Genomic DNA, 59,850 nt, shown 5'->3' with positions numbered 1-59,850 from the left:
AGCTAAAAAATGGATGGATGGATTGGTTTCTCCTGTATAGATGAACCAATTACAAAATCCATAAATTAATGCAAGCCATGTCATAAATGTAACTAGATTCACAAATGCAGATTCAACAATTTATGACATTGTTGGCTCTGAAAATACGTTGTTAGGGTTAAGTTCTACCAATGTATTTGTTTGTCGATGGTCCAAAAAGTTTCTATTTCTGATTTTTTATTTTTACTTTAAATTGTTTATTTGACAAGGACAATACACAATAAATAAATTGCACCAGATATGGCTTAAAGCTACACTTTCAACAGAGAATCCAAAATAGTTCATCTATTTTTTGATTCTATCTATATATATCTAAAATACACACATACACGACCGAGTACAATAACATACAAACAAAACCCCCCCAAATAACATTTGGGGGGGTTTTGTTAAAATAACAAAGCATTTACAATAGGTCATGAAGACATTTCTCAAGTGCTGTGTTGAGCAGAAACATATCAATAGCTACCTTGGAAAAACAAACATTCAATACTATACACAATTTTATTTGTATTCATCTGCTCTCCTATTACTGAACATTACTGATTTTGTGTTGAGACAGTTCAGATTTGTAAAACTGCCCTAACTACATACATAACCTACCTGAACCCCACATCGCATGGTGAGACTCCACAACCAATGGCTATGCTCTCTACATGAAATACTGTACTACAATTACTAATAGTGTATAAAGAAGTACGTACACAAAGCATGTCAGCCGTATGGACTGAAATCTTGCAGTCATTACATTCATTATTATTCACATTTAGCTGACAGTTTGGTGAACTATCATCTTAGAGGGAACATTAGGCCAGATGCTGCCTTTTCTTTTTGATATGGCTTCCAAATAAATTTCTGGTGATTTCTGCTCAATCTTTGCTCTCCATTCAAGAGCAACTAAACCCCAAACCCAAATCTGTGTTGATTTGCCTTGTGGGTCTGGTTGGCGGTTGGGAAACCAGCCCAAAAACGACAAGATTAAATTTGGACTCAGTCTAAAGTATGGAGAGTGCCACACCTTGACACCCAATTGATGCTAGTGCTACTGGCTGATGTGATGTCTCCTACCTTCTGATGTTCACCAGGTTGTACCAGGGACCGTTGGTCCACCAGCTGGTCGACAGGCTGAGGAGAGCGACGAAACCTGAGCTTCTCCTGAGCAGGAACTCCACCGGCATACAGCTGTACCGAGCCCTGCTGGCCGCCGTGCTCCAGCCTCAGGAAACCACGGCCTCGTCAGCGGCGGGGAAGAGAGGAAAGCCTCCACAGCAGCCAGAGCCTCTAGATGATCTGACCGGCAGCCTGCAGCGGCTCTTCCTCCTGGACAAAGACCACGTCACCGCAGGGTCCCCAAGGCTCCTCCTGCGGGCGCCCCTCACCGCCACCGCTCCTGTTCTGCGGAGCCGTTGTGGCCGGGTCATCCGTCCCCCTCCACGTTGACTTTCTCTGTTATGGTGAATTCTGGGGGGACGTATGTGGAGGACTCTATGGACATTATTCACCATAATCTGTGGTTTGGGTATGTTTAACACACACAGTTATATTGTGTGCTTCTCAGGGTTAAGGAGACACAGTCCCTTAAAGAAAGTCTGGTTTTCTGAGTCTGAAGTCTGCTAGACCTATGTTGTGTTTTAGAGCGCAAAGGAAATTGTCTTGCTCTGTGGTTAAAATAAATGACACACGAGTTGGTGTAGTCAACTAGAGAAGTTGTCCGTCTCAACTTTCCTGCCACTTCTACACTGTCAAATTATATTTACTGTTTGTCAACCGTACGCAATGTTATTGACTTTGAATCTTGCTAGCATAACGTTAGCTTTCTGGCTCATAGCTGAGCCAAAGGGTTCTATGAGCTGAGCGGACTAGAAATATCTCCCGTTGCCAAGTCGTATCTAAGGTTCGTCCTATTTACTGGAGTAGTGAACAACGTTTCCATTCCATAAGAACCTTATGGGATGGTAATGATTGTTCCAGGTATTAATCAAACCCTCAGGTGTTACCAGGAAAACTGAGTTATGGCTTGTGAAAAACTTTAGATTTTGATTACAAAACGAATGAAAATATAAATTAATGGTCTTAATTTTTTTTTCTTTGGCAAGTGACCATGGTATAAGTGGGATAATGCCCTTCGAGGTGTCCATTATCAGGAATTAATGGACGACGGGGAGGCCAGAACCGGTTAAGTGCCTCTGCGGAGTCGGGCATTATCCCTTACATATAAAACAGAGTTAACAATAATTTTGCTCTTTGTTCAGCCCAGAAAAAAACCCTCATCACCCTGCTCATGCACATTATGAATGACTCGCCTCACCACAAATTAATGGGAAGGGTGTGCTTGATTTGACGCGCATAACTACGCAATGTTTGTCTACACAGTCTCTGTACTTAGTAGGCTAGCTAGCGATTTTGTCTTAAATGCTATTCTAGCAATGTCTTTGTCGAGCATATTAACTGTATCTGAACTGCGCCACTTTCGCATATCCATAGAGTGCTAGATACTAGCTAAACTAGATAAGAAAATGTAACTTTAGGAACTGTATCAGAGTGATGTCTTCATAGCAAAAAAAAGTCACAAAACACGTTATTTCCATGCACCCAAACAGCTAGTTTGATTGTCATAAGCTATTTGAAACACCTGAAAAATAAGAAATATTCATTTTTTCTTGCTAATTTTAGAGATAACATTTTAATCTAATCTAATTTCATTTCATTTACCTGTAGAAGACCACTCTCTCCACCATGGAAATCCCGGGTAGTCTAAAATTATGGGCGTGTCCTCTGGAATATGTTTTTCGCCTCTGAAACGCACTGCACATGCGCACGTCGTGTTGGTAGGTCATTCTGAGCGGCAGCTCTATTTGTCAGAACAGCGGCACGTGACTTGCAATTCCGAGCTTGGCCACTACGCCAAAACCGCCGCACAGCCCAGAGCTGAGCTGTTCCTGGGGCTTCAAGAACAGACTGAAGTGAAAGTGAACGTCTGACAGGATAATTTCAACGGCGCCACATTGTCTGTTCCCATACCAAATGGTTTCTGGACACAGAGGACGGGACGTCGGAGGTGAATATTGACATTCAAACCGGTAAGGCCGCGGCCACACTGACTGTCCGCCTCCTCATTTCACTTTCAATGACAGCTGTCCGTTGTCCGGACAGGACGACGTCCATCAGATTTCCATCCGCTTTGACGGACATAAAATTCAACCCAGTCCACTTTTTCTGACGGATGGATTTATCACCGTCCGTTTAGCCAACCTACGTTTTGTAAAAAATAGCGGCGATCACAGAAAAAACGGCATGACCAAAACAAAGATAAAACGGCCAAAACAAAGATAAAACGGAGAAAGCCTGGTGTAACGTTGGGATATGACTGGAGGCAGTTTCTTATTTATTTTTTTATACTGTTTATTGTTTTTTCTTGTCATAACGTTATGAGCAAAGCTGTATTTCTGCCTCTCCCACCTTGACGTTCCAAAACAGCCCAACGGACAGAAATATATCCGTCAATAATTCTGTCCGTTTTCCAACGGATCAGTGTGGCTGCAGCCTAAGTTTCTGTTTATCAGATTAATGAAACTTTGCTGAGAGAAAATCACAGGTGAAAACTATACACTGGTGTTAAAGTGGTTTGGTTATTTCAGAGGGAATAATGAGCAAAGGCAGAGAAGCAGCTGCAGGTCAACTATTTGTCAAAGTTAGTCGAACATCTAAAACCAGTGCAGATCCTGCAGGCCCACGGCGCATGCGTTAAATTCCGCTAGCTGCGGCCACACTGATCCTTCGGAAAAGAGACAGAATATTTGACAGATATAGATTTCTGTCCATTGGGCTGTTTGGGAACGTCAACATGGTAATATAGTAGCCTAGCTTTGCTCATAACAGTGCTACTTCATAGAAAAAATAAGAAACAGACTATACAGTGTACATTTAACCCTGTGGAGTCTGGGGTCATTTGTCCGTTTTTCTATATGGTTTTGCCCTTGTTTTGCACATAAAAAAAGTATTTTCCAATAATGCATGGTATCATTTTTTTCAGCACCACCTCAGCTATAAGTCTGACCTATCATTTTGTCAATCCAAGCCACTGTATGACTGCCAACAGCACAAGCAACTGACCTGGAAAACCTACAGTCATCCCAACATTACACCAGGCTGAGGCTTTCTCTGTTTTATCTTTGTTTTGGTTGTACCGTTGTGTCTGTGATCGAATTAACAGCGAAGAGTGTGGCTCAGTGTGTGGGAGCAATGGTCAGCTAGCGCGACATGGTTATCGGTTAAATTACCTTTTCCACTAATGTCACTTCAATACCTCATCGTTATCTACAGTTAAACCTGCAATAAGCGATTTCAGACCCAGTAGCCAATCCTGAAACTAACGTGTGCTACGTGGAGATTTCCGTGAGAAGTAATGATATAAACAGTCACACAGCAGCAGCTGTGTTGTTGTTGTTTTCACCTCTTTCCTAAAGCTTGTTGTCACGTCCAGCCCGAGTCGTAGCTTTTCCTTTTTTTAAAAACTAGCTCCTCTCCTCTCTCTCCCCCTCCCATCCCTAAAAAAAATTCTGGTAATGGCGAATCAATGAAGCGAGCGAGTAAGCGTTTTCAACTAGTAAACTTACTACCTGCCTCTTCACTTGTCATTGTGGGACATGTGACCTTCAGCGGGAGAAAAATCTGGCAAAGCGAGACACCGGCCATATTTTTCTGTAGGTACGTTTATTTTAGCCATTAGCCTTTATGCACGGTTTGTCCTAAAGGGCTTCAGTAGCCCAGCAGGTTTGCTGTGTGTGTTTACACGTGTTGCATTTCTGTCGCCCTCTAGTGGTCAGAAAAAAATCGCTTAGTGTAGCTTTAAGGTTTGCAGGACAGCAGAACACATGGGTGTCTGTAAATCGGCGGAGAGTAGAGCTCACTGTGTGAGTCAATGTGGCATGTTGTCAGCGTGTGGGACTGAATGTGTTATTTAGCCCATACAATAGATGAGAGGCCAACTCTTAGTCGAAGATGCCCTCTAGAGGCCATCTGACGAAGCCAATCATCTAACGAAGCGACAGGTGTTTGACTGACTGCCTGACCTGAATTTGGCTCCTGATGCGCCTGATGCTGCGCCGTAGGAAAAATGCTCAGGAATTATTATTTTTGGTCCAAGCACACTTGGACAGACAGACAAAATATTACATAAGATAGAAAAGGCAGACAAAAGGCAATTAAGGGAGTTATTAATGCAGGAGAGCACATCCAAACAACTTTAAACACCCCCTTAATTTTTGTCTCCTTGATTGATTGATTGATTGACTTTATTGGGTATAAAAGTACAGGCAATAGTACATCCCAGAGGATAAAACTTAAAAGCGTACTTCAACACTTGTTTCCAACGTGGTCCAACAAAAAGAGGAAAAAAAAACACCTAAACTGAACTTACTTTCTAATTTAATGTAAAATTCAGGAAGTCAGGAACTTTCCATTAATAACTCATTAATAACCTGTAAACCTGCACAAAAGGCATGAAAAATCCCTTAATTACTGGTGTCTCCATGAACCAACCCATCCCTTATAAACCCATGATACTAACCTTACTTTTTTAAAGCTATGTTATTAGTAATGGATTGTACAACATTTACAGGCTATTGCACATAAATTCACATGAAAAAAGGTTTTGGCATCCACCATCTCAGAACTTGCTGTATTCACTGTATCAGAAAACACAAACTGATGTAAGAAGTGTTCTTCAAGCAGTTTTTGGAGAGAGTGTTTATGATTCCTCAGCTAGTTGGCTTTTTAGCCACATTAACATTGGTACTAACCTGACGCGCCAGATGGTTTCTTACACAGAACCATCTGGGAAGTCGTTCTTGGAAACTGTTTGGAAAAGGGCAGGAACTTTCAAAAAATACTTGGCAGGTGATTGGATGAACCATCTGTCTATCACCGTCTATCACGGCCTAACTTTAACCAATCAGATCAACGAACCATATGACGGAGAAGAGCGAAAACATCTTTTCTTTTCCATCCAGAAGAGCCTTCAGTGCCGTTCTTTGCTCTTCTTTCAATGAAGAAATACTCTCCAGTTCAGAAGTAACTGATGTTATAGCAGCATCTACGCTAGCCGCCACTGTTGTGAACGAACAGTCACTTCTCGCTGTCGGCACACCTAAACCACGCCCGTAGCTGACCTCATAGGACGCTGATTGGTCCGAACCACTGTGGTTCGGCCACAAACGCATAACCTGGCAAGATGGATTCTCACGTGATCGTGATCTTGCGAGAAAGTAATGTCTTGCATATGAGTAGATGGACAGTCATTTTTATAGGTAGAGTTCAGAAAATCATAAAGTTTGAGTACACTTCAGACACTACAGACACTACTCACAGACACAAGCTTTGTGATGATTGCACACACAGTCGATTAGTTATGGCTAATTTTGTGTTGGCCTGTGATTTCTGTCAAGTTTATCATTTCATTGCATTAGGCCTACATTGTTGAAGTTATTATCTCTTTATTATCACATCAGATCACATCAGATCAGATCACAAAAGATCAGATCAGATCAGATCACATCAGCTCAGACTGTTTTGGGGAAATGGGCTCGCAGCAGCAGAGAGCAGGATACAGACAGGAACAAAAGTCTTCAATACAACACATCATTACAACGACTGAACATAATAGGCTAATGTTGAAAATAACTGAAAAAAATAGCACAAATAAAAAACTACAAGCAGTGTCTTCAATGACAGATTTAAAGTTTAGTTTATAAAATGCAACAGTATTTGCTTCCCAAGAAACCACTTTAATTTTATTGAAATGTAAAATGAACCCTACATAATGTATACAAACCATTATTAGACTTTTTAATAGGTGTTTGAAAAATTTGGACTCTCTGACAGCTCAGTTCTCCGCTCCTTTGGATGATAGCACATAAAATCATATTTGCCAGTTCCATAAGGAAACTAGAAGGGCACTCGGAGAGCACAGACGTCCGCCAAGGTTCGTGCTATTATTGCTTGTTCGTGAGTCAGATCCAGATCCGCTCCAAAATTTAATGGGTTCTTCCTTGGCCCATGCTACACCCTTCCACAAAGTTTCATGAAAATCAGGCCAGTAGTTTTTTCGTAATCCTGCTAACAGACAAACAAACAGACAAACAAACAAACAAACGGCACCGAAAACATAACCTCCTTGGCGGAGGTAATAAAATGCAGCCCAGCTAGTTCGCACCAGTCTCTCTCTCCGGTCACATGCAGAGTTTATTATGGTTGCCATGCAGATAAGCACTGAGTTACATAATGATGTCAGGAAAGTGAAACTCTGGCATAAATAAATATCCAGGCTGCTGAAGCTCCGGGTCTACTGTCCACACTCAGGATGGGGGTTCAGGGCTTGTGCAGCTTGATCGAGGCCAACAACCAGATCTACCAGGATGTCCACTTCAGGGACAGCCGGCTGGTGATTGACGGCTTCAACCTGTGTTACCTGATGTATTTCCGTTCTGGTCTGGACCAGAATCACGGCGGGGAGTACGCTGCGTTTGAGGACCTGATCGGAAAGTTTGTCAAAGCCCTGAAAGACTGCCGGATCGAGCCGTACGTGGTGCTGGACGGAGGGACGGACTACACGGCTAAGAAACTGGACACCCTGAAGGAAAGTGCTAAAGACCGGATCCGGAGAGCCCACGCCGCGGCGGAGGAGGGCGGGTGGGGGAGTATCCTGCCTCCTCTGGCCAAGAAGGTGTTCAAACAGACGCTGGCCCGGCTGGAGGTCCCGGTGGCCCAGTGCTTTGGAGAGGCCGACCGAGAGATCGCTGCCCTGGCCAGCGAGTGGAAGTGTCCGGTGCTTTCCAATGACAGCGACTTCTACATCTTTGACCTCCCGGCCGGACTGCTGCCCATCACCCATTTCCAGTGGGAGGCGGGGGGGCGGAGCGGGTCCTGGAGGGAGAGCTTCATCCGCTGTAAGAGCTACACCACCTCCAGCTTCTGCACCTTGTTCAACATCCAGCCCCAAGTCCTGCCGGTCTTCGCCGCGCTGGCTGGGAACGACTACGTGAAGCTGCGGGAGGTGAGGCTGACCTCCCGCTGGGCGTCCTCCGCCCCGGCCGGCAGCAGGTCAGCGGGCCGCCTGAAGGTGCTGCTCCGCTGGCTGAGTGGCTTCCAGCGGCCCCGGGAGGCCGTGGAGGCGGCACTGAGGCTGATGGGAGACCTGAGTAGGCAGAGAGAGGCAGAGGTGCTGCAGGGCTTGTCTCTGGGCATGGAGGAGTACCAGCTCCCTCCCAGCTACCTGAGGAGTTTTTTCACCGACGGGACAGTGCCCCCCCTCCTCCCAGAGGCGGTGGGTCTGGTCCCAGACTGGGCCCGGCTGCCTCTCACCCAGGGCCGTCTGACCGAAGACATCCTGGACGTGCTGCTGCTGAAGAGGATAGGCCTCGGCCCCATGGTGGACCACGGCAGTCTGCCCAGCGCCTACCTGACCTCCCGGCCGCTCCGCCAGGTGATGTACGGGCTGCTGCTGGGCGGCGGGCAGAGCGTGCGGGTGGAGGAGTCCGACAGAGAGGACCTCCGGCTGAGCAGCTGCATGGTCCATCCTGCCCTGCGGGGGGTCGCTCAGCAGCTGAAACTGGACTCACTGGATAAGGTAGGCTAGCTAACGCTTTCACATCCAGAATATAGACTTTATATATACAGCCTATATTGTTGTAATAAGTAACAGGAGGCATCCAGAATATAGGCTAATAATAAAAATACATCTGCCATTACTTCAGTGGTGTTCCAAAAAGGAAAAACTATTAGGCCTGGATTTCATATCATGACGTGGACTTTGTGTCCAACTCCATTGTTAAAAAAACAAAAAAAGCAAAAGAAATAGTCTGTATATTTGATATATGAAATTATTCTACAATACTTTCATTTTACTTCTCTCTTGTTCCAAAGTAAAAAATCTGATTGTGCAACCACATTACATATTTTTTTTTACACTTGTTAATATCTTTTGATTTCTCTACATATAGAAATAGGTGTTTGAAACCATAAATTGAGTAATTTATTGTTGCACCACATGACATTTTCTGGGTGGAAAGAAATCAGGAATCTTGTTTAAAAATGTATTGATGCCATCTTAAAAGCTGTAAAACAAATATGAATACAAAGATGACATTGTTGTAGACTTGAAATTGCATTTTAAATCCATTTTAGTCCAAATGTTTGCCCTCTTTTGAAAACCTTATTGTCATTGACCCATTTACATCAGGTGGATACCACCAGGTATAAAGATTTGTATCAGCCTAAAGGTGGTAAACTCTATTCCTGTAAATAAAACAGTAATTGGGATAGGAGGCTTTTATATCCAGAATATAATAAAAATGCATCTGACATTTGGTGGAGACTTTTATCCAAAGTGCCTTACAGTGTTATGAGTGCATTTTCAGTGGGAATTGAACCAATAGCCCAGATATAACAACAAAACAACAACAATATTAATTTTGTAATATTTTTTAAAAACAAAAGAAGTTAGGTGAATCCATATGAAAGTTATTATCTATTGATATAATCTAACAAAAAAAAAAAATCCTAAATTGTTGAAGCACATTTATTTGTGGATTTTTGAGACTTGCTTCTCATGTGTTCCTGAAATCCACGTGACATTGAAGAGATGTGTCAACCACGAAAGCCCAACAATTTCCACTTCTTGTGGAAAAAATGTATTGACTTAATAATAATATATAACAATTTTTGGGGAGAAGTTGGGTTGTGGTCCCATTGACTTGCATGGAGTTGGGCTGTTTGGTATCTTTTTGGAGCCAGCCTCTAGTGGACATTAGAGGAACCGCTGCTGCCACTTGTGCATTGGCTTCAAAACTCACCCGTGGTTTTGGACGCTTGCACCACCCCTGGCACCTTGCCACTGAGGAGCTTTCTAAGCACCCCAGTGACCTCTGCCAAGGAGATGGGCTCTCACCCTCCCAAATTTTCCAGCTCTGCCTCCTGTCCGGAGGATGTGTCTATCAGGTTTAGGAGTTCCTCAAAGTGCTCCTTCCACCTTCTGACAATATCCCCAGTTGAGGTCAGCATTTCTCTGCCCTGCTGAGAACAGCCTGGGTGATGTCCTGCCTTTCCGCTCTACAGTTTTCTAGAACCTCTTTGATGCCGTACGAAAGTCCTCCATAAACTATCCAAACTCCTCTAACACCCGGGCTTTTGCTTCTAGTCCGGAGTCGCCCATGCCAACCAGGCCCAGAAGGCCTCCTTCTTCAGCCTGATAGCCTCCCTCACCGCCGGTGTCCACCAGTGGGCTCTTGGGCTGCAGCCATGACAGGCATTGCCTTCCAGCTGCTTCCATGACAGAGGTGTTGAAAAGGGTCCATCTGACTCCATGTCCCCAACCTCCATCCGGATACAGGAAAAGTTCGCTCGGAGGTGATCATTCTGGACAGAGTCCTCTACCAGCCGTTAAAAGTAAACCCTCACTACACGTTTGGATCTACTGGGCCTGTCCGGCAGCTCAACCTCCCCCCATTCCCCCCGGTCACACCTCTCCAGGTATCGCAGTCATAAGTGTTGAAATCTCCCACTAGTACTATATAGTCAGGAGGTAGAGCCTTCTCCAGCTCCCCACTCACCTTCTCTAAGAAGGCTTACGCACAAGTAACAGTCAGAGTTTATCAAGGCACAGCAGGATGTCTAGGCGCAGCCGAGGTCAGGAGAATGCCCAGTTTTGGTGATATTTCATCATCTGCTGTTGGCAGATGATGCCGTCTTTCTGACTTCATTGGACTTTGAACTGGAGCGGTTTGCAGCTGAGTGTGATGTGATCGGGATGAGGATCAGCACCTCCAGGCCTGAGGCCATGGTCCTCTCCTGGAAAAAAGTGGCCCCATCCAGGTGAGAGGGAGCAGCCTATTCACCAGGGTAAGAAGGATCATGAGAGTGGCTGCCGGTTAGGTGCGTCGGTTGCAGTAATGCAGGCATTGTATTGGACTGTGGTGGTGAAGAGAAAAAAAAAGTTGAGCCACAAAGCAAAGGTCTCGATTTACCTTATCGAGCTTCGTTCTGACCCTCACCCTTTGGTCACAAGCTTTGGGTAGTGACCAAAAGAATGCAATCACGGATCACGGATACAAGTGGCTGAGATGAGATTCCTCTGCAGAGTAGCTGGCCTCACTCTGCGTGACAGGCTGAGGAGTTCAGCGATTCAAGAGGACCTCATTATCGAGCCACTGCTCCTCCACACTGGGAGGAACCACTTGAGGTTCGGGCACCTGGTCTCCCTTTGGAGGTGCAACAGGCACGATAGACTGGGAGGAGACCTCAGGGTAGATCCAGGACACACTGGAGGGACTACATCTCTGAGCATGCCTGGGGGCATTTGGGGATTCCCCAGGAAGAGCTGGAAGAAGTTGCTTGGGAAAAGGATGTCCGGGCTGCTCTGCTGCCATTCTGACCCAGATAAGCTAGAAAATGGATGGATGGATCATTTTCTCTTGTGTAGGTGAACCAATTCACAAAATCGACAAATAAATGCAAGCCATGTCATAAATGCCATGCCATGTCAATAATGGACCCCGGGAAGGCTAGTCTGTCCCTTGTGTGTCGACTAATGGGGATCCACAATAAACAATAAACAATGTATCTACATTCACAAATGCAGATTCAACAATTTATGACATTCTTGGCTCTGAAAATGTTGTTACTTAAATTTGGTAACTTTAGTAAAAATCTGTGCCAATGTATTTGTTTGTCAATGATCCAAAAAGTTTGCGTTATTTTTTATTTTTACTTTAAATTGTTTATTTGACAGGACAGTCCACCCAAATAAATTAGATATAGCTAAAAATAGCAGATATAGCTAAAAGCTCATTTTTGTCTGTAGTCTCTGGGCTGGACTCCTAGGCTACATGTTTCAACAGATCATCCAAAATAGTTAATCTATTAAAAAATACACATACACACAGTAAACGATCGAGTAAGTTCGTCCTGTCCTGTCCCTCCAGGCTGCACACTCATTGCGTCTCCAGGTGTTTCTGGAGGCTCTGGGGGTGAAGCCGACCCATCTGAACGGGCTGCCGCCTCACCTGCGCCTCCCGGTGGCCGTTACCCGCTACTGGATGCGGGACGCCAGCCCTTCTCCAGACCGCAGCCTGCTGCAGGCGCTGATGCTGGGACTGGTGACCGGAGAAACACAACGAGCGAGCGCTGGGAGCAGTGGTAGGAGACACACACACACACACACACACTGCAGGACATACTTTCACATAAAATTCATTTTGATATGCTGTCTTTCCTAATACAACATCTGAATAAACTGTGTTGTGTGTGTTGCAGCTCTGCGGCCTACGAAGACACACTGCAGCCAGAAGCCGGATCTGGACGTGGCTCATGCCTACAACCAATGGCAGGCCTGCATGATGGACAGCATTCACCTGAACCAGCTGCTGGGCTGCCCACTACCTGAACCCCACATCGCATGGTGAGACTCCACAACCAATGGCTATGCTCTCTACATGAAATACTAGACTACAATTACTAGTAGTATATAAAGAAATATTATAGTGTTTGGGTGAAACTGTCAACCGATGGCTCATGTTCACATGTTAGCCGCCTGGATTGAAAACTTGCAGTCATTACATTTATACTTAGAGGGAACATTGGTCCTGATGCTGCCTGAAGTTTCTGGTTTTTATTTGATATGGCTTCCAAATAAATTTCTGGTGATTTCTGCTTAATCTTTGCTCTCCATTCAAGAGTAAATAAACCCCAAACCCAAATCTGTGTTGATTTGCTGGCTGGGAAACACAAAAACTACAAGATCAAATTTGGACTCAGTCTATGGAGTGCCACACCTCGACACCCAGTTGATGCCACTGATGCTACTGGCTGATGTGATGTGATGCCTCTCACCTTCTGATGTTCACCAGGTTGTACCAGGGACTGCTGGTCCACCAACTGGTCGACAGGCTGAGGAGAGCGACGAAACCCGCCTTCCTCCTGAACAGGAACTCCACCAGCATACAGCTGTACCGAGCCCTGCTGGCCGCCGTGCTCGATTCTCAGGAAACCACGGCCTCGTCAGCGGCGGGGAAGAGAAGAAAACCTCCGCAGCCTCTAGATGATCTGACCGCCAGCCTTTTGGTCAGTCAAACCTTTCTTGGTCCAAATCAGTAATGTCTATTTTAGAACCGAAAGAGGTTTTTTCTTATTATACGAAGCAAGTACATCAAATACAAAAAAGAGTTCAGGCTTTTTAAAACCTGATGAAATGTTTTAGCTTGGAGACCAAATAGTGTAGTGACTGATCTAATCTAGACTGAAAAAAGAATACTGACAAAAAAATTAAAAATTGTTTTTCATTTTGCTGAATATTGGAATTGTGAAGAATTGCCATAAAAATTCCACTTTATTCTACACTCTTTCATTCCAATACACTACAGTCCCTTGCAGGTTGGAAATTGCATTCATCAATATTGTGATTTTGGTATTTTTAGGAATTAATTGAACCGCCTCTAGTTCTGTTACGACTGCTATACTTTAAATTAGCATGTCTACTGCTTAGCAGCATTGATTCCCACAGCAGTCCTGTGTACTGACAAAGTGTCCTTGAGCAAGACACTGACTACCAACTCCTTCATGGTCTGTTTTCTCTATTAGATTTTTATTGATAGGAAAACCTGCTGTACCAGTTTCTGGTCATTTGTCTTGAATGGTTTGGGACGCAGATGGATTTGTTTATATTCTATTTATAGCAAAATTTTAACTTTTTCATTGTAAGAAAAATTATTTATTTTAGTTTTTGTTTTTCACTGTCTGTAAATGATCCTTTATTTGTACTTAAGGCAATGTTCAATCTGTTGTCATATGGTGTGAAATTATATTTTTGATGGAGATGTTCTAATAAAAGCAACTTTTGGGTGCGATGGTCACCGGTCATACCGAGGCTCCTCAACAAAGATCTATCAATGTTTTTCAGAGTTAGTGCGCTGTTTTGTTCGATGGACGCTTGCAATGATAGGATACTGACATTACTGCCATTCCTTTTGTCTGTGGATTTCTAGAAGATATCGAAGGTAAGGAGTCACCATTTTGTGTCTGTTTTGTGTCCACTCCCGTTACAAAAAAGGGATTGTTGTTGCTGTATCACTGGGATCGATAAATGGTGTAGAGATGGAATCCCACTTTAAACTGATGTATGACAAGACTGATTGAAAATTTCACCCTAAACAACGTAATGAATGTGAGTAACAAGACTTCCCCGGCCCATGTACAGGCCGGTGCTTTAAAATGTGAGATGTTGGTTAGTTAACATGTTCAGTAATGGCTGAACTGTTATTTAGAAGCCATTTCATGTTGCTACTGGTTAGCCAGAAGGCTAGCTAGTCAAGACAGCTGCATTATGTTATCTCAGGAGGACTGCGAGTCCAAGCCAAGTCTTTTGGGGGCGAGAGAGGGAACAAGACTGTGGTCGGACCTTCAATTATTATGAAGGCATAAACTTAGCTTGGGTAATGCCTCTTTAAATAAAAACAAAGCAGGCTCTTTGTTTTTTAAAAGATTTATAAAATTTTTAATATACATTTTATTCTCATCCAGTAACAACAGAGTACTGACTTCCGCTGTGCAGCACACACACACACAAACCATAAATAAAAAAGAAAATAAAGAGAGTGAGTCAGTGGTGTGACTGGCGCTCGGCCCTGACAGCATCAGACAGAGCAGCAGCCGACTCAAACAAGGGAAACTAGATTTAGGCTCAAGTCCTGCCATATTTACTGTTCCAGGGTTAGATGACTGCTGCTTATTCACTTTTGGCCATTTTATATTTATGTTTATGTTTAGTTTTAACGGCTTTACTGGTCCAGAATGGCTTGAAACAGAGAGGGAGAAAGAAAGAGGGAGAGAGAGCAAAGCAACTCACAACCTCATTATCCTATAGTGATATTGCATCTGTTGAACTGGCTTTGGAGCTGCCTATAGTATATGCTCTGATAGCTGTCATATAAATTAATAATAATAGACATTCATATAAATACTAAGTTATGCTTTCAGTTTCTCACAGAGACAAAGAGACAGCCCTCCTCAGGAATGTCAGAGCGGAGGTGGCCCAACATGTTGGGAGTCAGCAGATGGTGTTTTCACAACACTTAGCATTTGGAAATAGATGATGTGAACATGAAACTTAATTTTTTGGTAAATTTAATGTACGTGCATCATGCAACATAGCAGACTGAATAAAACAAAGTTGAGGTCAATAGGTCACATGACCTAGGAGCTATTGAAGTTTAAATGCCATTTCTCCTGTATTTGGAGCCTTTTTAGCATTTTTTGGTAAATTTAACGTCCGTACATCATGCAACATAACAGAGTAAAATGAAGTTGGTCTGGGATCCCTATTTGCCTCGGCCCGCCCAAGGTTTCTTCCCTTTTCCCCCCAAGGTTTACCAAGGTTTTTTTTCCTGGGAGTTTTCCCTGTGCACTGAAGGTCTAAGGCAGGTGGAGCCGGTAGGTTAGGCAGATGGTAGGTTATGTAGAATAGGCAGGCAGTGTCGTCTTGCTAAAATGTGCTCTTGTCTGTCTTGTGCTTTTCGCTGTTTTCACCATTTTGTTCACCATTTTGTTCACCACTGATTTTTGATGAGTTAGGTCTAGTTAGGCTCATTCTCTGTAAAGTCCTCTGCTTGTCATAAAGGGCTATAAACAAACTTGAACTTGACAACTCAGTTCTCCACTCCTTTGGAAATTTCCTCTCACTGCTGATGAATTATAGATAAAAACATATTTGCAAGTTCCATAGGGACATAAAATGCAGCCCAGTTGCACCAGCCTGTCTGTGCTTGCCTGGAGATAAACACTCAGTTTCATAATGATGCCATTGTCAGGAAAGTGAAACTTAAGGAAATCAGACTGACTCTGGTATAAATATCGGGGCTGCTGAATCTCCGGTCTGTCGTCCACACTCAGGATGGGAGTTCAGGGCTTGTGCAGCTTAATCGAGGCCAACAGCCAGATCTACCGGGATGTCCGCTTCAGGGACAGCCAGCTGGTGATTGACGGCTCCAATCTGTGCTACCTGCTGTATTACGACTCCGATCTGGACCAGAATCACGGCGGGGAGTATGCTGCGTTTGAGGACCTGATTGGAAAGTTTGTCAAAGCCCTGAAAGACTGCCGGATCGAGCCGTACGTGGTGCTGGACGGAGGGACGGACATCACCGGTAAGAAACTGGACACCTTGAAGAAAAAAGCTGAACAGCAGATCCAGAGAGCCCACGCCGCGGCGGAGGAGGGCGGGAAGGAGAACATCAAGCCTCCTCTGGCCAAGAAGGTGTTCAAACAGACGCTGGCCCGGCTGGAGGTCCCGGTGGCCCAGTGCTTTGCAGAGGCCGACCGAGAGATCGCCGCCCTGGCCAGCGAGTGGAAGTGTCCGGTGCTTTCCAATGACAGCGACTTCTACATCTTTGACCTCCCGGCCGGACTGCTGCCCATCACCCATTTTCACTGGAAGTCGGTGGAGCGGAGCGGGTCCCGGATGGAGAGCTTCATCCGCTGTAAGAGCTACACCACCTCCAGCTTCTGCACCTTGTTCAACATCCAGCCCCAAGTCCTGCCGGTCTTCGCCGCGCTGGCTGGGAACGACTACGTGAAGCTGCAGGAGCTGACCTCCCGCTGGGCGCGCTCCGCCCCGGCCGGCAGCGGGTCGGCGGGCCGCCTGAAGGTGCTGCTCCGCTGGCTGAGTGGCTTCCAGCGGCCCCAGGAGGCCGTGGAGGCGGCACTGAGGCTGATGGGAGACCTGAGCAGGCAGAGAGAGGCGGAGGTGCGGCAGGGCTTGTCTCTGGGCACGGAGGAGTACCAGCTCCCTCCCAGCGACCTGAGCAGTTTTTTCACCGACGGGACAGCGCCCCAACTCCTCCCGGAGGCGGTGGGTCTGGTCCCAGACTGGGCCCGGCTGCCTCTCACCCAGGGCCGGCTGACCGACGACATCCTGGACGTGCTGCTGCTTAAGAGGGTGCGCCTCGGCGTCATGGTGGACCACGGCAGTCTGCCCAGCGCCTACCTGACCTCCCGGCCGCTCCGCCAGGTGATGTACGGGCTGCTGCTGGGCGGCGAGCGGACGATCCGGGTGGAGGAGTCCGACAGAGAGGGCCTCCGGCTGGGCAGCTGCATGGTCCGTCCCGCCCTGCGGGGGGTCGCTCAGCAGCTCAAACTGGACTCACTGGATGAGGTAGCTAACACTTTCACATCCAGAATATAGACTTTATTAACAATTAGCCTACACAACATTCAGACATCGTAGATTTACAATTTCAAAATTAGAAAGGTAAATGACGAATAGCCTAGGCTATATTAAAAATAAATAAAGAAGCTAAATAAAATCAATAAGAATAAAGACAGCACTAAGCCAAATTAAATATACATTCTGAAATACTTTGTTGTAATAAGTAATGAGACATCCAGAATACATACAATACAGAATACAATAAAAATACATCTGCCTTTAGGCTACTTCAGTGGTGATCCAGCAAGGAAAACCTATTAGACCTAGATTTCATATAATGACTGGACTATTTGTATCCAACTCCACTGTATTTAAAAAAATATATTCTACAATATCTGCATTCTATTCTACAAACTATTATTCTACAATAATAGTTTTCTTGTTCCAAAGTAAAAATAAAATCAGATAGTGCAACCACAGTAGTTACATTTAAATGTATCAATTCTGGTTCCATCTACAAAATTTACCCCAATCCCACAATTTTTACCTCTTCCATCGTTTTTTTTTTTTTTTTTTTTTTTACACTTGGTTAGGCCTTTTAATCAAAACACCTTAACAATAAAAATGTATCTGACATTTGGTGGAGGCTTTTATCCAAAGTGCCTTACAGTGTCATGAGTGCATTTTCAGTGTGAAATGAACCAATAGCCCAGATATAACAAAACATCAACAACAATAATAATTTTATAACATTTCAAAAGAAAAATAGGTGAATCCATGTGAAAATTATGATCTATTGATATAATCTATTAAATCTGATGATGTGATGGAGAGAAGATGAAGAGGAGAGGTTCAAGAAGTTTATTTTCCGTGGAGTGAATTGTGCTTCAAGATCCAGAAATATATAAGATAGGATTAATACAAATAAAACTAAGAACCACAAATATTTTTGACTATCCATTGGTACCTCAGAAAAAAAGCCCAACAGGTTTTCACCAAACTTACCAAAGTTAAAGGCTATTTTATATTTTATATTTTTAGAGCCAAAATGTCCTAACTTGTTGAATCTGCATTTGTGAATCAAATTACATTTTTGACTTGGCTCACATTTATTTGTGGATTTTTGAGACTTGTTTCTCTTGTGTTCCTGAAATTCATGCGACATTGAAGAGACACTGGCCCATTGGTAGTCTGTGACAGTGTGTGTGTCTGCAGAGAGCCTGCTGCCTTCTGCCTGGATTTGCTTGTTTCTGAATGTTCGGGACGTTTCTGGGCGTCGACCTTTGGCAGCAGGTGTGTCCTGCAACCAAAGCACTGCTGAATTATTTTATATCTAAAAGCCTCGCTGGCTACGGTAGCGGTCCTGAACTCTAAAACACAGCAACTGGTCAAAGCTAGTGTGTATCGTGAGCTGGCAGCTAGCTATCCTTAGCGTAGCTTCGTTGTTTAGAACAGCTGATAGCTAAGCTAACCGGCTCCTACCTTTCTAATAGAAAACAGGCCAACTCTGCCTCGCTCTTCATCCCCATCCTCTCCTTCAATACTCTCCAACGGGTGAAAGCCAACTCTAGATTCACTCTCATTTTGGTATGAGCCTTGTCTGCTTTGCGTTTTGCCTCGCTGTACATTCTTACTGGTTTATACCAATCTGGCAACCGCAGGGAGGAGGAGTTAACTTTGAAAGTTGTGTTTACAAGCCACATCAAAAGCAAAATCCTACTCAGTATGCCTTTAAGTTTGGTAACTTGTTGATGGTTCCCCCCTCCCTCCTGTCCTGTCCCTCCAGGCTGCACCCTCGCTGTGTCTCCAGGTGTTTCTGGAGGCTCTGGGGGTGAAGCCGACCCGTCTGAGCGAGCTGCCGCCTCACCTGCACCTCCCGGTGGCCGTTACCTGCTACTGGATGCGGGAGGCCAGCCCTCCTCCAGACCGCAGCCTGCTGGAGGCGCTGATGCTGGGACTGGTGACCGGAGAAACACAGAGAGAGAGTGCTGGGAGCAGTGGTAGGACACACACACACACACACACACACACACACACACACACTCACACACACTCACACACACTCACACACACTCACACACACTCACAAAATTCATTTTGACATGCTTTCACACTTTCCAAAACATTTTGAATACGCACAATTTCCCAGAACTTTTCCAGGTCTGGAAAACACAATTTTCAAATTCCCAGAGTCTTTCTTTGACCTTAGATATACAGTATATACCTGTACATGCACACGCACCACTGATATTATATCCACTGACATTTCTGAGTGACACAAGCTAGCAATCTTTCCTAACATGAATGAACTGTCTGTGTTGTGTGTTGCAGCTCTGCAGTCTGAGAAGACACACTGCAGCCAGAAGCCGGATCGGGACGTGGCTCATGCCTACAACCAATGGCAGGCCTGCATGATGGACAGCATTCACCTGAACCAGCTGCTGGGCCGCCCGCTACCTGAACCTCACATCTCAAGGTGAGACTCCACAACCAACCGCTATGCTCTGTATAATAAATACTATACTGCAATTACTAATACGGTAGTATATAAAGAAGTATTATAGTGTTTGGGTGAAACTATCAACTGATGGGTCACGTTCACAAAGCATGTCAGCCGCCTGGACTGAAAACTTGCAGTCATTACATTTACAAGGTGATTTCTGCTTAATCTTTGCTCTCCATTCAAAAATAACTAAACCCCAAACCCAAATCTGTGTTGATTTTCTGTCTGGGAAACCGGCCCAAACACTACAAGATCAAATTTGGACTCAGTCTAAAGTATGGAGAGTGCCACACCTTGAGATACCCAGTTGATGCCCATGATGCTACTGGCTGATGTGACGTCTCTCACCTTCTGATGTTCACCAGGTTGTACCAGGGACTGTTGGTCCACCAGCTGGTCCCCAAGCTGAGGACAGGGACGACCCCCGAGCTTCTCCTGAGCAGCAACTCCACCGGCATACAGCTGTACCGAGACCTGCAGGCCGCCGTGCTCCAGTCTCAGGAAACCACGGCCTCGTCAGCGGCGGGAAGAGAGGAAAACCTCCGCAGCCTCTAGATGATCTGACCGGCAGCCCTTTGGCCAGTCAAACCTTTCTTGGTCCAAATCAGTAATGTCTATTTTAGAACTGAAAGAGATTTTTCTTAGCAAGTACATCATATCAGATTTCAGCCTTTTTAAAACCTTATGAAATGTTTTAGCTTGGAGGTCAAATAGTGTAGTGACTGCTGTACCACTATCTGCTTATTTGTCTTGAATGGTTTGGGACATAGTTGGATTTGTTTCTATTCTGTTTATAGCAGCACTTAAATAATGATTTTTAATCATTTTGTTTTTATGTTTTTCACTGTCTGTAAATGATCCTTTATTTGTACTTAAGCAGCTTAAGGCAATGTTCAATCTGTTGTCATATGGTGTGAAATTATATTTTTGATGGAGATGTTCTAATAAAAGCAACTTTTGGGTGCGATGGTCACCGGTCATACCGAGGCTCCTCAACAAAGATCTATCAATGTTTTTCAGAGTTAGTGCGCGGTTTTGTTCGATGGACGCTTGCAATGATAGGATACTGACATTACCGCCATTCCTTTTGTCTGTGGATTTCTAGAAGATATCGAAGGTAAGGAGTCACCATTTTGTGTCTGTTTTGTGTCCAAAAGAAGGGATTGTTGTTGCTGTATCACTGGGATCGATAAATGGTGTAGAGATGGAATCCCACTTTAAGCCTTTTTCTACGTCTTCTTGAAAGCGAAGATCTGCAACACCTTCTGGATTCATGAATCCTCTCCTGGCTAGTCCAATATAGGCGTTTGATACTATAGTTATGTACATTTGTATTGAAAATATCCATTATTCTTATGCTATGCTCTACATTTGTATGACACTCCTCTGGTTGTTACTGCTCTATTGTCTGCACATTCGCTGTCCTTTATATGTCTAAATGGAAATGCACTGTATCTTTTACCTCATTACCATAGCTGTCACTCCTGTTTTTCTTTTGTTTGTTTTTCTTTCCCGGATGAGATGTTTGGGGGGGAGGGAAGGGGCAATTGTCTACATTGTATGTTAACTTTTACATTGTATCCTTGATTTAATTTTCATCAAAATCCCAATAAACAAATGCTTAAAAAAAAAGAAGAAGAAGAATCCCACTTTAAACTGATGTATTGTATGACAAGACTGATTGAAAATTTCACCCTAAACAACGTAATGAATACAACACTTCCCCGGCCCATGTACAGGCCGGTGCTTTAAAATGTGAGATGTTGGTTGGTTAACATATTCAGTAATGGCTGAACTGTTATTTACAAGCCATTTCATGTTGCTACTGGTTAGCCAGAAGGCTATCTAGTCAAGACAGCTGCATTATGTTATCTCAGGAGGACTGCGAGTCCAAGCCAAGTCTTTTGGGGGCGAGAGAGGGAACAAGACTGTGGTCGGACCTTCAATTATTATGAAGGCATAAACTTAGCTTGGGTAATGCCTCTTTAAATAAAAACAAAGCAGGCTCTTTGTTTTTTAAAAGATTTATAAAATTTTTAATATACATTTTATTCTCATCCAGTAACAACAGAGTACTGACTTCCGCTGTGCAGCACACACACACACAAACCATAAATAAAAAAGAAAATCAAGAGAGCGAGTCAGTGGTGTGACTGGCGCTCGGCCCTGACAGCATCAGACAGAGCAGCAGCCGACTCAAACAAGGGAAACCGGACAGGAAAATAACTTCTTCTACCGGCCACAGCGGCTGGTCAGTTAGAAAACCCAGCAGCCATCCTCTCCGTTTTACCAGCCCAATGTGATTTTTAGAAGATTTAGATTCACCGCTCTACAGATCAGCAGTATTTCACAAAGCGATGCGGTTTGTCAGGTTAGCTCTGCACGCTCTGCTCTGACAAACTCATAACAAAGATGAGAAAAGTGGAATGGGTATGGTAATCAGGGCAAGAAACCAACTTTTTGTTTACTGGCTGTGGTGGGTGGTGCGTCCCAGAATTCACCGGCCACTTTCACCAATTCACCTGCCAAATAGATTTAGGCTCAAGTCCTGCCGTATTTACTGTTCCACAGACTCTGGACGCATTTTGTCTAATTTATGTGACTGTTAGATGGAATAAATCGTCTCTTTTAGCCGTAGAAGTGGTTTCCCTCTCCTTAGCTTTAAAGGACTTTTTGGAAAACCTCTGCTCTCCTCACCCTTCATGGTGGAAAGTAGAAAAGAATATGAACAAGAAAGACAAACTGAACAACCACAGACAAAATCTACCAACGTTTGTCTGGTTGTCTAGTTTCATTATGACTTCAATGCCATTGTGAAATATTGAATTTAATATTTAAAGAGGAACCAAACTCCCAACTCAAATCTGGTAAAACGCATGCTACTGAACTGGCCATCTGCTATTGGCTGATCTTTGGTGCCAGATGATGATGTCACCTTCTACAGAGTACAACAGGTGGTGACATCATCACCAGGCACCAAAGATCAGCCAATAGCAGATGGCGATTTCAGCAGCATTAATTTAGATAATGTTCAATTCCATATTTTTACCGGCATGTCTCATTACAGAGCACCAATGTGTTGAAAAAGTCATGTTTTGGTGTTTTTGGGGTTCATTTTCGGAGCATCCACTGGCCCGTTAGGACTGGACTGGAGAGCAGCTCTGTGGTGAAGCAGTTATCAAAATTTTGGTCAGAATTGATCAGCAGAATGTAAAAAAATAACATTCTACTGTAGTGCCCAAAAAAATTGGACAGTACTGGAGAGCGGTGGCGAGATGTGTTAATGAGATTTTGAATCAGAATCAGTCAGTTTGATGGAAAGAGATGGGAAACAGGGTCCATGTTGAAAATGGGAGTTATGCTTTAAACTGAATATTGGCATCGAAGTCAGAACCCCGGGATCGTGACCGGGGCGGGTCCGACCTGCTGTGGCTCCTGCTTTGTGAGATACCGTCGACTCGGCAAAAAAAGGCCGACGCGCTCCTCCGGCAGACCTGAGACCAGTCACTTCTGGCCCCGACACACAACAGATACAGTAAGCACAATTTTATATAACAAGCGCATATGAATGTCGTAAAGACAGAGACATATTTGCACTTATATTACAGTGTAGACTGTACAAGTTCACATACAGAAATCTACCTTGCATCACGTCATAGAAACCAACGGAACAATTCATTCGATCAAGAAGAGGAAGAGGAATGCAGGTTGTTTTGAGGTGGACTGGTTTCTGGATGGTGTGCAAAGTAAAGAACCGCAGATTTCAATCAAACCTGGCAGCAGGAAGTGGAATAGAGACCTCAAAAGCAGGGGAGGGCATGGAAAAGTTCATGATAAAGGAGAAACATCAGCACTACTGTATTTAATATCTCTGCTGATGTCATTTCTTCATTCAAAACAAAAATATCATATCTAAAAGCATCGTGCCGATATCAGCGCTTTCTGAGTTTTACATGTCAAAACCTCCTATGACACGGCAGCTAATTCTGTACTCTGACCTCGCCTACATTTCCCAGAAAGCACCATGTCTCTTCTATACTGGTTCAAGGGGGAGGAGAGCAAGTGAATCATGGGAAGTTTAAGTGTAGAATGAGGGAGAGAAATGACTCGACTTGGACAAGAAATATCAATGAATCTTCAAATCTGCAAAAAAACAACAACAAAAAAAAGAGTCGTTAGTATTAGGGGTGATTTTTTTTTCTTTTGTTTAAGTGCTGAACCCATTTAACAGTACAGTCACCCATTAGTAAAGGGCTTTCTTAAAACTGATGACTTCTCTAAGGCACAGAATGAAAGAGAAAGCGTTTTTACTAAAGTATCTGCGTCGCACCCTGAAGCTCCCATGTCAGCTGCAGTGTTTTCAGCACAGAGGCTTGTGGTTTTTGAGGCCTAATTCCACATTTAGCATGAACGATTATTTAGTATCAGGATGTCACACTACGCAGGGCAGGAAACTAAATCCACTGGCCACAGTGGACCAGCCACTTTCACTATTTTACCAGCAAAACTACAGCTGGTTATCTGCCAAAGTGGCTGGGAGAGCAGACTTATCTACCAGCCACAGCCACATATTTACCAGTAAGTTAAGAGAATAGGATAAAGACAGAAAACCATTTTATTATCGGCTGTACAACTGAAACCATGGTTCCTTTTCATTTCTAGACCAGTGTGCTTAGCAACAAGCAGGAAAAAAATACAAGAACCAAGCCCATATACCCACTTATAGAGAAATTAAAAACAAGTCCCGCTCTTTCGAAATTAGTTTGCCATATTTAACCACAAAAAGCAAGCCGAGTAGTGGTCAACACCTTCTAAATTATACAGCAAAAGAACACTGAAAAAGAATAGGAAGGATCGCACACATCTCAAGCCTGGATTCCTCAGAAGGTTAGTCTACATACGCATCCTAAATGAGAGGGAGATAACTAAAGCCAGATAACGGCAGGAATGCAGGAAGGTACGGCTGATCCGTGGCGGTTTCCACAAAGCTATGGTCGGGAACCTGCGGTAAGGCCGGGCGAGGGGGCGAGGGGGGGGCGGGCGAAGACAGCGAGAGCTAAAGAAACGATGTGGGTCGATGCTGCGTGGTTCGAGTACCGAGTACAGGATCAGATCTCCCAGCAGCCCCCTTGTCCTCCCGGATCCGTCCAGCTGATAAAAGTCCAGTCCGTCAAATCGAACCCGTCCCTTCGCCCCGGGGAACAGGAGCGTCCTCCGGTCCCAGACGGGAGGCTCTCCTGGCTCCCGGGTGGATTCCTCACAAAAAACGCCGGGATCCTTTAAAACTTCCCGGCAGCAGTGTGTAGTCAGTGCCGTTTGTTGTCAGACCCCAGAACCATCACTCTCCCACCACCTTCCTCCTCCTCCTCCTCCTCCTCTTCAACCAGCCGTCCTCCAAACCCCAGAGTCCTCTGTCCCGGAGCGCAGCGTGGGTCATACCTCGTGGAAGGAGTCGTTGGCCAGGCTGGACGTCCTGTCGCCTCCCCGCAGCCTCTCCACCTTCTTGATGCCCTCTGACACCACGCACACCGACGAGGTGAGGCCGAGCAGGAACAGCAGGTCTGAGGACAGAGACACAAACGCCTGGTTTCCCTCCATGTGTTTTAAAAAAAAAACAGGCCTGTTACCTAGTCTGACGCCTAAACTACACAGCATGCGTAACATTTGTGCATCTGAACTTGTTACAGTCCAGATGCAGCACTTCTTGTCCTGCTGGTTCTGCTGAGCCGGTCTACAGGGAACACAATTATCTAATTTTGCTTATTTTTCCATAAGTTGTACCATGACGAACATTAATGTACCATATAGGAGAACTTATGTTACTTTATTTTAGAGTGTAGGTCTGCAGCCAAACAGAAGCTTCTCAGCGGCTCCATAGATAACCTGATTTACATTTTCTCTGTTTTGTTTACTGACATGGTGATAAATGACTATAATAAGCAACATGCTGACATATAAATACATTTATATGGCTCAAATACGCAACGGACCGCTGTTCTAGTCCGACAGTATCGTCAAAGTTGCAGCTCCGATCCGGCTGCGTTTCAGATTCAGCAACTTGCAACAAAATTGTGCAGTCCAAATATTGTACCATGATGCTAACATGTGTTGCAATGCTGTACGGTTCAGGTGGAGCGCTACATGATACTGATACTCTACCAGTCACCAGTCCGGACCACCTGACTGAATGTTCTGTGTTTCTCATTCTCTTAAAGCCATTTTGATCTAAAGGCTTCTGCTTAAATGCTTTAAATGAGTTTCTTAGACAAATATAAATAGTGAAGTTGATCCTATGTATGAATTTCTTTCCAAAGCCTTTGCCTTTCCATCAAGGCAAAGGGCAGCTGCTTTAAAGAATCTAAAATATAAGATAGTTTTGATTTGTTTAACACTTTTGTGGTCGCTGCATAATTCCATTTGTGTTATTTCCTAGTTTTGATGTCTTTACTGTTATTCTACAATGTGGAAAATAGTAGAAATAAAAGAAAAATGTGGTGTGTCCAAACTTCTGACTGGCAGTGTAAATGAACGACGACAAACAAAGTAGTAGTGGTTTCCGGTATAAACACATCTTGACAACAGATTAAGAGAGATTTTTTTTCAGGTGAGCCCTAAATAGAAACCAAGGCTTCTCTCTCTTACCGAAGATGCTGAGGCTCTCTGTCTGGAAGACGCTCTGCAGAGGAGGGAAGTAGATGACCAGCAGCTGGCCCATGATGGAGCCCAGGACGGCGTAGCAGAACATCCTGTTACTGCACAGACCCATTTCATGCACCATCCGGGTCTGAGGAGCGGCCGCAGGTTAGATGGAGGAGCGGAAGAAACATTCAGGCTGCTTGATACTGTGTGACTACAGTTAGACCGATACATGGGGCTGATACTGGCCCTTCTATTAAAAACAGGATATCAGCCAGTCAGTGTTTTCCACCTCCGATACGACGGAGGATTTTACTCAACAGCTGCCAGTCTTTAACACCTTGGATTTTTTTGCATGAGTCATATTTAATGATACTGAATATCGGCAGAAAATATCGACTACCGGCAGTATCACTCCAAAAATATCGGCCTTCAAAAATCCATATTGGTCCGATCCTATCTGTGACCTAAAGGAAAGGCTAGTTCAGATTTTTGAGCAGCTCATCTGATTTATGATGAAGTGTGACTTGGTGTTTTGGCTGCTGAAATATCAAAAATTATATATATAAGTCAATAGTGTGTCAAAACAACACCCTACACCTGCAACACTACCATTTTACAAGATCTTCATTAAAAACAGAACGAAATTGCGATTTTTTTTTCACTGGCATTACTTTTCAGCTAAAAAAAAAAACAGGGAAGCAGTTAGTTTTCACAGTTTTGCAGGAAAGTGGGAACAGGGCACGAACACAAAGCTCCACACCAGGCTGAGGAGAACGAGATGTGAGAAAGTTTGACGGCTGTCAGGACCGGCGGTGTGTTTGATGCTCACCTGCGAGCGGGAGCTGAGAGCGTTAAACATGTCGAAGAAGACGAAGCAGGTGAAGGTCATGGTCGTGTCTCGAGGAGTGATCACGTTGTCCCGCAACTGAAAACAAACGGCAAAGAAGTAAAACCCCAAATCTGCTGGATGAGGTGCGTCTCAAGTTCAAGTTCAAGGTTCAACTTCGTTCGTCTCATTGGCCAACTGGTTTCGCAGAAAGTATTTAAAACAACGTGACTACAATGTTTGTTTACTCCATTACAGCATTTTCAAAATTACACTGATTGCCACAGTGTTTGTTTAATTGTCTGTACGTCAATCAAGAAACATGAGGTAGGATATTTTCTACTTATTGCCCCACTACAACTCGTGGGGGACGGCATGTTTATTGTTTACTTGTTATGAAAAAAATCCTTATATTTTTATATTGGGCTGGGGATATTTCACCTGAAACCCTCCAGAACGAGACTCTTACCCAGGCCTATGAACTCTACTGGGAGTTTCTTAATAAGACAAAGAGAAACTTATTTCATGCTGAACAGCAGAGAGAGGAGAAGAAAGCTCTGACCTCTCTCCAGAAGACGAACAGCGTCCCGCAGACGATGATGAGCGCCGACACCAAGACTTTGATGAGCAGACTGCGGGTGATGATGCTGTCTCTCACGTTACGAGGCGGCTTCCTGATCACGTCCCGGTCCACAGGCTCCACCCCCAAACTGCACAGGACACAACGCCCGTCACATAATATCAGTAATATATCTATCTGTACTAGATATACACTACCAGTCAGTCTGGCCCCACCTGACTGAATGATGTGTTTCATTCTCTTAAAGCCATTTTGATCTAAAGGCTTCTGCTTAAATGCTTGAAATGAGTTTCTTAGACAAATATAAATAGTGAAGTTGATCCTATGTATGAATTTCTTTCCAAAGACTTTGCCTTTCCATCAAGGCAAAGAATCTAAAATATAAGATAGTTTTGATTTGTTTAACACTTTTTTGGTCGCTGCATAATTCCATTTGTGTTATTTCATTGTTTTGATGTCTTTACTGTTATTCTAAAATTGATTCATTTGTCACTTTCTCTATTTAACTCGTCAACTAGATATTTAGAATAGGCGTCAATAAGAAAACGTTTTCCCTTAACGCTAAAAGTTTATGAATTTGATTTGAAAATTCATTCAATATCTGCCAATCTTTCAGTCTTTACACTACAGTTCCCATGATGCCCCTGTACCTCTGAGCGGGAGGTCCGTCCATGATGATGTTGATCCACAGGATCTGCATGGCGTTCAGCGGGTTGGGGAAGTTCATGAGCGTTGCCAAGGAGATGAGCGTCAGCGCTGCAATACTCCTGGAGAGAGAGAGGGAGGGAGGGAGAGAGAGAGAGAGAGAGAGAGAGAGAGAGAGAGAGAGAGAGAGAGAGAGAGGGAGAGAGAGAGAGAGAGAGAGAGAGAGAGAGAGAGAGAGAGAGAGAGTTAAAAAGCAGAACTGGGTCTTTTGTATCATTATAGAGCTGAAAACTGTGACGACATCATTTCAGTGTCAATGTGTATAAAAAATTATAAATGGCGAGATTGTTTTCCTTAGAATCATTTTTCTACACGTCCATGCTAGCTGGCTAATCAGTAGAGATGGGATGATATATTGAAATTCAATACATCTCAATACAAATATGTGTCAATCCGTATGTTGTGTCAGGAACATGAATGGTGATATCAGCTCCATGTTATTCTGCTGTCAGGAACATGAATGGTGATATCAGCTCCATGTTATTCTGCTGTCAGGAACATGAATGGTGATATCAGCTCCATGTTATTCTGCTGTCAGGAACATGAATGGTGATATCAGCTCCATGTTATTCTGCTGTCAGGAACATGAATGGTGATATCAGCTCCATGTTATTCTGCTGTCAGGAACATGAATGGTGATATCAGCTCCATGTTATTCTGCTGTCAGGAACATGAATGGTGATATCAGCTCCATGTTATTCTGCTGTCAGGAACATGAATGGTGATATCAACTCCATGTTATTCTGCTGTCAGGAACATGAATGGTGATATCAGCTCCATGTTATTCTGCTGTAGTAATCACTAATGAGACTCTTGACCATCACAGTTTCACAAGCTCTCCATCCAAATTATATTATTGTCACTTTGTAATGACATTTTTAAATTGTTGTTTACATTCTAGCAGCCAATGGCATCGCTAGAAAGATTTGTGTCTCAGAAATAAACAGAATTCTGACTTTGTTGTCACTGAACTTTTATTGATCACATCGTATCCTGGTTGTATTGATCCTGAACCTCAGACCACGTATCTAATCGTATCGTGAGATAAACAGATCGTCCCATCCGGACTAACAAGGAAATGACTAACTAAGTTTGATTCCTGTTCAGTCCTCCCAGACTGAACTGGATCCACCCATACACACACAAGGTGTTTGAATCGTATCGTGAGATAAATAGATCGTCCCCTCCTTACTAATCAGCGCTCATTGGCTGAAAGGGTTCATGCATATTAAGTAGCTGGCTCCTGTGTCCGCATGACCCGTTTGACACCCGCTGCCAGCAACCTTCAACTGCCTCTTCTCCCGCTGTAGCTTCATCTAACTAGCTACAGTTAATAAAATGTACGACAAAGCAGGATTAAATAAACAACACTTCCACATTCAGAAAAACACCACTGCTGTTTCCTACCATTGGAAATTACGTCGACGATTGATGTCATCAAACATTTTTTATCAAAAACAAAACATACAATCAACCTGAGCCGTATTATACCTGTCAGTAAACTCAATCTGCACAAGACAGATTCTCATAGAGCCTCATTCTGTCTGCTCTCTCTGCCAGAGAGAATACGAACACATTAAACCACTCGGGGGCAAAGGTGTGTTTCTCGAGTTGCGTGTCTGTGTAACACAGAAACATTCTGTGGTTTTAGGAAGCTTGAAGCACCAGGTGGGTGGAGTTCACCACAGTGAGAGCCAGGGAGTTAAACAAGCACAGGAGCTCAGACACTTCAGTTTACTTTGGTGACTCCCAGTGTGTAAACTCCACCCATCTGGTACTCAATTCTGCTTAAAACAAACAAAATAAAACAAACAAAATCAACTATTTTACTATTTAAGTGCCAACAGCCACAGCGATACTGTATGAGGTCAAACCAAAATGAACTTTGTGGCTCTCCTGCCAAGGGCCGGGCCACTAAACTAAGTTATCTGGCACGAATAATGTTTTAGCCGCCAAGACAGTTAATGTGTCAGAGGCTGATTACAACATTACGCCCCGCTGACAAATCCTCCGTGAAGATGGCAGAATATAATCTTCAGGGAAACATACATACACATACATACAGTTACATACATTCACACTGGGAGCTGACCAGTACCAGTGACCATATGTAGCCTAATGGTACATATATGTGTATATACAGTATGTATGTATTGGGATAGATGGACTTCTATAAGATAAAGCTGCACTGTACCAAGGGACTGTCTCTGTTTTATTTCCTGATACTGACAGGAAACTGGTGGGGGAAAGCAGTGCATTGTGGAGGAAACATGGCAAAAGCAGTTCTTATGTCACTATTCATAATTCACAAGCTGGATGGATGTTAGATGAAGTTCTAACATTTTTCAGTGTTTCCGTCTCTACCTGACTGATCCAGAGTCAGGAGGAGCAGCAGGTTGGAGCTTCAGTTTCATTTTCCCTCCGGAGCTCTTCAGGTTTCTCTTTCCTGTCCGGTGCAGTGAAACCCGGTTCAGCTGCCAGGCTGCTTCCCAGTCTGATCCGGATCAATTCAGATTGATCTCCTCAGCTGCATCAGTTCACTGGTTGTTCTTCCCTTGTGGCTTAGAGTGTTCAAATACAGTTATTATGATTATGATCACTATAATATATGAAACAAGTACATAATAGCCTAATACAGAATGTTGTCATAATTATCAATAATACTAATACTACTACTGTTAATAATAATATTGTTTAGAGATTAATTTTATAATAGGCCTACTTCTTTTGATTACGTATTATTACTATTATTATTATTATTATTACGTTATTAATCTAGTCTTGTCTTGTTTATTTATATAGCCCTTTATCACAAGCATGTCTCAAAGGGCTGTACATAGCATCATATACAATACATGTCATACACATACTACATCACAGATTAATAAATTATGTTATATTATATAAATTAGTTTATAAATTAATTGTATGGCATTTTTGACTATTATTATTAGTAGTAATAGTAGTAGTGGTAATGGTAGTAATTCTAGTAGTAAAAGCAGTAGCAACAGCAGTAGTGGTAATAGTAGTAAATAGCATTAAACACAGTGTAACTAATTAAAACAGGGAAAGTCTCAGCAGCTTCTGTTCTCTACTTTCACTTCAGCTGCACAGAAAAGTCTTCAGGCTGCAGCTGCCTGCCGCAGATCAGACAGACAGGAGCAACAGGCTTCAGGAGAATACAACACATCATTAGGCTACTACGACTGAACATAATGTTGAAAATAATTGAATAGCGCAATAAAAAACTACAGAAGCAGCGTCTTCAGTGCCAGATTTACAGTTTAGTTGAGAAAACGCAAACACACTTTTCCACAGGTCAGATCTCTGCTGCCGCTTCAGTCTGACAGTGTGATCCATGGAAAACTATTACAAATGTCAGGTGGAACCTTATCACTTCTCATTGCAACTGCAAAATTAACCATCATTCTAAGATCTTTTGGTTTCTCTATGGAGAAAATTGAAGTTTGAAACCATGAAGTGACATTTCCTATGAAATGCAATACAAGCGCCATAAACAATGTCCTATTTCGAAATCTCGTTTAAAAATGAACTGAAGCCATCTTCAAAGCAATAAAAAAATACAAATACACAGAATGCACACAATCCATTTTAGTCAGAAAACCTTATTCTGTTTGTCACTGACCCATTTTGACAGTTTAATACACCATGGTATGATGTATAAATACATATATTTTTTTATCAGTTTGAAAAAATGGTAAACTGTATTCTAGCAGATCAAGCAGCAGGTAAAGAGAGTTAATTTGGTTTACTTTCCACTACATCATCCATTAAAACAGCTTGGCAGCAGGACTATAGAGCCTGACTATATAGACTATATCACCAGGGAAAATAATAATAATAATAATAATCATAATAATAATAATCATAATAATAATCATCATCTATTTACATCCCTGTGTGTTTTCACGTGGAGTCTGACAGCTCTTTTGAAACTCCCTCTCAGATGAATGACAGGAGATAAAAATCATATTTGGCAGTTCCATGAGGAAACAAAATGCAGCCCAACTAGTTCGCACCAGTCTCTCTCTCTCTGGTCACATGCAGAGTTTGTTATGGTCGCCGTGCAGATAAACACTGAGTTTCATAATGATGTCAGGAAAATGAAACATAAGGAAATCAGACTGGAGTCTGGTATAATTACCCGGGCTGCTGAAGCTCCGGGTCTGTCGTCCAGACTCAGGATGGGGGTTCAGGGATTGTGCAGCTTGATCGAAGCCAACAGCCAGATCTACCAGGATGTCCGCTTCAGGGACAGTCAGCTGGTGATTGACGGCTTCAACCTGTGCTACTGGCTGTATTTCCGTTCCGGTCTGGACCAGAATCACGGCGGGGAGTATGCTGCGTTTGAGGACCTGATCGGAAAGTTCGTCAAAGCCCTGAAAGACTGCCGGATCGAGCCGTACGTGGTGGTGGACGGAGGGACGGACATCACCGACAAGAAACTGGAGACCCTGAGGAGCAGCGCCGAAGATCGGTTCCGGAGAGCCCACGCCGCGGCCCTGGGCGGGCGGGAGAGTATCCTGCCTCCTCTGGCCAAGCAAGTTTTCAAACAGACGCTGGCCCGGCTGGAGGTCCCGGTGGCCCAGTGCTTTGCAGAGGCCGACCGAGAGATCGCTGCCCTGGCCAGTGAGTGGGAGTGTCCGGTGCTTTCCAATGACAGCGACTTCTACATCTTTGACCTCCCGGCGGGCCTGCTGCCCATCACCCATTTCCAGTGGGAGGCGGGGGGGCGGAACGGGTCCTGGAGGGAGAGCTTCATCCGCTGTAAGAGCTACACCACCTCCAGCTTCTGCACCTTGTTCAACATCCAGCCCCACGTCCTGCCGGTCTTCGCCGCGCTGGCTGGGAACGACTATGTGAAGCTGCAGGAGCTGACCTCCTGCTGGGCGCGCTCCGCCCCGGCCGGCGGCGGGTCGGCGGGCCGCCTGAAGGTGCTGCTCTGCTGGCTGAGGGGCTTCCAGCGGCCCCAGGAGGCCGTGGAGGCGGCGCTGAGGCTGATGGGAGACCTGAGCAGGCAGAGAGAGGCGGAGGTGCTGCAGGGCTTGTCTCTGGGCACGGAGGAGTACCAGCTCCCTCCCAGCTACCTGAGGCGGTTCTTCACCGACGGGACAGCGCCCCCCCTCCTCCCGGAGGCGGTGGGTCTGGTCCCAGACTGGGCCCGGCTGCCTCTCACCCAGGGCCGGCTGACCAGACACATGCTGGACGTGCTGCTGCTAAAGAGGGTGAGCCTCGGCGTCATGGTGGACCACAGCAGTCTGCCCAGCGCCTACCTGACCTCCCGGCCGCTCCGCCAGGTGATGTACGGGCTGCTGCTGGGCGGCGGGCGGAAGCTCCGGGTGGAGGAGACCGACAGAGAGGGCCTCCTGCTGGGCAGCTGCATGGTCCGTCCCGCCCTGCGGGGGGTCGCTCAGCAGCTCAAACTGGACTCACTGGATAAGGTAGCTAACACTTTCACATCCAGAATATAGACTTTTTTTTTTCTTTCTTTTTAATTAACAATTAGGCTATACAACTTTCAGACAGTTTAGACTATAGGTTAACTGAAACATTACCATGGTAAAAAATGACAGACTAAAACTTAAATAAAAAAAATAGATAAATAAAATGATTAGCCTAAGGACAGCACTAAATAAAATTAAGTCGATACATTCTGAAATTTCATATCTGCCATTGCATCAGTGATGATCCAGCAAGGAAAATTTTTGTATTCAACGCCATTGTTTTTTTTTTGTGTTTTTTTGTTTTTTTAAGAAGCAGAAGAAATAGTCTATGTGATATGGAATTATTTTACAATATCTGTTTAATTAGAATAGATATTGTAAAATAATTCCATGAATTACATTTCAATAAAATGAAAGAAACCACTTTCATTTTATTGAAATGTAATTCATATTTGGAATTTTGTTCCAAAGAAAGAAATCAGATCAGTAGGCTACAGTTAGCCTACATTTAAATGTAGGCCTATCAATTTTCTCTTCTCTTTTTCAATTTTCGCTTCTCTTTGCATCTGCAAAATTAACCCTAACCCATATTTTTAAACCTGTACGAAGCGATTTCAGACCCTACAACCAATCCTGAAACAAACGTGTGCTGTGGAGATTTCCGTGAGACATAATGATATATCCTAAACAAATAGCCACAGGCGCGGGCCAGCTGTGTTGTTTTACAGCAGCCTATAACAATATATTTTTTATTTTTGCACCAGCTGACATTTTCTGGGTGGAAAGATCAGAAATCTTATTTAAAAAAGTATTGATGCCATCTTAAAAGCTATAAAACAAATATGAATACACGGAAGACATTGTTGTGGACTTTAAATTGCATTTTAAATCCATTTTAGTCCGAAGTGTTGACCTCTTTTGAAAACCTTATTTGTCACTGACTCATTTACTTAATTTAGATACCACATAAATATTTTTTCAGCCTAGTGGTAAACTCTAATTGGGATAGGACGCTTTTATATCCAAAATATAATAAAAATGCATGGGATGAAGGAGGCTTTTATCCAAAGTGCCTTACAGTGTCATGAGTGGGAATTGAACCAATAGCCCAGATATAACAAAACAACAACAACAACAACAACAATAATAATAACAATTTTATAACATTTTTCAAAACAAAAAATAGGTGAATCCGTGTGATCTATTGATATAATCTATTAAATCTGCTGTGATGGAGAGAATATGAAGATGAAGAGGAGAGATTCAAGGACTTTATTTTCTGTGGAGTGAATTGTGCTTTAAGATCCAGAAATATATAAGTTAGGATTTATACAAATAAAACTAAGAACCACAAATATTTTTGACTATCCATTGGTAGGCTACCTCAGAAAAAAAGCCCAACAGGTTTTCACCAAAGTTACCAAACTTAGAGGACATTTTATATTTTATATTTTTTGGAGCCAAAATGTCCTAAATTGTTGAATCTCCATTTGTGAATCAAATTACATTTTTGACTTGGCTCGCATTTATTTGTGGATGTTTTTTTATTTTTTTTACTTTTTGAACAATTTCCACTTCTTGTGGAAACAAGACTATAACAGTCGACATTGAATTTTCTCTTGACGGGAATCGAGCTCTGGTCTCCCGACTGAGAGTCTGCAGTCTAACAGGTAGAGGTCAGCGTATTTAGAGGTTAAAGTTCAAAAGTTAAAGTTAAAGTTTCGCAAAACCTGGCGAAAAATCAAGGTGTCTAGGAGAGCGCTGCCGCGTCCTTCACTGAAAACAGTCGCCTTGCTCTGCGCAATGCCGCGATTGCCCGGTAACTCCCTGCGGCGCTCTTTCGCCCATGTGACCCATAAAGTGGTGAACAGAGCGACCGGCCGACCGACCAACAGTGAGACCCATTATGGAAGCTAGCCCAACCAGGCACCTCGAGGTAAATCCAGGACATGCTGGAGGGACTACATCTCCCAGCATGCCTAGGAGCGTTTGGGCATCCCCCAGGAAGAGCTGGAGGAAGTTACTGGGGAAAAGGCGGTCTGGGCTGCTCTCTGCCACTCTGACCCAGATAAGCAGCTAGAAAATGGATGGATGGATGGATCGGTTTCTCTTGTGTAGGTGAACCGACTGCAAGTCATGTCACAAATGAAACTAGATTCACAAATGCAGATTCAACAATTTATGACATTCTTGGCTCTGAAAATATGTTGTTACTAAAAAAATATCTTTTAAGTTTGCTAACTTTTGGAAAATCTGTCAAAGTTTTTTTCTGTTGTATCAAAGTATTTGTCGATGGTCCAAGAAGTTTTTTATTCTTACTTTTTATTTTTATTTTAATCGTTTATTTGACAGGGACAATAAATTGCACCAGATATAGCTAAAAGCTCATTTTCATCTGTAGTCTCTGGGTGGGAATCCTACAATAACATACAAACCCCATTACATTTACATTAGACCATGAATACATTTCTTAAGTGCTGTGTTGAGTGTTTTATTTGTATTCATCTGCTCTCCTCCTCCTATTTCTTAATATTGAACTCCATATTTTTGTTTTGAGACAGTTGAGATTTGTAAAAGTGGAATTACAAACCCCGCCCTAACTACATACAGAAGCCAAAACTACATTTACATTACATTAAATTACAATTAATGACATTTATGCTACATTGCTAATGTGTTAATCTGTCCTGTCCTGTCTTTTTCTACATGTTATTTTTAATGTTTTAACCTTTCATTGCGTCCTTTAAATTTCCCCATGTGGGATAAAATAAAGTTGCATTGAATTGAACTCTCTGTCCTGTCCTGTGCTGTTCCTCCAGGCTGCACACTCGCTGCGTCTCCAGGTGCTGCTGGAGGCTCTGGGGGTGAAGCCGGCCCGTCTGAGCGGGCTGCCGCCTCACCTGCGCCTCCCGGTGGCCGTTACCTGCTACTGGATGCGGGAGGCCAGCCCTCCTCCAGACCGCAGCCTGCTGGAGGCGCTGATGCTGGGACTGGTGACCGGAGAAATGCATAGAGAGAGTGCTGGGAGCAGTGGTAGGAGACACACACACACACACACACACACACACACACACACACACACACACACATTCCACACACACACATTCCACACACATTCCACACACATTCCACACACACACACACACACACACACACACACACACACACACACACACACACATTGCAGGACACAGATACACACAAATGCCCTTTGACATGCTTTCACACGTTCTCAATTTCCAAAACATCTTGAATATGCATAATTTACCAGACTTTTTCCTGGCCTGGAAAGCACAATTTTCTAATTCTCCAAGTCTTTCTTTGACCTTAGATAAATATACCTGTATATGCACACACACCATTGATATTATATCCACTGACACGTCTGAGTGACACAAGCTAGCAATCTTTCCTAATACAACATCTGAATAAACTGTGTTGTGTGTTGCAGCTCTGCGGTCTATGAAGACACACTGCAGCCAGAAGCCGGATCTGGGCGTGGCTCATGCTTACAACCAATGGCAGGCCTGCATGAAGGACAGCATTCACCTGAACCAGCTGCTGGGCTGCCCGCTACCTGAACCCCACATCGCATGGTGAGACTCCACAACCAATGGCTATGCTCTCTACATGAAATACTGTACTACAATTACTAATAGTGTATAAAGAAGTACGTACACAAAGCATGTCAGCCGTATGGACTGAAATCTTGCAGTCATTACATTCATTATTATTCACATTTAGCTGACAGTTTGGTGAACTATCATCTTAGAGGGAACATTAGGCCAGATGCTGCCTTTTCTTTTTGATATGGCTTCCAAATAAATTTCTGGTGATTTCTGCTCAATCTTTGCTCTCCATTCAAGAGCAACTAAACCCCAAACCCAAATCTGTGTTGATTTGCCTTGTGGGTCTGGTTGGCGGTTGGGAAACCAGCCCAAAAACGACAAGATTAAATTTGGACTCAGTCTAAAGTATTGAGAGTGCCACACCTTGACACCCAATTGATGCCATTGATGCTAGTGCTACTGGCTGATGTGATGTCTCCTACCTTCTGATGTTCACCAGGTTGTACCAGGGACCGTTGGTCCACCAGCTGGTCGACAGGCTGAGGAGAGCGACGAAACCTGAGCTTCTCCTGAGCAGGAACTCCACCGGCATACAGCTGTACCGAGCCCTGCTGGCCGCCGTGCTCCAGCCTCAGGAAACCACGGCCTCGTCAGCGGCGGGGAAGAGAGGAAAACCTCCACAGCAGCCAGAGCCTCTAGATGATCTGACCGCCAGCCTGCAGCGGCTCTTCCTCCTGGACGAAGACAAGGAGGAGGAGGAGGAGTCGACGGCCGGAGCGAGGAGCGCGGCGATAGCAGAGGAGGATCCGGGCTGGCAGTTGGTATCGATGAGAACTCACTTCAGAGCCAAAGACCGAGGCCACTGAGGAAAAAATCCAGAACTTGCAAACAAGAAGGAGCTGAAGTTACGTTCATAACTTTCTCCATTGCTCATACATGAGCATATCCCTCTGTATTTTAAATGTCCTGTCGCTGTTTATTTTGGACAGTCAACTTGGTCCAAATTCGTAATGTCTATTTTAAAACTGAAAGAGATTTTTCTTATTATACAAAGCAAGGTGTATGAACAAATACATCATATACAAAAAGATTTCAGGCTTTTTAAAACCTTATGAAATGAACAGTTTTAGCTCAGAGACCAAGACGCTGTGGTGACAAATCTAATCTAGACTGAAAAATACTGACAAAAAAATTAAAACTGTTATTTATTTGCTTAATATTGGGATTGTGAAGAATTGAAGAATTGTATTTTTATCTAGTTCCATTACAACTGCTAAACTTGAAATGAGCTTGTCTGCTGATGTTAAGTTGGCTGAGTCAGTTTCCGAAGTCTCTTTTGAAAACAAATTTATGCAGGTTGGCATCATTGTAAGGGAGGCCGTCCCATAATAGAAAACATTTGCAGGTTTGATTCCCACAGCTGTCCAGCTGCACTGTCAAAGTGTCCTTGAGCAAGACACTGACTGACTCTTTTTCTGTTTCCTCTGTTGGTCTGATTTTTTATTGATAGGAAAACCTGCTGTACCAGTAATGAATGTACTTTCGTATCAATCGTTTTACTCATTTAAGTGCAATAAATAAAAAAGCGATTATATTGCTGTATAAAAAGCTCGGACATTTCTGGGTGCTTATCACTTTAATACTCACGTTATCTGGTTATAGGAGATGACGTATGCACCTCGCTAGCGTGTTTTGCTATTTGTGTGTGTAAAGAGGGAGTGCTCATATTCAGCGTGCATCACCTTATAGTTTAGATTCACTTACCTGTGACGATTAATATCCTTAGTCCTTCCTGTGTGATCCAGTTTGTGATATTCCAAGTATTGAATCAATGACGGAAAGTAAGTGTCCGTTGTTTCGTTGTTATGTTTATATCTCGCAAATTTCACCACGTATTTATGTGCCCAGCGCGATGAGAGATATTTCTCTCTATATTAAGGCTAATGCTGTAATTGACTGGAGGAAGTATTAAGTTAGTTTGTGATCCTTCATATGTTTAAGTTAAAGCAGTACTGTTTATGCCGCTGTGAAGAGTTACGTTACAGTTTTTTCTGAATGCTTAAACACTAACAGTGATTCTTGAAGCACTATCTCTGAAACCATTAACACTTGTAGCCAATGCATTTACCAAGTGTGCCAAACTGAATGCACGTTCTCTGCTTTACACTCAGTTTGTAATTTTATAACACACTTTTTGCAAAATTGTAAACACAACTCACTGCTTTACACTCAGTTTGCAATTCTGTAAAGTTTTGTCATACATGTAGTAACGTAAACACACATACACACAGGTATCCATATGTGTAAAGTATGGATGTGTATTCCGAACATAACACACTATCAATACAAATAAGGGGGAAAAGTTTTTTGTTTTTTTTCTTACAGTAAGAAAAAAACAAAAAACTTTTTCCCCTTATTTGTTGTGTTTGGTGTTGTTTAAGCATTCAGAAAAAACTGTAATAACGTCTCCAGGTGGGGAGAAAATGCCCGTTGTGTGTGAACGCCATTACGTAGTACCCTCGTCTAACCAAAGGGTGTCGCCATAGACCGTTGTGTGATCTGGTCAATGATACTTACGTGAAGCTTGTTTATTTCTCTGAAGAGTAATATTCTCATTTGTATGCAACTCTAGGTTGCTGCTTCTGTTAAAAATGGGCATTGCAATGTTTATTAATATGTTTATGTTTAAATGAGTCTTGGTGGTTTGATTTGGTTATATACATATATATAGACATTTCTTTATTCATGCTTCACCATAGTTTATGTCCTGTTGCTGTCAAGATGCCAGTGCCTAATGGTGATTTATTGTTATTCCAGACTGATGACAATACTGAGTGTTGAACTACACCAATAAATACTGCTGGAACGCAATCCAGTTCAGAGAAGAAATTACGTCTCCTCATCTTCATTCCTGTGTCCTGACCGATACACCATCCTGTTTACTGCCAAACCTAAAAGAGCTAGCCCTACCTAATTACCTCAGCAACAATTGCCGTTTTGCTTTTTGCTTTTGAGTTGACACCACAGAAAAGGAAAGAGCGATATGCATTTGTGTTTGTCAATGCAGAAAAGGAATGAAGTGTTGCGGAGGCGTGGACAGGACCAGTGTGACTCCCAGACAGGACGGAGCTCCATTTCAGAGTAAAAGCCTTAGTGTTTGTCCGTTTGAACCAAACGATAATTAACATCTTTCTTCCTGTCTGCATAGAGTGGCAGAGAGGAGGGAGGCAGTTAAATCTGTCGGCCCGAAGGTTTGATAAGTAACGTTAAAGTTATGATATTAAGTGGGGTTTTTTTTTTAAAGCTCCACGGCTTGCTTTTTAACGTAAATGTAGCCTACTTAGAGACCACGGTTAAATCAGAATAAAGTTGTTTTTTTCCTCAATACAATTCAGCCTCATCAACAGGCTCATAATCATGTGCACTCAGATCAGTTTATTAAGTGGATTAATAGTTATTTCACCACTGTATGTCAGACTGAATCAGTTATTTGTATACTTTATCGCCGTGGGGAAATTTGTCCTCTGCATTTGACCCATCCCACACACACACTAGGAGCAGTGGGCAGCCGCAGTACAGCGCCCGGGGACCAGCTCCAGTTCTTTCGCCAGCGCCTTGGGACAGGAGTTAACCCTAACATACATGTCTTTTGATGGTGGGAGGAAACCGGAGCACCCGGCGGCAACCCACACAAACACGGGGAGAACATGCAAACTCCACACAGAAAGGACCTGGGACGGACCGGGGTTCGAACCCAGGACATTCTTCCTGTGAGGCAACAGTGCTAACCACTGAGCCCCCGTGCCGTCCAAGTTCAGATGTGTATTTAATGACCGAGCCTCAACAAACTGTTCTATTCCCATTGTTACAACCCGGCTCAAGGAAGTAACAATGAGGGGAGACATACGCCAAAGTAAAAGTTAAAACGATTTATTAACTAAAACTGAGGGGTAAACAAACACAAACTACATCAAACCAAAAGAACAGAACAAAAGGTGTGCATAGGTGAGGAGGGAGAGAGACACTGATAGTCCGAGGCCTTCTTAAGCCCAAGGAGTTCACCGGGCCCAGGTGCACTCCATCAGCGCTGATAATCCTGCCTACCAGGCTCCTACAGGACAGACAAGACACAGAGCAGCAGCCGGCAGAGCGGGAGGGTCGGCAACAATGTTCTCTAAATTCACTGCCAAGTTTGTAAGGTTTGATAAGAGGCTGCTTGTAGCCAGTATACCCTGCTCCAACAGATTGGCTGCAACCCCCAGTCCTATTACCTGGGATTGCCAAAAGTGTGCTTTTACCAGACTGCGCCGAAATAGGACACTAATATCTCCAAATTGGAACCAATGAGAATTAACCTACTGTCATTGTGGCAAACACAAAAACATAGCAGCCACCCAAAAAGCTGCACAACCCAAGGTAACACATGTGTTACCAAACAGAGCACAGTGCTGGTCACACCGGCACAATACAAAGATACACTTGCACACAAAACCAAAATGCACAAAGCAAGAGCAGGTAACTTGCACCAAGCCTTCAGGTAACAGTATCCAAAGACATCGTAACTCGCACAATGTCTACCAAAACAATTCCCCAATCCTCAACATGAGCCATACTTAACCACAATACAACCACAACAAGAAGCCTAATTACAAAGAAGAACCCAAAGGGACCAAAACATAGCTACAGGGCACCCAGCAGACACGGTCGGGCAGCCTACCCAAACTGAGCTTCCCCACTAGCTACCTCACCAGTAACTAGCTACAAACAACCCTAGTCTTCATGTGACTACTTGTGGTGGGTATTTATGCACTAAAACCCGCTGGTGCAAGAAAAGCGATCAGCAAGCCAACAACCCTCCCGAGACAACTGCTCCTTCCACGTTCGTCACAACACTACCAAAAGGAAAACCAGCGAAACCCAAAGGGGAAACGCTGCTATGCCCAACAGGGGAAATACACCATACTGCTCCAAAATTTACCAGGCTAGACTACCCAAACCAGTACTGCTACTGCAAGGCCAAACAACACTTACTATAGGTCCCACTAACAAACATCTCCAGCACTGGTGGATGCCAGAGATGGCTCTCCCCTCACCAACACCACATATAAATGATACCATAATCGTCACACCATTCATTCACTTTTTACACTTCTGATTACAGAGGTAAACAGGAACAGGCTGACGTTTTCTAATGCTGCCCCATTCAGCTGTAACTATTGAGAGAGACTCAGCGGACCAGAAAGCAACAGATTTTTTGTTGAATGGTTGATTTATTTTTGCATTATTATTTTTTAGGATTTTGATACTTTTTTCTGCGTGTATTGTGTTGGGCCATAATGAAAATCTAATTCCTCCCTTGGGATTAAAAAAGATCTAGCACTGCCATAACTTCTGAGCATCTTTACTTGAATTTTTATTTATTCATTTATTTATTCCAGTTTCCAGTAGACTGGATTGAGCCCTAGTGGCCATACAGCACCCAGTAAACAGGCAAAGCAATGTAATTATTTTTATAGTTGTGTAATTATTAAATAGGGCCATATTATTTATGCTAATTAAAGTCAACAGTAGAGCCATGTGGGCCTAAATAAAAGAAAAATGTCACACTTCATTGCAAATATTTTCACACAATATGTTTTACTCGTGTAACAGAAAAGAGTTCAAGGATTTCAGGATTTCCTCCCACCTCCAGATCCTCCGGTCGCGGTAGTTTCTAGATTTCTCCAACCATTATTCTTCGGACATTGGACTATACTACATCTTTCGTCAACAATTTTAATAGTTCTAATCAGTACCAAAGTTTATTCCCACTGGTAAATAATCATGGAAAATTACACTTTAACATCATCCAGTGGTTAGCATTAGGATCTCTGAACTTCCACTTTGTCACACTACTGCCTTCAAAATAAAGGTCTCTTGTCTGGCATAATTGATGTTCACCACAGCAGTCAGAATTGACGCAGATACTGGTCAATAATTGTTTATTTACTATACCCAAGTTTGTTCCTGTTAAAGTCTGTAGGGCAGCAGAAGACGAGTTATCAGGTTACTGTTTACAAATCCTGTTACTAACACAGGAGAGTTTGGAGCAAATTGTGTATTGTTAAGTTTCACACCGGGAGACTGGAGTACAATGCTGCTGTCTGTGCATCTCCAAATGACAAACATGGTGTGATGTGACATCAGGCAGCGATTTAGATTAATTTCTCTACATTGAACAACTTTTTATTTTGCGCTTCTTTATGGGAAACACTGCATCTCTCAGTCAAAGATGCCCTCTAGAGGCCATCTGACAAAACTACATCTCACTAAGCGACAGCTGACTGACTGACTGAAGGTCTTGTGAAGCCCTCGGCTGCTCCGTGGGAAAAACTTGTATCATGGGTTCGACTGTCAAGAAATTACGACATGTCCACTGTTTACACGCATATGAACTTGCGACACGCCCACTCTCCAGCAGCCATATTGAATGCAACTCTATCACCCGTTGTCAACACTGGCAGTAGAAGCTGAATGCGCATGGAGCGTTCCCGTGGCCTAGGTGCGTTCACGGAGCACCATAAATACAGTTTCATACGGCTCTTTCCGTCTTCTAAAAAAATTGACCCAATTATTTAAAATTTGATAATTCAAAGAGTCCTTTCTGACTTTGCGCAATGCCCAGAAATATTGTTCCGGAGTTTTACAGGCGTTTCTTTTCTAATGTATCTCTATGGAGAAAAGTCTTTTTGGGCCCCATGGCGGCACGTGACTTGCCATTCCGAGCTTGGCCACTACGCCAAAACCGCCGCACAGCCCAGAGCTGAGCTGTTCCTGGGGCTTCAAGAACAGACTGAAGTGAAAGTGAACGTCTGACAGGATAATTTCAACGGCGCCACATTGTCTGTTCCCATACCAAATGGTTTCTGGACACAGAGGACGGGACGTCGGAGGTGAATATTGACATTCAGACCGGTAAAGCCGCGGCCACACTGACTGTCCGCCTCCTCATTTCATTTTCAATGACAGCTGTCCGTTGTCCGGACAGGATGACGCGTCCGTCAGATTTCCATCCGCTTTGACGGACATAAAATTCAACCCAGTTCACTTTTTCTGGACGGATGGATTTATCACCGTCCGTTTAGCCAACCGACGTTTTGTAAAAAATAGCGGCAATAACAGAAAAAACGGCATGACCAAAACAAAGATAAAACGGCCAAAACAAAGATAAAACGGCCAAAACAAAGATAAAACGGAGAAAGCCTGGTGTAACGTTGGGATGACTGGAGCCTGGAGGCAGTTTCTTATTTAATTTTTTATACTGTTTACTGTTTTTCCTTGTCATAACGTTATGAGCAAAGCTGTATATAAAGCTGTATATAATATATTATATAAGCTGTATGTATGACTGCCAACAGCACAAGCAACTGACCTGGAAAACCTACAGTCATCCCAACATTACACCAGGCTGAGGCTTTCTCTGTTTTATCTTTGTTTTGGTTGTACCGTTGTGTCTGTGATCGAATTAACAGCGAAGAGTGTGGCTCAGTGTGTGGGAGCAATGGTCAGCTAGCGCAACATGGTTATCGGTTAAATTACCTTTTCCGCTAATGTCACTTCAATACCTCAAGGTATTATCGTTATCTACAGTTAAACCTGCAATAAGCGATTTCAGACCCAGTTTCTTTTCCATCCAGAAAAGCCTTCAGTGCCGTTCTTTACTCTTCTTTCATTGAAGAAATACTCTCCAGTTCAGAAGTAACTGATGTTATAGCAGCATCTACGAGCCTCTTTAGGAGCCGCCACTGTTGTGAACGAACAGTCGCTTCTCGCTGTCGGCACACCTAAACCACGCCCGTAGCTGCCCTCATAGGACGCTGATTGGTCCGAACCACTGTGGTTCGGCCACAAACGCATAACCTGGCAAGATGGATTCTCGCGTGATCGCGATCTCGCGAATCCAGCTGCCTCGCAAGGTAACATTGGTACAGCAGGGGCCAAGAATCATCCTCTGTAAATTATTCAAAAACTCTAAGCATAAACCAAACATAAATAAAAGCTCATTTATATGTTTATTTGGCTGCATTACTATCTTATAATATTTTTTTTTAATAATTTCTATGTGTAATTACTGCCAAGTACACTAATGTTTTGTTATTTTACCAACGCACATATCACTGCAACTCTAGCCAGCTCTCACACCAGTTTACTTGTGGCTGCTGTCATTTTGTTTTATTGTATACTAATGTGGGCCTGTAAAGCCTTTGTTGAATAGTTTACAAAAGATGATTATTGGCCCCTACTGTAACAAAGTGCACATATATTTGTGGATTTTTGAGACTTGCTTCTCATGTGTTCCTGAAATCCACGTGACATTGAAGAGATGTGTCAACCACGAAAGCCCAACAATTTCCACTTCTTGTGGAAAAAATGTATTGAATTAATAATAATATAAAACAATTTTTGGGGAGAAGTTGGGTTGTGGTCCCACTGAATTGCATGGAGTTGGGCTGTCTTTTTGGAGCCAGCCTCTAGTGGACATTAGAGGAACCGCTGCTGCCACTCACCCGTGGTTTTGGACGCTTGCACCACCCCTGGCACCTTGCCACTGAGGAGCTTTCTAAGCACCCCAGTGACCTCTGCCAAGGAGATGGGCTCTCACCCTCCCAAATTTTCCAGCTCTGCCTCCTGTCCGGAGGATGTGTCTATCAGGTTTAGGAGTTCCTCAAAGTGCTCCTTCCACCTTCTGACAATATCCCCAGTTGAGGTCAGCATTTCTCTGCCCTGCTGAGAACAGCCTGGGTGATGTCCTGCCTTTCCGCTCTACAGTTTTCTAGAACCTCTTTGATGCCGTACGAAAGTCCTCCATAAACTATCCAAACTCCTCTAACACCTGGGCTTTTGCTTCTAGTCCGGAGTCGCCCATGCCAACCAGGCCCAGAAGGCCTCCTTCTTCAGCCTGATAGCCTCCCTCACCGCCGGTGTCCACCAGTGGGCTCTTGGGTTGCAGCCATGACAGGCATTGCCTTCCAGCTGCTTCCATGACAGAGGTGTTGAAAAGGGTCCATCTGACTCCATGTCCCCAACCTCCATCCGGATACAGGAAAAGTTCGCTCGGAGGTGATCATTCTGGACAGAGTCCTCTACCAGCCGTTAAAAGTAAACCCTCACTACACGTTTGGATCTACTGGGCCTGTCCGGCAGCTCAACCTCCCCCCATTCCCCCCGGTCACACCTCTCCAGGTATCGTAGTCATAAGTGTTGAAGTCTCCCACTAGTACTATATAGTCAGGAGGTAGAGCCTTCTCCAGCTCCCCACTCACCTTCTCTAAGAAGGCTTACGCACAAGTAACAGTCAGAGTTTATCAAGGCACAGCAGGATGTCTAGGCGCAGCCGAGGTCAGGAGAATGCCCAGTTTTGGTGATATTTCATCATCTGCTGTTGGCAGATGATGGCGTCTTTCTGACTTCATTGGACTTTGAACTGGAGCGGTTTGCAGCTGAGTGTGATGTGATCGGGATGAGGATCAGCACCTCCAGGCCTGAGGCCATGGTCCTCTCCTGGAAAAAGGTGGCATGCCCCATCCAGGTGAGAGGGAGCAGCCTATTCACCAGGGTAAGAAGGATCATGAGAGTGGCTGCCGGTTAGGTGCGTCGGTTGCAGTAATGCAGGCATTGTATTGGACTGTGGTGGTGAAGAGAAAAAAAAAGTTGAGCCACAAAGCAAAGGTCTCGATTTACCTTATCGAGCTTCGTTCTGACCCTCACCCTTTGGTCACAAGCTTTGGGTAGTGACCAAAAGAATGCAATCACGGATCACGGATACAAGTGGCTGAGATGAGATTCCTCTGCAGAGTAGCTGGCCTCACTCTGCGTGACAGGCTGAGGAGTTCAGCGATTCAAGAGGACCTCATTATCGAGCCACTGCTCCTCCACACTGGGAGGAACCACTTGAGGTTCGGGCACCTGGTCTCCCTTTGGAGGTGCAACAGGCACGATAGACTGGGAGGAGACCTCAGGGTAGATCCAGGACACACTGGAGGGACTACATCTCTGAGCATGCCTGGGGGCATTTGGGGATTCCCCAGGAAGAGCTGGAAGAAGTTGCTTGGGAAAAGGATGTCCGGGCTGCTCTGCTGCTAGAAAAATGGATAATTAAACAAATAAATGCAAGCCATGTCATAAATGCCATGCCATGTCAATAATGGACCCCGGGAAGGCTAGTCTGTCCCTTGTGTGTCGACTAATGGGGATCCACAATAAACAATAAACAATGTATCTACATTCACAAATGCAGATTCAACAATTTATGACATTCTTGGCTCTGAAAATGTTGTTACTTAAATTTGGTAACTTTAGTGAAAATCTGTACCAATGTATTTGTTTGTCAATGATCCAAAAAGTTTGCGTTATTTTTTATTTTTACTTTAAATTGTTTATTTGACAGGACAGTCCACCCAAATAAATTAGATATAGCTAAAAATAGCAGATATAGCTAAAAGCTCATTTTTGTCTGTAGTCTCTGGGCTGGACTCCTAGGCTACATGTTTCAACAGATCATCCAAAATAGTTAATCTATTAAAAAATACACATACACACAGTAAACGATCGAGTAAGTTCGTCCTGTCCTGTCCCTCCAGGCTGCACACTCATTGCGTCTCCAGGTGTTTCTGGAGGCTCTGGGGGTGAAGCCGACCCGTCTGAACGGGCTGCGGCCTCACCTGCGCCTCCCGGTGGCCGTTACCCGCTACTGGATGCGGGACGCCAGCCCTTCTCCAGACCGCAGCCTGCTGCAGGCGCTGATGCTGGGACTGGTGACCGGAGAAACACAACGAGCGAGCGCTGGGAGCAGTGGTAGGAGACACACACACACACACACACACTGCAGGACATACTTTCACATAAAATTCATTTTGATATGCTGTCTTTCCTAATACAACATCTGAATAAACTGTGTTGTGTGTGTTGCAGCTCTGCGGCCTACGAAGACACACTGCAGCCAGAAGCCGGATCTGGACGTGGCTCATGCCTACAACCAATGGCAGGCCTGCATGATGGACAGCATTCACCTGAACCAGCTGCTGGGCTGCCCACTACCTGAACCCCACATCGCATGGTGAGACTCCACAACCAATGGCTATGCTCTCTACATGAAATACTAGACTACAATTACTAGTAGTATATAAAGAAATATTATAGTGTTTGGGTGAAACTGTCAACCGATGGCTCATGTTCACATGTTAGCCGCCTGGATTGAAAACTTGCAGTCATTACATTTATACTTAGAGGGAACATTGGTCCTGATGCTGCCTGAAGTTTCTGGTTTTTATTTGATATGGCTTCCAAATAAATTTCTGGTGATTTGTGCTTAATCTTTGCTCTCCATTCAAGAGTAAATAAACCCCAAACCCAAATCTGTGTTGATTTGCTGGCTGGGAAACACAAAAACTACAAGATCAAATTTGGACTCAGTCTATGGAGTGCCACACCTCGACACCCAGTTGATGCCACTGATGCTACTGGCTGATGTGATGTGATGTGATGCCTCTCACCTTCTGATGTTCACCAGGTTGTACCAGGGACTGCTGGTCCACCAGCTGGTCGACAGGCTGAGGAGAGCGACGAAACCCGCCTTCCTCCTGAACAGGAACTCCACCAGCATACAGCTGTACCGAGCCCTGCTGGCCGCCGTGCTCGATTCTCAGGAAACCACGGCCTCGTCAGCGGCGGGGAAGAGAAGAAAACCTCCGCAGCCTCTAGATGATCTGACCGCCAGCCTTTTGGTCAGTCAAACCTTTCTTGGTCCAAATCAGTAATGTCTATTTTAGAACCGAAAGAGGTTTTTTCTTATTATACGAAGCAAGTACATCAAATACAAAAAAGAGTTCAGGCTTTTTAAAACCTTATGAAATGTTTTAGCTTGGAGACCAAATAGTGTAGTGACTGATCTAATCTAGACTGAAAAAAGAATACTGACAAAAAAATTAAAAATTGTTTTTCATTTTGCTGAATATTGGAATTGTGAAGAATTGCCATAAAAATTCCACTTTATTCTACACTCTTTCATTCCAATACACTACAGTCCCTTGCAGGTTGGAAATTGCATTCATCAATATTGTGATTTTGGTATTTTTAGGAATTAATTGAACCGCCTCTAGTTCCGTTACGACTGCTATACTTTAAATTAGCATGTCTACTGCTTAGCAGCATTGATTCCCACAGCAGTCCTGTGTACTGACAAAGTGTCCTTGAGCAAGACACTGACTACCAACTCCTTCATGGTCTGTTTTCTCTATTAGATTTTTATTGATAGGAAAACCTGCTGTACCAGTTTCTGGTCATTTGTCTTGAATGGTTTGGGACGCAGATGGATTTGTTTATATTCTATTTATAGCAAAATTTTAACTTTTTCATTGTAAGAAAAATTATTTATTTTAGTTTTTATGTTTTTCACTGTCTGTAAATGATCCTTTATTTGTACTTAAGGCAATGTTCAATCTGTTGTCATATGGTGTGAAATTATATTTTTGATGGAGATGTTCTAATAAAAGCAACTTTTGGGTGCGATGGTCACCGGTCATACCGAGGCTCCTCAACAAAGATCTATCAATGTTTTTCAGAGTTAGTGCGCTGTTTTGTTCGATGGACGCTTGCAATGATAGGATACTGACATTACTGCCATTCCTTTTGTCTGTGGATTTCTAGAAGATATCGAAGGTAAGGAGTCACCATTTTGTGTCTGTTTTGTGTCCACTCCTGTTACAAAAAAGGGATTGTTGTTGCTGTATCACTGGGATCGATAAATGGTGTAGAGATGGAATCCCACTTTAAACTGATGTATGACAAGACTGATTGAAAATTTCACCCTAAACAACGTAATGAATGTGAGTAACAAGACTTCCCCGGCCCATGTACAGGCCGGTGCTTTAAAATGCGAGATGTTGGTTAGTTAACATGTTCAGTAATGGCTGAACTGTTATTTAGAAGCCATTTCATGTTGCTACTGGTTAGCCAGAAGGCTATCTAGTCAAGACAGCTGCATTATGTTATCTCAGGAGGACTGCGAGTCCAAGCCAAGTCTTTTGGGGGCGAGAGAGGGAACAAGACTGTGGTCGGACCTTCAATTATTATGAAGGCATAAACTTAGCTTGGGTAATGCCTCTTTAAATAAAAACAAAGCAGGCTCTTTGTTTTTTAAAAGATTTATAAAATTTTTAATATACATTTTATTCTCATCCAGTAACAACAGAGTACTGACTTCCGCTGTGCAGCACACACACACACAAACCATAAATAAAAAAGAAAATAAAGAGAGTGAGTCAGTGGTGTGACTGGCGCTCGGCCCTGACAGCATCAGACAGAGCAGCAGCCGACTCAAACAAAGGAAACTAGATTTAGGCTCAAGTCCTGCCATATTTACTGTTCCAGGGTTAGATGACTGCTGCTTATTCACTTTTGGCCATTTTATATTTATGTTTATGTTTAGTTTTAACGGCTTTACCGGTCCAGAATGGCTTGAAACAGAGAGGGAGAAAGAAAGAGGGAGAGAGAGCAAAGCACCTCACAACCTCATTATCCTATACTGATATTGCATCTGTTGAACTGGCTTTGGAGCTGCCTATAGTATATGCTCTGATAGCTGTCATATAAATTAATAATAATAGACATTCATATAAATACTAAGTTATGCTTTCAGTTTCTCACAGAGACAAAGAGACAGCCCTCCTCAGGAATGTCAGAGCGGAGGCGGCCCAACATGTTGGGAGTCAGCAGATAGTGTTTTCACAACACTTAGCATTTGGAAATAGATGATGTGAACATGAAACTTAATTTTTTGGTAAATTTAATGTACGTGCATCATGCAACATAGCAGACTGAATAAAACAAAGTTGAGGTCAACAGGTCACATGACCTAGGAGCTATTGAAGTTTAAATGCCATTTCTCCTGTATTTGGAGCCTTTTTAGCATTTTTTGGTAAATTTAACGTCCGTACATCATGCAACATAGCAGACTGAGTAAAATGAAGTTGGTCTGGGATCCCTATTTGCCTCGGCCCGCCCAAGGTTTCTTCCTTTTCCCCCCCAAGGTTTACCAAGGTTTTTTTTCCTGGGAGTTTTCCCTGTGCAGTGAAGGTCTAAGGCAGGTGGAGCCGGTAGGTTAGGCAGATGGTAGGTTATGTAGAATAGGCAGGCAGTGTCGTCTTGCTAAAATCTGCTCTTGTCTGTCTTGTGCTTTTCGCTGTTTTCCTATATAATTTTGTTCACCACTGATTTTTGATAAGTTAGGTCTAGTTAGGCTCATTCTCTGTAAAGTCCTCTGCTTGTCATAAAGGGCTATAAACAAACTTGAACTTGACAACTCAGTTCTCCACTCCTTTGGAAATTTCCTCTCACTGCTGATGAATTATAGATAAAAACATATTTGCAAGTTCCATAGGGACATAAAATGCAGCCCAGTTGCACCAGCCTGTCTGTGCTTGCGAGATAAACACTGAGTTTCATAATGATGCCATTGTCAGGAAAGTGAAACTTAAGGAAATCAGACTGACTCTGGTATAAATATCGGGGCTGCTGAATCTCCGGTCTGTCGTCCAGACTCAGGATGGGAGTTCAGGGCTTGTGCAGCTTAATCGAAGCCAACAGCCAGATCTACCGGGATGTCCGCTTCAGGGACAGCCGGCTGGTGATTGACGGCTGCAACCTGTGCTACTGGCTGTATTACGACTCCGATCTGGACCAGAATCACGGCGGGGAGTATGTTGCGTTTGAGGACCTGATCGGAAAGTTTGTCAAAGCCCTGAAAGACTGCCGGATCGAGCCGTACGTGGTGCTGGACGGAGGGACGGACATCACCGCTAAGAAACTGGACACCTTGAAGAAAAATGCTGAACAGCAGATCCAGAGAGCCCACGCCGCGGCGGAGAAGGGCGGGAAGGAGAACATCCTGCCTCCTCTGGCCAAGCAGGTGTTCAAACAGACGCTGGCCCGGCTGGAGGTCCTGGTGGCCCAGTGCTTTGGAGAGGCCGACCGAGAGATCGCTGCCCTGGCCAGCGAGTGGAAGTGTCCGGTGCTTTCCAATGACAGCGACTTCTACATCTTTGACCTCCCGGCGGGACTGCTGCCCACCCCCCATTTCCAGTGGAAGTCGGTGGGGCGGAACGGGCCCCGGAAGGAGAGCTTCATCCGCTGTAAGAGCTACACGACCTCCAGCTTCTGCACCTTGTTCAACATCCAGCCCCAAGTCCTGCCGGTCTTCGCCGCGCTGGCCGGGAACGACTACGTGAAGCTGCAGAAGCTGACCTCCCTCTGGAAGCGCTCCGCCCCGGCCGGCAGCGGGTCGGCGGGCCGCCTGAAGGGGCTGCTCGTTTGGCTGAAGAGCTTCCAGCGGCCCCGGGAGGCCATGGAGGCGGCGCTGAGGCTGATGGGAAACCTGAGCAGGCAGAGAGAGGCGGAGGTGCTGCAGGTCTTGTCTCTGGGCACGGAGGAGTACCAGCTCCCTCCCAGCGACCTGAAGCAGTTCTTCACCGACGGAACAGTGCCCCCCCTCCTCCCAGAGGCAGTGGGTCAGGTCCCAGACTGGGCCCGGCTGCCTCTCACCCAGGGCCGTCTGACCGAAGACATCCTGGACGTGCTGCTGCTGAAGAGGATAGGCCTCGGCGTCATGGTGGACCACGGCAGTCTGCCCAGCGCCCACCTGACCTCCCGGGCGCTCCGCCAGGTGATGTACGGGCTGCTGCTGGGCGGCGGGCGGAGGCTCCGGGTGGAGGAGTCCGACAGAGAGGACCTCGGGCTGAGCAGCTGCATGGTCCGTCCCGCCCTGCGGGGGGTCGCTCAGCAGCTCAAACTGGACTCACTGGATAAGGTAGCTAACACTTTCACATCCAGAATATAGACTTTATTAACAATTAGCCTACACAACATTCAGACATCGTAGATTTACAATTTAAAAATTAGAAAGGCAAATGACGAATAGCCTAGGCTATATTAAAAATAGATAAAGAAGCTAAATAAAATCAATAAGAATAAAGACAGCACTAAGCCAAATTAAATATACATTCTGAAATACTTTGTTGTAATAAGTAACAAGACATCCAGAATAGGCTAATAATAAAAATACATCTGCCATTAGGCTACTTCAGTGGTGATCCAGCAAGGAAAACCTATTAGACCTAGATTTCATATAATGACTGGACTATTTGTATCCAACTCCACTGTATTTAAAAAAATATATTCTACAATATCTGCATTCTATTCTACAAACTATTATTCTACAATAATAGTTTTCTTGTTCCAAAGTAAAAATAAAATCAGATAGTGCAACCACAGTAGTTACATTTAAATGTATCAATTCTGGTTCCATCTACAAAATTTACCCCAATCCCACAATTTTTACCTCTTCCATCGTTTTTCTTTTTTTTTTTTTTTTTACACTTGGTTAGGCCTTTTAATCACAACACCTTAACAATAAAAATGTATCTGACATTTGGTGGAGGCTTTTATCCAAAGTGCCTTACAGTGTCATGAGTGTATTTTCAGTGTGAATTGAACCAATAGCCCAGATATAACAACAAAACATCAACAACAATAATAATTGTATTATTATGTATGTAACATTTCAAAAGAAAAATAGGTGAATCCATGTGAAAATTATGATCTATTGATATAATCTATTAAATCTGATGATGTGATGGAGAGAAGATGAAGAGGAGAGGTTCAAGAAGTTTATTTTCTGTGGAGTGAATTGTGCTTCAAGATCCAGAAATATATAAGATAGGATTAATACAAATAAAACTAAGAACCACAAATATTTTTGACTATCCATTGGTACCTCAGAAAAAAAGCCCAACAGGTTTTCACCAAACTTACCAAAGTTAAAGGCTATTTTATATTTTATATTTTTAGAGCCAAAATGTCCTAACTTGTTGAATCTGCATTTGTGAATCAAATTACATTTTTGACTTGGCTCACATTTATTTGTGGATTTTTGAGACTTGTTTCTCTTGTGTTCCTGAAATCCATGCGACATTGAAGAGACGTTACAACCATAACAGCCCAACAGTTTCCACTTCTTGTGGAAAAAATGTATTGACTTAATAATAATAATATATAACAAGCAAATAGTAAACATGTTCAGTGATGTAGTTCCACCCTTGGGTCAGTCAGTGATTGCTGAGTGAACTTGAAATATGAGTGAAATTGTATAAGCATTTTGGTATGGGACAATGAAAGGACAGATTGACCATATATTTCTGTTGCCTACTCCCCTCAGAATTAGGCTTACAAATTATATCTTGAAATGTAGTAACTGTAATTGTCCTGTTTTTACTCAATACAGTACAAAATTACTACAATACGCAATAAATACAATCCGTACATTACACAATGTACACTACAATACAATTTATAATACAATATACAATATAACATACAAAACTGAACTGAAAGGAAACTGTCCTATTTCCACATCGATAAAACCATGATGACCTTATTCTACCGTGCTTTTATTGAATCGATTTGATCTTTTTCTTTGGTGTCATGGTTTGGAAACCTATCTTTAAAGAACAGAAACTCTCTGAATCAGATTGTGAAATGGTCTAGTCGGCTGATTGGTGAGTCACAGCTTAACCCAGCGTCCCTGAACACCAGACAGTTACAGCGGATAACTGACTCTATCTTAAATGACGACTCCCACCCTCTGCACAGTGAATTTCAGCTTCTTCCTTCTGGACGAAGGTTTATCGTCCCAAAGTGCAGAACAAAGCGGTATAAAAATAGCTTTGTTCCAGCAGCCGTCACTCAGATTAACAAGTCGTAGCAACATTGCACAGATGATGTTTATTTATTTATTTATTTTATCTTTTAGTTTTAGTGGTTTAGTGGAACTTTGAGCCTACTTTTATTAGGTTTGTCTACTGTTTGTGTTGTTTCTAAAATGTGTGTCAAGATGGATGACTCTCTACTGCAAACCAAATCTATCTACGGGTACAAAAAGTAACCTGAACCTGAACAACAGCAGGAGCGTGAGTGTTATGAATAATATAAATGTTAAATGATAAGTGATATATGGTATTGCACAGTAGGTAAGTGGTAATATGATATAAGTAGTCAACACTGACGGCACAGTGGTAGTGCAGTGATGATGCAATAACAGTACAACAGTCCAACAACTGTACAATAACTACAGTGTCTTGTGGTTAGAGGTTTGCCCAAAAATTCTCCATTGACTCTCACTTCAACACATCAACCCAGTCTGATGTCTCCAAGTGTGTAGCGTGTGTAGACTGTTATGTTACCTATGATAACTTTAAAGTTGAAATGAAATGAAAAATGCCTTTTTAACCCTTTTAGATCACATCCCCGGTCATATTGTGCACCTATTTAACAATATATGCCAAAAAAAATACAAAAAATCAATTTCTTTATATTCTTATATCAAAATTCAATCATGTTTTCTTCCTGTAAAACAAAATATGCCGTGTGCTTACGTAAGCAGGACTCAACCAATTTCAACCAATAATATCATGACATCCACCCATCAATCAATCTTCAACTTTTAGCGCACAGAGCTAAGATTCATTAGTTAGCTAGCTAGCAGCAGCATGGTACTTCGGTATGTCTTCGGGTGTTATGACACGCCCACTTTTCAACGTTCAAATCAAATTCCTCCCAATGTTACGTCCCGCCTGTCTTTCCTGTTTCACTCGGAAATACGTCACGATACGGAAGTTAGATACTCTCGAAATGCCGTTTCATCTCGACTTTAACTGTATTGCTTTACCACTGAGTCCCCATTCATTGTCAATGCCGCCCCCTAGCGGCACAAAGTCAACGTTACAGTGTGACTAACTAACGAACGAACGAAGACGGAGACCGATCCATAGTCCCCCCTTTGGTGGGGGACAATAATTTTAGGGGTTGTGGTCCCATTGACTTCATGGAGTTGGGCCGGGTTTGGAGTCTTTTTGGAGCCGTCCTCTAGTGGACGTTAGAGGAACTGCTGCTGCCATCACTTCAGCATTGCTATAAAAACTCACCTGTGGTTTTGGCTGCTTGCTCAGCCCCGGCACCTCGCCACTGAGGAGCTTTCTGCCAAGAAGATGGGCTCTGACTCTCTTGAATCCTCCAGCTCTGCCTCCTGTTCAGAGGATGAGTCTATCAGGTTTAGGAGTTCCTCAAAGTGCTCCTTCCACCATCTGACTATATCCCCAGTTGAGGTCAGCGTTCTCCCGCCCTGCTGACAACATCCTGTGTGATGTCCTGCCTTCCTCTCCTGAGTCACCAACGGTTTTCCAGAACCTCTTTGAGGCCGTCTGAAAGTCCTCCTCCCGCACCCGGGCTTTTGCTTCTGCAACTACCACAGCTGCAGCCCTTCTGGCCTGCCGGTTCCTCTCTGCTGAGTCCGGAGTCACCCGTGCCAACCAGGCCCAGAAGGCCTCCTGCTTCAGTTTGACAGCCTCCCTCACCGCCGGTGTCCACCAGTGGGCTCTTAGGTTGCTGCCATGACAGGCACTAGCCACAGCTCCTTCCAGCTGCTTCCACGACAGAGGTGTTGAACAGGGTCCATCTGACTCCATGTCCCCAACCTCCACCTGGATACAGGTAACATTTGCTTGGAGGTGAGAGTTGAAATCATCATCACCAGGCGTTCCAAGCAAACCCTCACTACATGTTTGGGTCTGCTTCGCCTGTCCGGCAGCCTCCTTCACTATCTGATCTAACTCACCAACAGATGGTGATCAGCTGACAGCTCAGCCCCTCACTGCGGGTGTCCACAACATTTGGCCTCAGGTCTCATGAAACAACTACAAAGTCCATCATTGACCTTTGGCCCAAGGTGCTCTGGTACCATGTACACTTACGAGCCTCGTTGAGTTTGAACATGGTGTTTGTTATGGACAATCCATGGCTAGCACAGAAGTCTAACAACAACACACAACTCAGGTTCAGATCAGGAAAGCCATTACTCCCAGTCACACCTCTCCAGGTATCGCAGTCATTGCCAACATGAGTGTTGAAGTGTCTCGTACTTTAGAGTCAGGAGGTAGAGCCTTCTCCAGCTCCCCACTCACCTTCTCTAAGAAGGCTGAATACTGCTGAACTGCTGTCAGGCTCGTACGCACAAACAGAACATATCAGAGTGTATCAAGGCGCAGCAGGATATCTAGGTGCAGCCGAGGTCAGGGGAGTGTCCAATTTGGTGATATTACGGTGACATCTCTGCTGTTTGCAGATGATGTCGTCCTTCTGGCTTAATTGGACTTTGAACTGGAGTGGTTTGCAGCTCAGTGTGATGTGATCGGGATGAGGATCAGCACCTCCAGGCCTGAGGCCATGGTCCTCTCCTGGAAAAGGGTGGCATGCCCCATCCAGGTGAGAAGGAGCAGCTGCTCCAACCGGAGGAGTTCAACTATCTCTTATTCACCAGTGAGGGTAAGAAGGATCATGACAGTGACCGCCCGTTAGGTGCATCGGCTGCAGTAATGCAGGTGTTGTATTGGACTGTGGTGGTGAAGAGAAAGCTGAGCCACAAAGCAAAGGTCTCGATTTACCTTATCGAGCTTCATTCCGACCCTCACCTTTTGATCACAAGCTTGACCCTGACCCAGATAAGCGGCTAGAAACTGGATGGATGGATCATTTTCTCGTGTACGTGAACCAATTCACAAAATCTACAAATAAATGCAAGCCACGTCATAAATGCCATGCCATGTCAATAATGGACGCCAGGATGACTTGTCTGTCCCTTGTGCATCGACTAATGGAGATCCATAATAAACAATAAACAAAGTAACTAGATTCACAAATGCAGATTCAACAATTTATGACATTCTTGGCTCTGAAAATACGTTGTTACTAAAACATCTCAAAATATATTTTAAAAGGCATACTATGCAAGATTTTCCCCCTTGAAATAGCATAAACTCATCCAAACATTATCCTACTCAATCATTACTTATGGCCCATTGGTAGTCTGTGACAGTGTGTGTGTCTGCAGAGAGCCTGCTGCCTTCTGCCTGGATTTGCTTGTTTCTGAATGTTCGGGACGTTTCTGGGCGTCGACCTTTTGGCAGCAGGTGTGTCCTGCAACCAAAGCACTGCTGAATCATTTTATATCTAAAAGCCTCGCTGGCTACGGTAGCGGTCCTGAACTCTAAAACACAGCAACTGGTCAAAGCTAGTGTGTATCGTGAGCTGGCAGCTAGCTATCCTTAGCGTAGCTTCGTTGTTTAGAACAGCTGATAGCTAAGCTAACCGGCTCCTACCTTTCTAATAGAAAATAGGCCAACTCTGCCTCGCTCTTCATCCCCATCCTCTCCTTCAATACTGTCCAACGGGTGAAAGCCAACTCTAGATTCACTCTCATTTTAGTATGAGCCTTGTCTGCTTTGCGTTTTGCCTCGCTGTACATTTTTACTGGTTTATACCAATCTGGCAACCGCAGGGAGGAGGGGTTAACTTTGAAAGTTGTGTTTACAAGCCACATCAAAAGCAAAATCCTACTCAGTATGCCTTTAAGTTTGGTAACTTGTTGATGGTTCCCCTCTCCCTCCTGTCCTGTCCCTCCAGGCTGCACACTCGCAGCGTCTCCGGGTGCTGCTGGAGGCTCTGGGGGTGAAGCCGACCCGTCTGAACGGGCTGCCGCCTCACCTGCACCTCCCGGTGGCCGTTACCTGCTACTGGATGCGGGAGGCCAGCCCTCCTCCAGACCGCAGCCTGCTGCAGGCGCTGATGCTGGGACTGGTGACCGGAGAAACACAGAGAGAGAGAGTTGGGAACAGCGGTAGGACACACACACACACACACACACTCACACTCACACACAAAATTCATTTTGACATGCTTTCACACTTTCCAAAACATTTTGAATACGCGCAATTTCCCAGAACTTTTCCAGGTCTGGAAAACACAATTTTCAAATTCCCAGAGTCTTTCTTTGACCTTAGATATACAGTATATACCTGTACATGCACACGCGCCATTGATATTATATCCACTGACATTTCTGAGTGACACAAGCTAGCAATCTTTCCTAACATGAATGAACTGTCTGTGTTGTGTGTTGCAGCTCTGCTGTCTGAGACGACACACTGCAGACAGAAGCCGGATCGGGACGTGGCTCACGCTTACAACCAATGGCAGGCCTGCATGAAGGACAGCATTCACCTGAACCAGCTGCTGGACTGCCCACTACCTGAACCTCACATCTCAAGGTGAGACTCCACAACCAACCGCTATGCTCTGTATAATAAATACTATACTGCAATTACTAATACCGTATTTCCTCTAATAGTGGCCGGTAGTCAATTAAAAGCCGGGTCTCCGATAATGGCCGGGGCCGTGGCCGACACGA

At 43.9% G+C, this 59,850-nt stretch overlaps 5 protein-coding genes across 5 annotated transcripts in view; 4 read left to right on the top strand and 1 right to left on the bottom strand.

The window, feature by feature from the left end:
• The first annotated feature begins 7,399 nt into the window (after positions 1-7,399).
• On the top strand, positions 7,400-13,136 carry LOC139918708 (single-strand DNA endonuclease ASTE1-like). The gene is made up of 5 exons (XM_078287057.1): positions 7,400-8,665; positions 12,018-12,231; positions 12,349-12,493; positions 12,942-13,030; positions 13,078-13,136. The coding sequence occupies exons 1-5, from the start codon at positions 7,400-7,402 to the stop codon at positions 13,134-13,136; spliced, it is 1,773 nt and encodes a 590-aa protein (XP_078143183.1).
• A 2,843-nt stretch (positions 13,137-15,979) lies between these two features.
• Positions 15,980-21,361, top strand: LOC139918714 (single-strand DNA endonuclease ASTE1-like). The gene is made up of 4 exons (XM_071908145.2): positions 15,980-17,239; positions 19,020-19,233; positions 19,565-19,709; positions 20,102-21,361. The coding sequence occupies exons 1-4, from the start codon at positions 15,980-15,982 to the stop codon at positions 20,289-20,291; spliced, it is 1,809 nt and encodes a 602-aa protein (XP_071764246.2). The 3' UTR covers positions 20,292-21,361.
• A 383-nt stretch (positions 21,362-21,744) lies between these two features.
• LOC144541956 (calcium-transporting ATPase type 2C member 1-like) lies at positions 21,745-32,743 on the bottom strand. Its single transcript, XM_078287426.1, has 7 exons — positions 32,652-32,743; positions 30,851-31,047; positions 28,432-28,548; positions 27,764-27,911; positions 27,205-27,300; positions 26,379-26,520; positions 21,745-25,297 (listed from the first exon to the last, which is right to left on the bottom strand). Exons 2-7 carry the CDS (start codon positions 30,898-30,900, stop codon positions 25,170-25,172), a joined length of 681 nt encoding a protein of 226 aa, XP_078143552.1. The 5' UTR covers positions 30,901-31,047; positions 32,652-32,743; the 3' UTR covers positions 21,745-25,169.
• On the top strand, positions 32,573-38,563 carry LOC139918707 (single-strand DNA endonuclease ASTE1-like). Its single transcript, XM_078287410.1, has 4 exons — positions 32,573-33,948; positions 36,771-36,984; positions 37,403-37,547; positions 38,020-38,563. The coding sequence occupies exons 1-4, from the start codon at positions 32,611-32,613 to the stop codon at positions 38,384-38,386; spliced, it is 2,064 nt and encodes a 687-aa protein (XP_078143536.1). The 5' UTR covers positions 32,573-32,610; the 3' UTR covers positions 38,387-38,563.
• Positions 38,564-52,065: 13,502 nt separating this feature from the next.
• Positions 52,066-59,850, top strand: part of LOC139923357 (single-strand DNA endonuclease ASTE1-like) — a 10,190-nt gene continuing 2,405 nt past the window's right edge. Inside the window, exons 1-3 of the mRNA XM_078287411.1 lie at positions 52,066-53,361; positions 59,067-59,280; positions 59,566-59,710. Coding sequence (XP_078143537.1) covers positions 52,102-53,361; positions 59,067-59,280; positions 59,566-59,710 — 1,619 coding nt within the window. The 5' untranslated portion in view covers positions 52,066-52,101. The remainder of the gene's footprint in view (positions 53,362-59,066; positions 59,281-59,565; positions 59,711-59,850) is intronic.

This window comes from Centroberyx gerrardi, chromosome 12 (genome assembly GCF_048128805.1).
Source record: "Centroberyx gerrardi isolate f3 chromosome 12, fCenGer3.hap1.cur.20231027, whole genome shotgun sequence".
NCBI classification, from domain to species: domain Eukaryota; kingdom Metazoa; phylum Chordata; class Actinopteri; order Beryciformes; family Berycidae; genus Centroberyx; species Centroberyx gerrardi.
The sequence above is the reverse complement of the archived record's forward strand: the minus strand, read 5'-3'. Positions and strand labels throughout refer to the sequence as shown.

What these genes read in the sequence shown, in the direction of transcription:
- LOC139918708 (XM_078287057.1), top strand. Translation starts at nt 7,400, where the DNA reads ATGGGGGTTCAGGGCTTGTGCAGCTTGATCGAGGCCAACAACCAGATC. An exon ending in AGCGAGCGCTGGGAGCAGTG is followed by an intron (nt 12,232 to 12,348) that starts GTAGGAGACACA and finishes TGTGTGTTGCAG; the next exon opens with CTCTGCGGCCTACGAAGACA. An exon ending in CCTGAACCCCACATCGCATG is followed by an intron (nt 12,494 to 12,941) that starts GTGAGACTCCAC and finishes GATGTTCACCAG; the next exon opens with GTTGTACCAGGGACTGCTGG.
- LOC139918714 (XM_071908145.2), top strand. Translation starts at nt 15,980, where the DNA reads ATGGGAGTTCAGGGCTTGTGCAGCTTAATCGAGGCCAACAGCCAGATC. An exon ending in AACTGGACTCACTGGATGAG is followed by an intron (nt 17,240 to 19,019) that starts GTAGCTAACACT and finishes CTGTCCCTCCAG; the next exon opens with GCTGCACCCTCGCTGTGTCT. An exon ending in AGAGAGTGCTGGGAGCAGTG is followed by an intron (nt 19,234 to 19,564) that starts GTAGGACACACA and finishes TGTGTGTTGCAG; the next exon opens with CTCTGCAGTCTGAGAAGACA.
- LOC144541956 (XM_078287426.1), bottom strand. Translation starts at nt 30,900, where the DNA reads ATGAAACTGAAGCTCCAACCTGCTGCTCCTCCTGACTCTGGATCAGTC. An exon ending in CCTGACTCTGGATCAGTCAG is followed by an intron (nt 28,549 to 30,850) that starts GTAGAGACGGAA and finishes CTCTCTCTCCAG; the next exon opens with GAGTATTGCAGCGCTGACGC. An exon ending in TGTTCGTCTTCTGGAGAGAG is followed by an intron (nt 27,301 to 27,763) that starts GTCAGAGCTTTC and finishes GTTTGTTTTCAG; the next exon opens with TTGCGGGACAACGTGATCAC.
- LOC139918707 (XM_078287410.1), top strand. Translation starts at nt 32,611, where the DNA reads ATGAAACATAAGGAAATCAGACTGGAGTCTGGTATAATTACCCGGGCT. An exon ending in AACTGGACTCACTGGATAAG is followed by an intron (nt 33,949 to 36,770) that starts GTAGCTAACACT and finishes CTGTTCCTCCAG; the next exon opens with GCTGCACACTCGCTGCGTCT. An exon ending in CCTGAACCCCACATCGCATG is followed by an intron (nt 37,548 to 38,019) that starts GTGAGACTCCAC and finishes GATGTTCACCAG; the next exon opens with GTTGTACCAGGGACCGTTGG.